Source organism: Pyrus communis, chromosome 1 (genome assembly GCF_041283825.1).
Source record: "Pyrus communis isolate YQ-2024b chromosome 1, ASM4128382v1, whole genome shotgun sequence".
NCBI lineage: Eukaryota > Viridiplantae > Streptophyta > Magnoliopsida > Rosales > Rosaceae > Pyrus > Pyrus communis.
Window position 1 is genome coordinate 8,935,550 of NC_142565.1, and position 60,948 is coordinate 8,996,497.

A 60,948-nucleotide genomic window follows, 5' to 3' on the forward strand; every position below is an offset into this window, starting at 1 on the left:
ACATCAGTGTATTGATAACCAACGACATCTTCAGTAATGATTAACAGCGCTAAAGCCATAGAATCAAGTGATCAATGAGCATCTTCAGTTTGGAGTAATAATACTACTTCAAGTTAGGCTGGTTATTTATCCAAATCTCTGTCAGTAAAGAATCTTTGGATTCCTTGTTCGAAGAGGTCATCTCATTAGCTTTTTAGGAAGTGTCGTGTTGCCAGGTTACATAGTGTTTGGTATATTGAAAGTCGAGCTTGTCTATGATTGGTTATTCCTAGGTGTATTTCAGAGTTTGGTATTCTAACAACTGAACAACATCTACAGTCAAGACACTTATTTCTTTTGAGTATTTGTATCCTTACAATTTCATCACAATTCGGTGCACTTATATTTTCAAAAATATAGTTGAGGCAGTTGAACCTAGTGCAGAAGATCCAGGACCTTGCAATGACTATAGACCTTGTCTTCAAGTTCTAGAACCCAAGGCCGAGACGTGTTCCTTCATCGACCATGATCACTTGAATACAAAAGTTAGTAGCACAATCGACACCACCACCACATTTATTCTCCTCACTGACGAGCTTGCAACTTGAAGATCCAACAAGAACGAAATGAACAAAATAGCTTGACATCCTCGGAGATTAGAGTTATGATCTTTACACCTTCATTTGTGGGATCAAATTAGATGATGGGTCTAGGTCGCGAGTTGGCACGCCTCACCAAAATAGTATAATTAGCTCATTAGTTTCTTGGCATGTACACCATGCAGGCTTAATAATTTTTAAGATCAACAGTTACTCATCAAATTTTTGTGTTGGATGCCTTTTAATTCAAGCTTTGAACTCTTATCAATTATAATTATATATTATAGAAGCGATCATCTTTTCAATTTGTTGATGCCAATCTAGTGTTGTTTAAAGCAACTCCAGTGTTGTTTAGAGCAGCCCCACGGCACCTGCATATTGAATCCCCTCCAGTGAACAATAACTGCCTTTAATGAACAATAATTGTCTTTTGCATCTCCACCCCTAAACTGAATAGCCATGGCAATATGCAATAAAATATTAGTATTTTTTATTTTATAAAATAATAAAAAAATACTTTTATTTCAAATTTCGGATATGATTTTTAATTTGTCTGGTTGTACCACATTTCATTAAATAAGAAATTACAACCCAAAGTATTTGAGAAAATATAAAATTGTGGTATAAGGTGGAAGATAATGATAAGATATTTATAAAAAAATTAAATCTTTTTTTTTTTCGAATTTTTTATTAATTGTTTACATTTTTTTAATTAATTTTTTACATTTTTTTATTAATTTTATAATGTGGCTGACGTCAAGATCAGCTTGCCCTAAGGCACTCGGGCCTGCGATTCGAGCCCACCTTCTCACTCGGGCCCCCTTCAGCCCAATTGCCCGCATAGGCTGGAGCAAGGAGGGGAGGCAATTGGATTGAAAACCTCCCCGGTATTTGAGAAAATATAAAATTGTGGTGTAAGGTGGAAGATAATGATAAGATATTTATAAAAAAATTAAATTTTTTTTTTTTAATTTTTCGGATTTTTTATTAATTGTTTACATTTTTTAAAATTTTTTTTTAATATTTTACATTTTTTATTGCCTTTTTAGATTTTTTTATTAATTGTATATTGTGGCTGACGTCAAGATCAGCTTGCCCTAAGGCACTCGGGCCTGCGATTTGAGTCCGCCCTCTCACTCGGGCCCCCTTCAGCCCAATTGCCAGCATGGGCTGGAGCAAGGAGGGGAGGCAATTGGATTAAAAACCTCCCCGGTCCACCGGGCTATCCACAATGGTGGAGCTGCTCTTAAAGCTCCATAATTCTTCTCGTGGAAATGTTTTAATGACCTACCTAGACAAAGTGGAACTCGCACTGGCCCCAACACCATGATATAAATCTTCTTTTCTATTTAATGAGATCTTATATATATCATGGTACAAATTTTGTAGCAGGTAAGATAAGAAACTATCTACTTTATCTTTTGGGTTAATCTCAATTTACTACTCTGAAGTTTCTTAGTTTTCAACATTTAGTATATGAAATTTTTTTCATCCCAAAATGATACCTAAAGTTATAATTTTGGGACACTTTCATACATCCATTAAGATTGCTGTTAAATCAACCGTTAACTTGTGATGTGGCACCCACATGGATAATAACTTAACACCATTTGTCAACATGGGACCCACACGGATATTAAAAATTAAAAAAATAAATAAATATGGCCTCTCTATCCCGCCCCTCACCCACCCACGTTCCCACCAACCCTCTTCCCACCCTGATGGTGAAGTGTTCCTGCATCACATCTCTTGGTCTTGGGTTTTAAGGTGCGTCTTGGTCTTGGGTTTGAAGGTTTGTGTGCTTCTGCTGCTTTACTGTTGCCTTTGAATGTGATTAACCCACCCACCTTCCCCTTCCCAACACCCACCCCGCTACTAAGCCTTTTCCCCTTCCCAAAACCCCTAAAATTCCCTGCCTTTCTTCTGTCCTTTGCACCCACTCTCCACCCCTAACTTTTGTCAATCCTCGGCTGCAATATGAAGTCGAATTTCTTCATAAACGGATCGGTATGTGTGTGCACCAAGGTGTCATCCAGTTCAAGAAACATTGTCATCTTCTCAGGAGAGACCAGCGGCATAAGGGATAGCTCGAACAAGAGCTTGCGCCAGATTGGATTTTTCGATTCGGGTTTGCATTCTAAACGGCGGCCGTGGAGAGAGAAGGAAGGGAAGGTTGGGTGGGCAAGAGGGATGGAATTTTGGGGGTTTTGGGGGTTTTGGGGAAGGGGAATGGGCTAGGTTTTGGGGATGGGGAATAGGCTTGGTGGCGAGGATGGGTATCAAAGCAGCTCCAGCGTATATTGGAGCCCGAGAGATAGGTGAGTGAACAGGGCCAGATAGCCTGAGCAATCAAGCCCAGCGTGTGCTGGCAAGGGAGCCCGAGCAGGCTCGAGCGAGAGACCCGTGGAGAGTTGCCAGCCCGAGAGCCCGGAGTGGAATTGATGCAAGGCTGACGTCGCCCTGACATCAACCACGTTTTTTCTTCTGTTTTGCCTCGGTCTCCGTTGGATCTCAACCCACAAACTTGCCGGAGTTTACTAAGAGGAGGTGACCAAAAACTGGGCAAGGTTTCAGAGAAATTGCAGGGGGTTATACCTCTGGTTTTGAACTGGAAAAAAAACCATAAATCTTGTCCCAAGCAACATTAAGACATAATGAAACAAGATTTGCATAGAAAACCTCACCTGGGTTTGAGTTTTAGATCTTGAAGCTCTCGGCTTCAATGGTGGTTTACACCGTGATGGTCCAATGATGCATGCAACGGTATAGCTAGGATCCTTTAGTCCCAAAGATTAAGGTTTCATGGTTTTGGAGTTTGATTTGTTTAATTTTCGAAGAGGAAAGTGGGTGAGAGCTCTCGGAGCTCTAGAGAGAGTGAAAGTGTAGAGAGAGAGAGATGAACTTTAGAAAAATGGAGAGAAGTGAGAAAGATGAAGGGAAAAAGAGGGAGTGAGCCTGGTGTCTGGGTTCTGGTCATCAGACATCATCTCGTAGAGGGTTTGGGACTGGGTCGGTCGAGTCAGAGACTGATTTGACTCGGCAAGTTGCGGTAGCGGCGATTGAGGATAAAGAGGGGAGAATAGGGGCTTGGAGGGCGAGGAAGTGGGGGAATAAAGCTTGGAGAAGGATCTTGATGGCGAGAATGGGGGGGTTTGACTGGAGATGAAGCTCGGGTTAAAAGATATGGGTTTTTTTTACGGGAAACAGATGACTGAGCTCTGAGAGCTCGGTGGGGGAATTAAGTGAATGGGATAGAAAACCCAGAAGTGGGATTTTTGTGGGGATGCAAGGATTGAAGGAAAGTAAATATTTTCCAGGAAAATGAAGAAAGTAAAATATTTTGTATTATTTTATAAAAAAAAAGTACTAATATTTTATTGCCTATTGCCAGGGTTATTGAAGTGCAACGGTGGAGATGTAAAAGGCGGTTACTGTTCATTGGGTGGATAGCATAGTGTATTGCCTGGGGAGCCTTTCCCACGGTGGAACTGCTCTCAGGGAAGGGGAATGGGAAGGTGGGGTGGGTGAAGGGCGGGATAGAGAAGCCCAGATTTTTTTAAATTTTTTTTTAATCCACATGGCACTTAGTCATTATCCACGTGGATGTCACGTCACCAGTTAACAACAACCTTAACGGATGTATGAAAGTGTCCCAAAATTATGACTTTAGGTACCCACTCTGAGATGAAAAAAACTTCATGTGCCAAATGTTGAAAACCAATAATCTTCAAGGTAGTAAACTGAGATTAACCCTTATCTTTTATATAAACATGAGAAACCTTTCTACACATACGAAAGTCGTGGAAACTATGAAAGTATGGAACACATATAAATGGCATTTCTAACAAACCCATTGAAGCCTTCACCACCATCTTCATTGTTTGACCAATTAGTCCCCTAATATATATATATATATAGTTTTGGAAGAGGGTAGGAAGAAAAAAAATGGAAGAATTGTATGAGAAAGGTTAATTTTGTGTGGAACAAAGTACATAGATATTTATAGAGTTTTTAGGTTAATTTTTATTTAAATATTTTTTTAATTGTTTTAGCCGTTGATTTTAATTTTGGCTATTTAGATTTTTTTTTTACTGTTAGATTTGATCATATTTGATCTCAACCGTAAGATTTAATGTATTCATAAATTAGACTTAAAAAATAAAGTTCCAATTTGCATCGTTGAATCAACCGATCGTCCAATCATATGGGCCATCGGATGAAAAATTAGCAGTTGGCGTAGGTTTGGGTGGCCAACAAAGATCGTCGGATGAAAAACTAGATGCTGGCCTTGGTTTGGGTGATCAATTAAGCTGTCAGTAGTGGCTCCCACCTGATGTAGCTCCATTGCATGCAGGAATATGGGGTGCATCAGTGCGCTGAGTGTGGATTTTTTGCAGGCACGTGCACACACAATGGTGGTTCTTAACTTCTTTTTTTTTTGGAAATTAGGCTGCTTGTTGTATTACCAACAACACACCTTACAAGAGAGAGGCCTACATACAACACAAACACAACAATAAAAGTATGGACCTTCAAAGTACAACAAAATCAAGCCCAAGCTACCCAACAAAAAACAGAAAGAAAAAAAAAACCGAACAACTTGCATTCTCTGCCACAGCATCTTCCACCCCTGCTGCCATCCGAATGACCTCCAAACTCGAGCTCCCCAAGTGGATAAAAGAAGGCTTCAACAACCGCCAAATAGCACATCGAAGATCGGCACCACAAATCGAAGGAAGCTCGCATGAAACAATCCACGAGCAATAGAGGCAACAAGGCCAAGTCGAGGCAAGAAGGTGGTGAGAACACCCGAGCATCAAAAAAATCCAAAGCTCTACATATCTCCCTCCTAAATAGGAATCGTGAAGATTCGTGTTCATGGTATGGATTAGTGAAAGCCGATCTAGAGGACGAGAGCATTGGAGGAGTGAGCCACGTCGAAAGGGTAGGGTGTGGAATGGTGAAAACGAAATAGGTGGAGGGCAAAGGAAAGGAAGAAAGGAATCGAGCTTGGCGTTTTCGACATCATAGCGAAAGCCGGTCCCGGCGCCAAGCTCTCTTCATCAGAGATTGCAATCCATATCGGCAGAGGCACCAGGAACTCTAAGGCACAGATGATGTTGGATCGTATTCTAAGGCTCCTTGCCAATCACTCTATTCTCATCTGCTATGTTGTTGCTAATGAAGATGGGTCCGAGCCTGTATACTCAGAAGAGGTGCGAGCCATGGGCCCTTTTAAATGGCCTTCCCGCTTCAACACTTGCATTTTTCAATTGGGACCTATAAATATAAATATATGAAATGTGAACCAATTAGTAACTTTTAGATATCTATTGTTCAATGATATATGCATGAAATTGATACATTTGTTGACACTAAAAATTACATGAAAGTTCAATCTTCATGTTTCGAATCACAGTGGCACAATATATCATGCAAACATATTCGAATCAGTCAGAAATCTCTCTTGCAAAAAATTAAAGTGCAAGTCCATGACTAAAAAAATTACTAAAAATTACACTAAAAATTACATGAATGTTCAATCTTCATGTTTTAAGAAAAATATTTTGCCGATCATGCTCGCATGCATAGGTGTTTCGGAGATATGATTATGAGCTTGATTTATTTTTATCCCAACACACATCTAGACATAGTCCAACAAAATATTAATAAAGCATTGCACAATTCATAACATAAACACTGAATCACATTTCAAATAAAGTTCGATCTTCATGTTTCAAATCATAGTGGCACAATATATCATGCAAACATATTCAAAACAGTCAGAATTCTCTCTTGCCAAAAATTAAGGTGCGAGTCCATGACTAAAAAAATTCATGTAGTCTCATCGCATATGATAGTCTTGAGGTAAAGATTAAGATGCATTGTCTCTTCGACCCAAATTAAAGGTTTTGACTGCTGAAACAATACATACAAAGTTTTCGCAGTTCATGGGGTTAAACCCCAAAGAAAACATATTCTGGCCACATTGAAGAGAGTAGAAGACTTTCGAATACTGAAGGGTGTGATGAGAGTAAAGACTTATCGTGTTTGCAGACGGGTCCATTCGAGGTAAGTGTTTTTAGTTGATTATGAATTACATCAGTGCCTTTGTTATTGATGGGGCAAGAGGCCAGAATTACACTTCCATGAGGGAGGTGTTTACTTAAAGATCTCCATCACCCAAAAATTACAGACAAAACATTCATATTTAATGCCACTAAATCCTGCACCAGTTGCCAAAGCCATGAACTCTTCTCGGCTCCGCTCCTTTCCTCCTCGGTTTTGAGTCATCATAAGCACATCAATTTGGGAGGTGCTCTTCACGGCGGTGCTAGTCTCTAGCATCACTGGAAGAAGTGCTTCCACGATAATCACTTTCCCATCGTCTGGAATAGCATTGTAACAAATTTTCAACAGCTTTAGGCAATGTTGGTCACTCCAATCATGAAGTATCCACTACATATTTATCAAAAGATACATTATAACCATTGTTCGCATGACCTCAAACTGAAAAGGGAAAAAAAAAAAATAATGCCCGAGAAATTGAAAAATTACCTTCATAAAAATGGCATCCCCAGATGGAACACTTACAAACATGTCTCCTCCAACATGTTTCACCCCTGCAAAAATAAATTAACTCCTATTTTAAGTTGTATGTCTTGTACAAAGATATAAAAAAAGCTAATTAAGAAGGAAAATGATTTCCGCACGCCTATTTTCTTCTTTTGTATACCGCTGTTTATTTAGAGTCTCTTGATTCTGTATGTTTTATTCAATACGAAGCCAAAACATAAGTGTGTAGTGTGAGGGAAAGGGTCGGTATGTAGAAATCACTTTCCAACTAAGTATTATGATCTGGTGTGTAGAAATCAAATTAATTTACCAGGATATGAAGGGGCATGTTTTACGACATGAGGCCAGTCGCAGTTGATACCCTTAATATGAGGATGTTTAGAAGTGATTAGACAGAGAGTGACTTCCAAACCACCACCAACGTCAACAAGTTGGGTAAGTTTCTCAAAACCCTTGTAGAGATGACAATAGTGGTCTAAACCTGAAAACTTGATTAAACCTGGGGTCTAAACTTGGATACTCAAAAGCATGCGTCCCATGGACCTTGTTAAATGGAATTCCTCCTTCAACAACTGCATCTTTCAGTTGGGACCTATCAATGTCAATGTGCACCACTCAAGTTAGAGATAAAAGGATAAATTACTATTAATTAGGCTAATTAGAAAAGAAAAAAACTAGAGAGACACCAAAACTTTTTCACCAATGAGTCGTGCTTGATGTGGAAATTTCTATAATTTGTTGTGAATAAGTAAGTTGCAGGTGATTTCAGATATGAAACAAATGAAAATTTGCCAAATGAGTTTAAACTACTCAATTTAACAAGAGTTGGATAATTAGCGGGCTAAATATGAGTGATGGACTAGAAGAGAAGGCAAACCCCTGGATAGCTACACTTGCCGGCATTATTTCTCGTACTTTTTCGTGCTGACAATTTTTTTATTATTGTTACTTTGCAATAAGTAATTAGATTTTTTTTGTTATCTAAAAAAATAATTTATTTTCAAATGTTGAAAATAACCGCGTTACCATTATAGACAACATGGCCAAGAATGGAGACTATTAGAAATATATTCTCATTGAATTAAACTGGGTTACATTGGATGTATTTATACACAGCAACTGATAACATTAGTTAACTACTAATGTAACTAATTAAGCTTAATCTATGAATTAGTTACAATAGAAAACTTAAGGACTAAGCAATAGATGACTTGGACTTTAGCACTGTTGACTATTGAGTTGACTGAGAAGAATAATATGTGTCTTTACACCCCCTCAAGCTGAACGGAGGGGAACCAAGTGAAAGCTTGGAACGAAGAAACTGAAATCGACCCTTGGACAGGGACTTAGTGTGAATATCTGCAATTTGATGGAGACTAGGAACAAACTGAACTTTCAGTAGAGAAGCTAAAACCAGTTCTCGAATATAATGGTAGTCGATTTCTACATGCTTTGTTCGAGCATGAAAAACGGGATTTGAAGCAAGAGAAATCGCTGAAACATTATCACACCAGAGAAGAGGAACCCGGGACAGAGGAAAACCAATATCCTTGAAAATTTTGCAAATCCAGGTGATCTCAGCAGAAGTGTGAGCCAAAGAACGGTATTCAGCTTCAGTGGAGGAGCGAGCAACTGTGGGCTGTTTCTTGGCACACCAACTGATTAAGTTGCAACCAAGATACACACAGTAACCACTTGTAGAGCGTCGATCAAATACACAGCTAGCCCAATCAGCATCTGAGAAGGCAGTAAGAGTGAGAGAGCCTTTTCTGAACCAGATGCCATCATTCACAGTGCCTTTAAGAAAACGTAAGACACGTTTGACAGATTGAAAGTGTGTATCTCTCGGACAATGGAGAAATTGACAGAGTTGATTGACAGCAAAAGAGAGATCCGGGCGGGTCCAGGTCAAATATTGTAAGGCCCCAACAATAAACCTATATTCATGAGGAGTAGAGAGAAGTGTACCACTGTGGTCTAACTTCTGAGTACCAAGAGGAGTAGCACAGGGTTTGCTGCCATCCATGTGAGTCTTGAGAAGACGATCCATGACATACTTGTGTTGACTGAGAAAGATGCCATCGGAGGTGCGATGAACTTCTAACCCCAAGAAGTAGTGCAACGGACCTAAGTCTTTGACAGGAAAGAGCTGACTGAGCTTGTGAATAAAAGCATTGCAGGCATGAGCACTAGGTCCAGTAACGAGTATATCATCAGCATATACTAGGACAATCACAAGAGAGGGCTTGAAATTCACAAACAGGGAGCAATCAGATTGAGAGTTCTGGAACCCCAGAGACAGTAAAGTTTGAAACAATTTATCATACCAAGCCCGTGGGGCTTGCTTGAGACCATACAAGGACTTTGAAAGCTTGCAGACATGAGATGGCAGGGAAAGATCAACGAATCCAGGGGGTTGTTGCATAAACACATCCTCCTTGAGTGTCCCATGTAAGAAAGCATTGCTTATATCCAACTGGTTTAAAAACCAATCAAATTGGACTGCCAATGTCAATAGAATGCGAATGGTGACAGGTTTGGCAACCGGGCTAAAGGTTTCCTGGAAGTCAATGCCTTCCTGTTGATGGAACCCCTTGGCGACTAAACGGGCTCTGTATCTGTCCACACTACCATCAGGTTTTCGTTTGATGCGAAACACCCATTTGCAGCCTACAATATTTTGGTTTGGTGTAGAAGGGACAAGGGACCAAGTTCCAGTGGACTGCAAGGCTTGAAACTCCTCAGTCATGGCTTTCAGCCAGTGATCATGTTTGGAGGCTTGAAGGAAAGTGGTAGGAACAAACTCTAAGGGATTGATAGGATGTTTAGTAGCTGCGAAGGCTTTGGGTTTAAAAATCCCGGCTTTGGAGTGGAGAAAGTGGTAGGAACAAACTCTAAGGGATTGATGGAATGAGTGTTGACAGAGAAGGGAGGTGAATGTGGGAGTGGAGAAAGTGGCACGGGGGAAGAATCCTGCATTGTGGGAGAAGAGGAGAAAGGCTGGATAGGAGAAGTGGAGACAGGGGGAGGATTGGAGACAGGGGGAATAGAGGAGGAAGGTGAAGGAAGGACAGGAGGTGAGGTAGGATGGGTAAAAGTGAAAGGAAGAATGAAGGGGGGAGATAGGGAAGAGGGATTGGGGTGCACTGGAGGAGACGTGAGTGATTTATGGAAAGGAAAATGAGATTCATTAAAAAGGACATGACGAGAGATGTAAACTCGAGAGGTAAGAGGATCTAGGCAACGATAGCCTTTGTGATGCAAACTGTAACCAAGAAAGACACAGTGAATACTCTTCCCATCAAGCTTAGAGGTGGAATAGGGTTTAAGCCATAGATAGCAACTACTGCCAAAAACCTTGAGCTTGGAATAATCCGGAGACTTAAGAAAAAGTAATTCCCAGGGAGATTTATCAAGGTTAGAGATGGGAAGCCTGTTGATCAAATACAAGGCAGTAGAAAATGCCTCAACCCAAAACTGATGAGGGACCTTTGATGCAGTGAGAAGAGTTCGAGCAGTCTCAACAAGGTGCCTATGTTTGCGTTCAACACAACCGTTCTGTTCCGGGGTATGAGGGCAAGAATATTGATGCAAAATGCCATGTTGCAGAAGGAACGAATTAAAACAAGAACTGGTAAACTCACCCCCAGAATCTGATCGAAGAACTTTGATTTTATTCCCAACCAAGTTTTCTACATAAGCCTTGAAATGAACAAATACTGAAAACACCTCAGACTTGAGCTTTAAAGGAAATAACCAACTGTACTTGGTGAATTCATCAACAAACAACACATAATACTTATAGCCAGTAACAGACAACGTAGGGGCAGGTCCCCAAACATCACAGTGAACAAGTTCCAAAGGCACAGAGACAGAACTAAGACTTGCAGAGAAAGGCAATTTGTGATTCTTACCAATTGCACAATCAAAACAGAAGAAAGAAGTAAACTTTTTACCACTGTAAACTAGAGAACCATTATGTAAAGCCTTGCGAAAAATAGCAGAGGAGGGGTGGCCGAGTCGATTGTGCCAAACTGGTAAAGAAGCTTTGCTACTGACAAGAGCAAATGAAGAAGTAGATGCTGGAGGAAGGCCTTGAAAGGGATAGAACCCATCTTTAACGGGCCCTCGGAAAAGCATCCTCCCCGACATACGATCCTTGATTGTAGAACCATCAGAATCAAGAGTTAAGTTGCAGTGATTGTCTCGTAAGAATTGATATGCAGAAAAGAGATTATGTTTCATGGCAGGAACATGTAAAACATTATTCAGACGAAAAGTTGCAGCAGGAGTAGTGAGAAAAGAACTACCAGTATGGTGGATGGGCATACCTTGACCATCACCAATATAAACCTTGTCCTGACCATTATAAGGCGCTGGAGAATGAAGAGCAGAGATATCATTGGTTATATGAGATGTGGCACCGGAGTCCATGAGCCAAGTGGGAGCAGAAGAGGGGAGATTAGTGTGAGCACACATAGCAGCCAATTTTGCAGGAGGAATTTTACCAGCAAAGGCATGATTCATGCGTTCAAAGCAATCCAGAGCATCATGATCAGGGGAATGACAGATTTGGCATGAATCACGATGACCATGGGAGTAACTAGACGGTCGAGGATAACTTCCAGAATTGCCAGAATTGCTGCGATAGTTGTTGCTTCGATAGTTATTGCCCTTATAGTTGGTGCCACGAGAAGGATTGCCGCGATAAGAACCTTTGCCACGATGAAATTGCCTTGGAACAGAATAGCCCTGTGGTGTGGGAAGAAGAGGCGGCTGAGATTGGGGAGATTGAGCCGCATAGGCTTGAAAGGGTTCAGAAACAACAGGTTTCTTCTTGCGCTGCATGAACAATTCCTTGTTAATCAGGAGGCCATGGAGTTCATCCAAGGAGGTAGAAGAGATGCGAAGCAGAATTGAGTCAACAAATGACTCATAGTCATCAGAAAGGCCATTAAGAGTGACTGCAATTAAATCACTTTCAGAGATCGGAGCACTGGCAGCCATGAGTGCATCAGAGATGGATTTGATGAGCTGAATGTATTCAGAAATCGCAAGATCCCCTTTCTGAACATTATGCAGGCGAGAGCAAAGCTGGTGAATGTGAGCAGCAGAAACGCCGCCAAATCGTTGTTCAAGATTTAACCATAGCTCGCGAGAGGAAGTAACACCAACGGTGAACGGAATGAGATCCTCCGAAATAGTAGAATTGAGCCAGATAAGGATATTTTGATCCTTTTCATACCACAGATCGAAATCTGGATTTGGAGTAGCAGTGAGCTGGCCAGAAGCATCAAGTAAGAAAGGAGAAGGACAAAGTTCAGATCCATCAACAATCCCGGTAAGCTTGTAGCTACGAAAAATTGGAGCGAACAATGCCTTCCAAACAAGATAGTTGTCCCGTTTAAGCTTGGTAGGAACCATACAGCTGATATTCTGAATCGAAATCGAAGAAATTGAGGGAGAAGGCAGAGCCGGAGGAAAATTAGGGTTCATCGTGGACGAATTTGGGGCAAGAACATCAGGATTCATAGGAGATGAACTCGACGAAGGCATCGAAAATAATCAGAGAGGAGAAAAGAAGGAGATATCGATCAAGATCCGTAAGAAAGTGAGAAGAGAGGATCAAAGATCGAAGAAATCAGAGAACACAGGGAGCGACGAAGAGGATCGGAGAAAAAGCAGTGAAGCGAAAAAGGGATGATACCATATTAGAAATATATTCTCATTGAATTAAACTGGGTTACATTGGATGTATTTATACACAGCAACTGATAACATTAGTTAACTACTAATGTAACTAATTAAGCTTAATCTATGAATTAGTTACAATAGAAAACTTAAGGACTAAGCAATAGATGACTTGGACTTTAGCACTGTTGACTATTGAGTTGACTGAGAAGAATAATATGTGTCTTTAGAGACTCTCATATTAGTTCATAATAGAGTTATTCAAAATAATAATTTATTTTCACTATAAAAAGGTCGGAGACCAGTACTCACATATATTTAATTAAGGACCAAGTTCTAATTAAACTAAAATTCAAGACCATTGCTCCAATTATTTCTAATAATTTTACTAGAACAAAATAAAAATGAACAAAAAGAGAAGGGTTAAGACAGTGTTTAATTAGTAAGTGCAAGAGAGTACGTAGTAGTAAACATACCAGCTGTCTAGTAAGACCTTGTCTTGAATCAATGCCATTAAGGGACCCAAAGAAACACCATCTTCATTAGTCACAAAGTAGTTGGAGGTATGGCCAAGGTTGTAGAGCCCCTCTAAAAATCAGACCCATCTTCTTCATTAGCAACAGCATAGCAGCTGAGAATAGAGTGACTGGCAAGGAGCCTTAGAATACGATCCAACATCATCGGTGCCTCAGAGTTCCTGGTGCCTCTGCCGATATGGGCTGCAATCTCTGATAAAGAGAGCTTGGCGCCAGGACCGGTTTTCGCTATGATGTTGAAAATGCCAAGCTCGATTCCTTTCTTCCTTTCCTTTTCCCTTCACCTACTTCATTTTCACCACTCCACACCCTACCCTTTCCACGTGGCTCACTCCTTCAATGCTCTCGTCCTCTAGATCGGCTTTCACTAATCCATACCGTGAACACGAATCTTCACAATTCCCGTTTAGGAAGGAGATGTGTAGAGCTTCGGATTTTTTTGATGCTCGGGTGCTCTCACCACCTTCTTGCCTCGCCTTGGCCTAGTTGCCTCTATTGCTCGTGGGTTGTTTTCTGCGATCTTCCTTCGATTTGTGGTGCCGATCTTCGATGTGCTATTTGGCGGTTGTTGAAGTCTTCTTTTATCCACTTTGGGAGCTCAATGTGGCTAGCTTTCTAGCAACTGGTTCGAGTTTGGAGGTCCTTCAAATGGCAGCAACGGCGAAGGATGCTGTGGCAGAAGATGCAAGCTATTCGGTTTTTTTTTTCTGTTTTTTGTTGGGTAGCTTGGGCTTGGTTTTGTTGTACTTTGGAGGTCCATATTTTTATTGTTGTGTTTGTGTTGTATGTGGGCCTCTCTCTTGTAAGGTATGTTGTTGGTAATACAACAAGCAGCCCAATTTCCAAAAAAAACAAGAAGTTAAGAACCACCATTGTGTGCGCACGTGCCTGCAAGAAATCCACACTCGGTGCACTGATGCGCCCCATATTCCTGCATGTAATAGAGCTGCATCAGGTGGGAGCCACCACTGACAGCTTAATTGATCACCCAAACCAAGGCAAGCATCTAGTTTTTCATCCGACGGTCTTTGTTGGCCATTTGAAGTTTATTGGTTTTCAACATTTGGCACATGAAGTTTTTTCATCCTAGAGTGGGTACCTAAAGTCATAATTTTGGGACACTTTCATACATCCGTTAAGGTTGCTGTTAACTGGTGACGTGACATCCACGTGGATAATGACTAAGCGCCATATGGATTAAAAAAAAATTAAAACAAATCTGGGCTTCTCTATCCCGCCCTTCACCCACCCCCACATTCCCATTTCCTTTCCCTGAGAGCAGTTCCACCGTGGGAAAGGCTCCCCAGGCAATACACTATGCTATCCACCCAATGAACAGTAACTGCACTTAATGAACAGTAACCGCCTTTTCCATCTCCACCGTTGCACTTCAATAACCCTGGCAATAGGCAATAAAATATTAGTATTTTTTTATTTATAAAATAATACGAAATATTTTACTTTCTTCATTTTCCCGGAAAATATTTTACTTTCTTTCAATCCTTGCATCCCCACAAAAATCCCACTTGTGGGTTTTCTATCCTATTCACTTAATTCCCCCACTGAGCTCTCAGAGCTCTCAATCATCTGTTTCCCGTAAAAAAAACCATATCTGCTAACTTGAGCTTCATCTCCAGTCAAACCCTTTCATTCTCGCCATCAAGATCCCTCTCCAAGCTCTATTTCCCCACCTCCTCGCCCTCTAAGCCCTTATCCTCCCCTCTTTATCCTCAACCGCCGCTACCGCAACTTGCTGAGTTAAATCAGTCTCTGACTCGACCGACCCAGTCCCAAACCCTCTACGAGATGATGTCCGATGACCAGAACCCAGACTTCAGGCTCACTCCCTCTCTTTCCACTCATCTTTCTCACTTTTCTCCATTTTTCTGAAGTTCATCTCTCTCTCTACACTTTCACTCTCTCTAGAGCTCCGAGAGCTTTCACCCACTTTCCTCTTCGAAATTAAACAAATCAAACTCCAAAACCATGAAACCTTAATCATCGGGACTAAAGGATCCTAGCTATACCATTGCATGCATCATTGGACCATCACAGTGTAAACCACCATTGAAGCTGAGAGCTTCAAGATCTGAAACTCAAACCCGGGTGAGGTTCTCTATGCTAATCTTGTTTCATTATTTCTTAATGTTGCTTGGGACAAGATTTATGGTGTTTTTCCAGTTCAAACCAGAGGTTTAACCCCCTGCAATTTCTCTGAAACCTTGCCCAGTTTTTGGTCACCTCCTCTTAGTAAACTCCAGCAAGTTTGTGGGTTGAGATCCAACGGAGGCCAAGGCAAAATAGAAGAAAAAACGTGGCTGACGTCAGGGCGATGTCAGCCTTGCATCAATCCCACTCCGGGCTCTCGGGCTGGCAACTCTCCACGGGCCTCTCGCTCGGGCCTGCTCGGGTTCCCTTGCCAGCACACGCTAGGCTTGATTGCTCAGGCTCTCTGGCCCTGTTCACTCACCTATCTCTGGTGCTCCAACATATGCTGAAGCTGCTTTGATACCCATCCCTGCCACCAAGCCTATTCCCCATCCCCAAAACCTAGCCCATTCCCCTTCCCCAAAACCCCCAAAATTCCATCCTTCCCGCCCACCCAACCTTCTCTCCCTTCTCTCCCTTATCTCTCCACGACAGCCGCTTAGAATGCAAACCCGGATCGGAAAATCCAATCTAGCACAAGCTCTTGTTTGAGCTATCGCTTATGCCGCTGGTCTCTCCAGAGAAGATGACAGTGTTTCTTGAACTGGATGACACCTTGGTGCACGCACATACCGATCCGTTTTCGAAGAAATTCGACTTCATATTGCGGCCAAGGATCGACATAAGTTAGGGGTGGAGAGTGGGTGCAAAAGACAGAAGAAAGGCAAGGAATTTTAAAGGTTTTGGGAAGGGGAAAAGACTTAATGGTGGGGTGGGTGTCAGGAATGGGAAGGTGGGTGGGTTAATCACATTCAAAGGCAACAGTAAAGCCGCAGAAGCACACAAACCTTCGAACCCAAGACCAAGACACACCTTCAAACCCAAGACCAAGAGATGTGATGTAGGAACACTTCATCATTAGGGTGGGAAGAGGGTTAGTGGGAACGTGGGTGGGTGAGGGGCAGGATAAAGATGCCATATTTATTTATTTTTTAATTTTTAATATCTGTGTGGGTCCCATGTTGACAAATGGCGTTAAGTTATTATCCATGTGGGTGCCACATCACAAGTTAACGGTTGATTTAACAGCAATCTTAACGGATGTATGAAAGTGTCCCAAAATTATAACTTTAGGTATCATTCTGAGATGAAAAAAACTTCATGTACTAAATGTTGAAAACTAAGAAACTTCAGAGTAGTAAATTGAGATTCACCCAAAAGATAAAGTAGATCGTTTCTTATCTTATCTGCTAGAAAATTTGTACCATGATATAGATAAGATCTCATTAAATAGAAAAGAAGATTTATATCATGGTGTCGGGGCCAGTGCCATTTCCACTTTGTCTAGGTAGGTCATCAAAACATTTCCACGAGAAGAATTATGGCGCTTTAAGAGCAGCTCCACCATTGTGGATAGCCCAGTGGACCGGGGAGGTTTTCAATCCAATTGCCTCCCCTCCTTGCTCCAGCCCATACGGGCAATTGGGCTGAAGGGGGCCCGAGTGAGAGGGTGGGCTCGAATCGCAGGCCCGAGTGCCTTAGGGAAAGTTGATCTTGACGTCAGGCACATTATAAAATTAATAAAAAAAATGTAAAAAAGCAATAAAAAAATGTAAACAATTAATAAAAAATCCGAAAAAAAAAAGATTTAATTTTTTTATTAATATCTTATCATTATTTTCCACCTTACACCACAATTTTATATTTTCTCAAATACTTTGGGTTATAATTTCTTATTCAATGAAATGTGGTACAACGAGATAGATTAAAAATCATATCCGAAATTTGAAATAAAATTATTTTTTATTATTTTATAAAATAAAAAATACTAATATTTTATTGCATATTGTCATGGCTATTCAGTTTAGGGGTGAAGATGCAAAAGGCAATTACTGTTCATTAAAAGCAGTTATTGTTCAATGAAGGGGATTCAATATGCAGTTGCCCTGGGGCTACTCTAAACAACACTCGAGCTGCTCTAAACAACACTAGATTGGCATCAACAAATTGAAAAGATGATCGCTTCTATAATATATAATTATAATTGATAAGAGTTCAAAGCTTGAATTAAAAGGCATCCAACACAAAAATTTGATGAGTAACTGTTGATCTTAAAAATTATTAAGCTTGCATGGTGTACATGCCAAGAAACTAATGAGCTAATTATACTCTTTTGGTGAGGCGTGCCAACTCGCAACCTAGGCCCATCATCTAATCTGATCCCACAAATGAAGGTGTAAAGATCATAACTCTAATATCCGAGGATGTCAAGCTATTTTGTTCATTTCGTTCTTGTTGGATCTTCAAGTGGCAAGCTCGTCAGTGAGGAGAATAAATGTGGTGGTGGTGTCGATTGCGCTACTGACTTTTGTATTCAAGTGATCATGGTCGATGAAGGAACACATCTCGGCCTTGGGTTCTAGAACTTGAAGACAAGGTATATAGTCATTGCAAGGTCCTGGATCTTCTGCACTAGGTTCAACTGCCTCAACTATATTTTTGAAAATATAGGTGCGCCGAATTGTGATCAAATTGTAAGGACACACATACTCAAAAGAGATAAGTGTCTTGACTGTAGATGTTGTTTGGTTGTTAGAATACCAAACTCTGAAATACACTTAGGAATAACCAATCATAAACAAGCTCGACTTTCAACATACCAAACACTATGTAACCTGGCAACACCACATTTCCCGAAAAGCTAATGAGATGACCTCTTCAAACAAGAAATCCAAAGATTCCGTACTAATAGAGATTTGGATAAATTACCAGCCTAACTTGAAGCAGTATTATCTCTCCATTCTTTTTTCTTTTTTTTTATGCATTTATTTCATCTTTGGTTTAAATAAGTAGCTATATTTCTATATGTGCCTTTGACGAAAGTGGTTTTTACAAATTCAATTTCAATTAATTACCACCCTTTGGCAAATAATAATAATAACAGTAGTCACCCAAGTTCAAAATGAGGACCTTTTTCTTTTGAGAACTTTAACTAAAAGCTCACAGTACTGTCACTTTAACGAAAAACCACATTTTTACACTAAAAAGTTAATCTTAGTACTATTTACTTTACCATTTCGTTACAACTCAAAGTTTTCAAGCTCTTTTCGTTAATTTTCCTTTTTCTTTAGCAATGATGTTCTGTTTCAATATAATGTTAAGGTTTAGGGTTACTTTTCTTTCTTATCCAAGAAAAATGAGTTATATTTTTAATAACATATATGTGGTATTTGGTTTTTCAATAATTTTTTTTTGGTTCATTCATTGTTTATAACATTATATATAAAAATTAGAGAGAGAAAAATATGACAATTCTTATGAAGCCCCAAGGGACAATAAATTAGAAAATTATCCGATAACTATAAGTTTTATACAAAAATACATTTCATACCTTAGTTGATTTTTGCTTGTGAGATATTTGTGTACCTTTATCTAAATACAAACTAATATTATGGCTTAGATGTGAAATCTATTTTTCTTCACTTATAAGTGAGAGATCTTAGGTTTGAGTCTTTTAAATGACAAGTTAGATACCAAATTATGGCCAACCCATCTTGTTGCTTAGCATAATCCCTCACATCCTGCTATCATTTTATCAAAGAAAAGTTAGATTGGCATGCACAAATATGAACACTAAAGCAATTGATTTTTTTTTTCTGACTTGGAGTTATACTAGGGCACTTATTTTGGTATTGCCCCGGGCCTCAAAAATCTCAAGACCGGCTCTGGTGGTTCTCTTAGTAAGAAGGCTTGGGATTGCATAAGGAGAATTTGTTTTTTCTGTGTTCTAAATTCCATGCAGATGGATGTATATATAATTAATTTATGCTTGTTCGCAACAAGTATGAATATGAAATGAGTCTTTTGGGAGGCATCTTCTCAGAGTTATGCTTTGCTCTTTGGCGTTCTTTCATCGCTTCAGACTTCATCTGAAAAGATGAATCTGTTAATATAAAAATTAATTAATTAATTAAATCTAAAATTAATTAAAGATAATTAATTAAGGACTTTAATTATTAGAGCCTCAAAGCCCAAAACTCATCCTTTGATAATCAATTATATATTAAATATATATTAATTAGCATACCCCAAAAGCCCAAAACCTTAAGCCCAATTTTACCCTCTAAGGTCCATCACTTTAATTATTTTCTAATAGTGATAAAACCTTATAAAGTGAGATAACTTTTTGGTAGTGACCAATATGGGACAATGTTGAGTGATATTTCTACTCAAAAAATTCCAACATAGAAAAAGTAAAAAAGATGCGTTGTTATCATTTGTCATTTTTAGTCATTGCGAGATAAAAAGGAGTCGTTTGGTGTCTTGTTCTCATCCTGTGGAGTTATAAAGCAATTTAATAAATTTTTGTGAAGTTTATGTTGTGTCTGAAAATACTATCCTATTTTTGAATATGCAACATATATTTAGTATACATAAGTGTATTTTTGAAATTTAAGTCGCTTGTCATAAGCCACTCTTATTGTTTGGTATAAAAAAAATTAGATTAATCTGGATAGTATATAAAGTTTGTACGTTGAAGGTAAGGTGAATAATTTTTCAGTTTCAAAGGATCATAAGCATTTAGATTTAAAGGAAACTTATCTCTTCCAAAATTACCATATGGTAAAAATGAAATATTTAATATAGTGGGTTATTTAGTATAATCCAACATGTCACCAAAACAGTCTTAATGTGCACCAACTTACATTGCAAGCAAAATCCAATAAGGGAACTGTTATTAGCATTCCAAAAATCTCATTATACACTCCTCACAAGTGTATTTTTCTTTCTAATTATAGAAAGTTTGGACTGCCAAATGAGAATTTTGGAGTGCTAATAACAATTCCCTAAAATAAAAAGGGATAATATAAAAATCAGATGAAAAAACTGAAAATCTTATTATTAAAAAAAGTAATTTGAGTGGTGATGGTGAACATTCTATCACATATGCAAAGGAAGATATTTTACTCTGTTAGAACTTGCCCCTTATAAAGCATGATGGAGATGTTTGGGATAATTTACTCCCTTCTTCCCTAGTAGTGCAAAGGGAGGTTATCACACTCTCGTATTTTTGGTCAGAATTAAATAAATTAAACAAAAATAATGAACAATTTAGTATAGATGTGTGAGAAACACGTGTTTATTTTCTAAAATTTTACAAGAACGGATTTTCTAAGTGTGTACTGTGTAAAAGAAAGATAGTCTGAAAGGATAATACTAGGGAGACCAAATTTTTTAAACCAAATTTGCAAACCAAAATGATGTGGTTGTAAATGATTGGATTATTACTTAAGTATAGATTAACGTGTTTATTTCATTAGTGACACATAATTTGGTTTACAATTTAGTTTAAAAAATTTGGTCTCCCTACATTACCTAATTTGGGACATATGGCCCCTTGGAGGAAGATCATACGATGAAGGCTTTTCTTTGCACAACAGTGGTCCAACCTGGACCCCCCTACCCATCAAACACCACAAAATGCCTATCCTTCACACTATCCAAATGAAAGAGTAATGAATGGTTGTCTATCTCCAAAACTTTGAGAGAGCAGAATCTCCACTTTCCAAAACTCATCCTTTGATAATCAATTATATATTAAATATATATTAATTAGCATACCCCAAAACCTTAAGCCCAATTTTACCCTCTAAGGGCCATCACTTTAATTATTTTCTAATAGTGATAAAACCTTATAAAGTGAGATAACTTTTTGGTAGTGATCAATATGGGACAATGTTTACTGTTTAGTGATATTTCTACTCAAAAAATTCCAACATAGAAAAAGTAAAAAAGATGCGTTGTTATCATTTGTCATTTTTAGTCATTGCGAGATAAAAAGGAGTCGTTTGGTGTCTTGTTCTCATCCTGTGGAGTTATAAAGCAATTTAATAAATTTGTGTGAAGTTTGTGTTGTGTCTGAAAATACTATCCTATTTTTGAATATGCAACATATATTTAGTTCATACATAAGTGTTTTTTTGAAATTTAAGTCGCTTGTCATAAGCCACTCTTATTGTTTGGTATAAAAAAATTAGATTAATCTGGATAGTATATAAAGTTTGTACGTTGAAGGTAAGGTGAATAATTTTTCAGTTTCAAAGGATCATAAGCATTTAGATTTAAAGGAAACTTATCTCTTCCAAAATTACCATATGGTAAAAATGAAATATTTAATATAGTGGGTTATTTAGTATAATCCAACATGTCACCAAAACAGTCTTCATGTGCACCAACTTACATTGCAGGCAAAATCCAATAAGGGAACTGTTATTAGCATTCCAAAAATCTCATTCTACACTCCTCACAAGTGTATTTTTCTTTCTAATTATAGCAAGTTTGGAGTGCCAAATGAGAATTTTGGAGTGCTAATAACAATTCCCTAAAATAAAAGGGGATAATATAAAAATCAGATGAAAAAACTGAAAATCTTATTATTAAAAAAAGTAATTTGAGTGGTGATGGTGAACATTCTATCACATATGCAAAGGAAGATACTTTACTCTGTTAGAACTTGCCCCTTATAAAGCATGATGGAGATGTTTGGGATAATTTACTCCCTTCTTCCCTAGTAGTGCAAAGGGAAGTTATCACACTCTCGTATTTTTTGTCAGAATTAAATAAATCAAACAAAAATAATGAACAATTTAGTATAGAAGTGTGAGAAACACGTGTTTATTTTCTAAAATTTTACAAGAATGGATTTTCTAAGTGTGTACTGTGTAAAAGAAAGATAGTCTGAAAGGATAATACTAGGGAGACCAAATTTTTTAAACCAAATTTGCAAACCAAAATGATGTGGTTGTAAATGATTGGATTATTACTTAAGTATAGATTAACGTGTTTATTTCATTAGTGACACATAATTTGGTTTACAATTTAGTTTAAAAAATTTGGTCTCCCTACATTACCTAATTTGGGACATATGGCCCCTTGGAGGAAGATCATACGATGAAGGCTTTTCTTTGCACAACAGTGGTCCAACCTGGACCCCCCTACCCATCAAACACCACAAAATGCCTATCCTTCACACTATCCAAATGAAAGAGTAATGAATGGTTGTCTATCTCCAAAACTTTGAGAGAGCAGAATCTCCACTTTCCAAAACTCATCCTTTGATAATCAATTATATATTAAATATATATTAATTAGCATACCCCAAAACCTTAAGCCCAATTTTACCCTCTAAGGGCCATCACTTTAATTATTTTCTAATAGTGATAAAACCTTATAAAGTGAGATAACTTTTTGGTAGTGATCAATATGGGACAATGTTTACTGTTTAGTGATATTTCTACTCAAAAAATTCCAACATAGAAAAAGTAAAAAAGATGCGTTGTTATCATTTGTCATTTTTAGTCATTGCGAGATAAAAAGGAGTCGTTTGGTGTCTTGTTCTCATCCTGTGGAGTTATAAAGCAATTTAATAAATTTGTGTGAAGTTTGTGTTGTGTCTGAAAATACTATCCTATTTTTGAATATGCAACATATATTTAGTTCATACATAAGTGTTTTTTTGAAATTTAAGTCGCTTGTCATAAGCCACTCTTATTGTTTGGTATAAAAAAATTAGATTAATCTGGATAGTATATAAAGTTTGTACGTTGAAGGTAAGGTGAATAATTTTTCAGTTTCAAAGGATCATAAGCATTTAGATTTAAAGGAAACTTATCTCTTCCAAAATTACCATATGGTAAAAATGAAATATTTAATATAGTGGGTTATTTAGTATAATCCAACATGTCACCAAAACAGTCTTCATGTGCACCAACTTACATTGCAGGCAAAATCCAATAAGGGAACTGTTATTAGCATTCCAAAAATCTCATTCTACACTCCTCACAAGTGTATTTTTCTTTCTAATTATAGCAAGTTTGGAGTGCCAAATGAGAATTTTGGAGTGCTAATAACAATTCCCTAAAATAAAAGGGGATAATATAAAAATCAGATGAAAAAACTGAAAATCTTATTATTAAAAAAAGTAATTTGAGTGGTGATGGTGAACATTCTATCACATATGCAAAGGAAGATACTTTACTCTGTTAGAACTTGCCCCTTATAAAGCATGATGGAGATGTTTGGGATAATTTACTCCCTTCTTCCCTAGTAGTGCAAAGGGAGGTTATCACACTCTCGTATTTTTGGTCAGAATTAAATAAATCAAACAAAAATAATGAACAATTTAGTATAGATGTGTGAGAAACACGTGTTTATTTTCTAAAATTTTACAAGAAGGGATTTTCTAAGTGTGTACTGTGTAAAAGAAAGATAGTCTGAAAGGATAATACTAGGGAGACCAAATTTTTTAAACCAAATTTGCAAACCAAAATGATGTGGTTGTAAATGATTGGATTATTACTTAAGTATAGATTAACGTGTTTATTTCATTAGTGACACATAATTTGGTTTACAATTTAGTTTAAAAAATTTGGTCTCCCTACATTACCTAATTTGGGATATATGGCCCCTTGGAGGAAGATCATACGATGAAGGCTTTTCTTTGCACAATAGTGGTCCAACCTGGACCCCCTACCCATCAAACACGACAAAATGCCTATCCTTCACACTATCCAAATGAAAGAGTAATGAATGGTTGTCCATCTCCAAAACTTTGAGAGAGCAGAATCTCCACTTTCCATTGCAAATCAAACCCCTCCAAAATTACAAACTCAAGAACAAGGATAAAGTTGTAGCTTTATATACTGAGAAGATAAGTAAACACATTCAAGTGACATTATCACAATACAAATATTCCAATGGCCCTGCAGCTGGAAGAAGAGCAAAACTTCTGCTATGCCACGCAGCTAGTGTTTTCTTCTGTTCTGTCCATGTCTATGCAATCAGCAATCGAGCTAGGCGTTTTCGACATCATAGCGAAAGCCGGTCCTGGTGCCAAACTCTCTTCATCAGAGATTGCAGGTCATATCGGCGGAGGCACCAGGAACTCAGAGGCACCGATGATGTTGGATCGTATTCTAAGGCTCCTTGCCAGCCACTCTATTCTCAGCTGCTCTGCTGCTGCTAATGAAGAAGATGGGTCTGATCCTCAGCGGCTCTACAGCCTTGGCCCTGTGTCCAACTACTTTGTGACTAATGAAGATGGTGTTTCTTTGGGTCCCTTGATGGCATTGATTCAAGACAAGGTCTTCCTAGACAGCTGGTATTTTTACTACTACGTACTCTCTTGCGCTTACTAATTAAACATTGTCTTAACCCTTCTCTTTTTGTTCATTTATATTTTGTTTTAGTAAAATTATTAGAAATAATTTGAGCAATGGTTCCGAAATTTAGTTTAATTAGAATTTGGTCTTTAATTAAATATATGTGAGTGTTGGTCTCCGACCATTTTAGAGTGAAAATCAATTATTATTTTGAATAACTCTATTAGAACTTCGTTCCTTTTTTGGGTGTTTGTACCATACTTGACCAATCCCAAAACTACTAAGCACCGGTTAACAGCATACCGTCAAGGATCCACAAGACCTTTCCTCCAACCAGGAGGCCAATCACAACACGACACATGTCGGTATCAGAGGCCAATCATAGCGTGACACGTGTCGATATCAGAGGCCAATCACAACACGACACGTGTCAATGTCAAAACAAAGCTAGAAACTCTCTTCTATAAAAGGGGATCATTATCCCACAATAATCCCTAATATCATTTGTACTAAACCATTTACTAGAACTTACTAAAAGAGAGCTTGAACCTATGTATTTGTGTAAACCCTTCACAACTAATGAGAACTCCTTTAGTCCGTGGACGTAGCCAATCTGGGTGAACCACGTACATCTTGTGTTATTTGCTTCCCTGTCTCTATTCATTTACATACTTATCCACACTAATGACCAGAGCAATCTAGCGAAAGTCACAAACTTGACACTTTCTGTTGTACCAAAGTCCTCGCCGATTTTGTGCATCAACATTTGGCGCCGTCGGTGGGAATCGCACTTATTCCTACTCTCTCCAGCTTTGTCAAGCTGGTTTCCACCATTCACACACTTTCCTTCGACCAGGCACCCCTCTCCAACATGAGGAGTGAAGGGAGCCACAACACGCAGAACGACAGCCCTCTCGCACTTAGTGCAAAGCAACGAAAGAAGGAACGAAAAAGGTTTGCTCTTCAGGCTAAAGTCGATGAGCTAAAGGCTCAGAACAACAAGATAGCGATAAAGAATGAGATCCTCCAGGAGCAATATGAGAAGCTCTTCGGAATGCTCCATGAAGCTAGGCATACTCAAACACACGAACTCATCACCCCTAGGGAAGTCAACCACCACCTGGGTGCCCCCCAACACAGGGGATCACCTGCCTTCAACATGGATATCCTTAATAGGGAGCGAGTTACTCATAAAGGTGTTGATCAACATGAGACATCTCTTGACCCAGCTGCTTCAACCCGAATCAAAAAAAGTGGAGGAATGCACCTTCTTGTAGAAGGAGTAGAAGGATCAAAAGCCGTTTATCGCGACTGTCGGGATTTCCTGAGGCAACGTCGAGAGAACCCCATCCACATAAGCTCGAAGGTCAATGATCCAAGGGTTTCTGAAAGGTTCGGTCCTCTTCCATGCCCCAAGCCAATTGCCAATCTAGGGAATGAGCGACATGTCCTAGAGGAATATGAAGGTACAGGGGACTCAGGGGCGTTTCGACAGGCTCGCCCTGGAAGTCAGTACGGTGAGTCCAAAGAAACATCCCATGCCCTTGACCAAGCTTTCCTACTTCCAAGAGGAGATGAAAACTTACGGAAGAAGAATCCAGCAGTACCTGACTCCACTCAGGACCCCCTTGTCCTACAACTCCTTGAGGAAGTAAACAAGTTGAAGGCCGAACGTCAGGCCGAAATACCTGACTGGAACCAACCTAGGCATGGCCCTCTTACAAGGAAGATCTTCGACCCCCCTTCAAGCAAAGACAAAGCAGAAGCTTGGCTTACAACTCTACACTAGAAGGGAGGACCTGATTGAACACCTTAACCTCTTTGAGTCCACCATGGCATACCGGATGCACACTGACGAAGAACGCTGTCTTCTCTTCCCCTCTACCCTCTCTGGCGGAGCTCTAAATTGGTATTTCCGTCTTCCACCTGAGACAGTAGACTCATTTGAGGAACTGAAGAAACTATTTGTCTCTCAACACATCTTCCAGACAGATCGCTTGCATTCTGCAGATGACTTGTACACTATTCGCCAGAAACCGGATGAGTCGCTACGAAAGTATGCCGGCCGCTTCAGCCATGAGTATTCTCGCTGCGCTGAGGCAGATGATAAAACCGCCCTTAAAGCCTTCACGGCAGGCCTATGCAACTGTTTCTTCAAGTACATGATCAATGCTAACACTTGGAAGACTTACTCTGAGGCAATGGCACAAGCTTATAACCATGCCTCCGCCGAGGCAAGGGCATATCAAGGGAAACCCCCTACAACCATCCCTTATCAGTAAATGGGGAGTGGAAGCCAAATCCAACCGAATGAGAAGACCTCAACCTTCCAAACAGCAGCGACGCTTCCCCCTGCCCTACCTAATACCTCGCCAAGTCAACAGGCGTATCATTCTCAGGGCAAGAGGAAAGACTTTCATCCTCACCAGTCTCACTTTAATAAAAAAAGTAAGGGGCACTATCGCGATAACCAAAGGTATCACCACGATAATACGCGCCCCCAGGCGGTCAATGCAGTAGGCCAAACACGTGTCTAGAATGGTCCTACCCTGAGGTATGAGACATACACACCTTTGAACGCCACATGCACGGCCATTTACCCCAGTATAGCTCACTTGATACCAAAGCCAAGGTCGAGGGAGCCAGATTTCAAGTCCACGAAGAACAGTGGCATGTTTTGTGGTTACCACGAGTATAATGGCCATGACGGCGAGAAATGTATCACCCTCCGTGATCATATTGAAACTTTGGCACATGAAGGAAAAATTGACCAATTCCTCCTTCACCCTCCAAGGGATAACTGCAACCAACACCAAGTGAATATGATATATTCCATAAGCGGTGGCATACCCATATCTGAATCTTCCAACAGGGCCATGAAAAACAATGAACGAACGTTGAAGCCTGGCCACCAAGTGTTTCACATGGAAGACATCAGGGGAGGCAAGTATCAAAAGCCTAACTGGGATCCAATATGTTTCTACCCTGAAGAAGAAAGAGGTATCATTTATCCTCACAACGACCCACTGATTATGGAGGCTCACATAGCCAACTTTGATGTACGACGAATCCTGGTAGACACGGGGGCATCAGTCAAAATCATGTTTGCTGAAGCTTTCAAAACACTTAATGTAGTTGAACACTTGCTCGATCACTCGGTTTCTCCTCTGATAAGCTTCTCTGGTGATGTCGTGCAACCTTTAGGGAGCGTACATTTACCCTTCACCATTGGTACAGGCCCGTACACAGCCACCATCACCACTAACTTCTTGGTGGTCGACTGCCCAACGGCATACAATGTCATCTTTGGGCGCACAGGCATTAATGATCTCAAGGCCATGGTATCCACGCATATGTTGTTGATGAAATTTCCAACCCCCTATGGCAATGGTTACATCAGAGGAGATCAACTTAGTGCACGATCATGTTACAACACCTCAGTCAAGCAACAACAATTGCATGTACCCAAAGAGACACTCTCTATACATGACCAAGTTATCAAGACCAGCTCGGACAAAGCCAACTTAAATATTCACGGTGGTAACAACCAACCCGACGATCCTCGAGATGACTCTTTCACCCAGCAAGAACAACCTGCTGAAGAGTTGAAGAAGGTCTCTATCTCAAAAGATTATCCAGATCGCATAGTGAAGATTGGCACCACTTTGTCACCACCCATTCGGTTGGCATTGATCTCTTTTTTGCAAGAGAACACTGAAGTCTTCGCCTGGTCATACAAGGACATGTCAGGCATCTCTCCCGATATCATCTGTCATCGCTTGAGTATTGATCCCAAGACCAAGCCGGTGAGACAGATGTGAAGATCTTATGATGCTAAACGATATGAAGCAATAAAGGCAGAAGTTGAAAAACTTAAAAGCATAGGCTTCATCCGTGAAGTCAATTATCCAACGTGGGTAGCAAATGTGGTCCTTGTTCAGAAAAATCCGACCAAGGAAAGTCTCTTGCTTTAAAAGATCTTATAGAGAATGTGTGTCGACTACACCGACTTAAACAAATGATGCCCGAATGATAGCTTTCCCTTTCCTCTCATTGATAGATTTGTAGACTCTACAGCAGGGTGTGAACTCTTGAGCTTCATGGATGCTTACTCAGGGTACAATCAAATCCTCATGAATCCTTCGGACCAAGAACACACGGCCTTCACCACTGATAGAAGGCTATATTGCTATAAATCATGTCATTCGGCCTAAATAATGCAGGGGTGACTTATCAAAGATTAGTCAATTCAATGTTCGCTGAACAGATTAGGAAAAGCATGGAAGTTTATGTTGATGATATGTTAGTCAAAAGCAAACATGTTGACCAACACATTACCAACTTATCTGAAACCTTCTCCATCCTGAAGAAGTATCGAATGAGGTTGAACCCCAACAAATGCACTTTCGGTGTGGGCTCTGGAAAATTCTTAGGCTTCATGATTAGCCAACGAGGCATTGAAGCTAACCTCGAGAAGATCAAAGCAATCATGGACATGAAAGAACCAGTAACCTCAAAAGACATCCAGAACCTTACCGGCAAGGTGGCAACCTTGACCAGGTTCATTTCTAAGGCCACAGACAAATGCGCTCCTTTTTTCAAAGCACTTAAGGGAAGTAAGAAGTACATTACGTGGACCGATGAATGTGCCGAAGCATTTAAGAACCTCAAGGAGTACATGAGTAAAGCCCATCTGCTTTCAGAACCTGAAGTTGGCGACACCCTAATTGTCTATCTATCTGTCTCAGCTTCAGCAGTTAGTTCAGTCCTTATTCGTAGGGATGGTAGTATCAAACGACCTGTCTACTACGCTAGCAAAGCTCTACAAGATGCAGAGACACGATACTCCAACATTGAGAAATTAGCTCTAGCATTAGTCATGTCTGCTCGGAAACTTCGCCACTACTTCCAAGCACACTCCATCATCGTGCTTACCAATCACCCCCTTCAACAAATACTTCAGAGTCCTAACACTTCTGGGCGAATGATCAAATGGGCCATAGCACTGGGAGAGTTTGACATCTCCTACCACTCAAAGCTAGCTGAAAAGGGCCAAGCAGTTGCAGATTTCATTGCCGAATTCACTTATCCCATTGACATTTCTCCTACACCTGAGGCAGCGGCTTCATCACCCCTGGAAACCCGAAAGTTAGAACCAACACTCCCAGTATGGACTCTATATGTTGATGGCTCATCCAACCAACAGGGTTGTGGAGCAGGACTAGTCCTGATTACCCCCGACAAAGTGGCAATGGAGTATGCACTCCGCTTCAAATTCAAGGCGTCAAACAATGAAGCCGAGTATGAGGCCCTTTTAGCAAGCTTACGTTTGGCCAATCACCTTGGAGTTAAACAAATTAATATCTTCAGTGACTCCCAATTGGTGGTTAACCAGGTCACAAACAACTTTGATGCTAAGGATAACTTCATGGCAGCGTATCTTGCGCAAACACAGCTTTTGCTCAAGCACTTCCACTACCAGATCACCCAAGTCCCTCGAGCGGCAAACAGTCATGTTGACGCTTTAGCTCGCCTCGCCTCAGCAGTGGAAGATAAGATTGGGAGAAAAATTCATGTCGAATTGTTGGCAACACCAAGCACCATGGTCACAGAAGTGTGCAACTTGCAACAGGAGGATAGCTAGACCACCCCAATTTACAAATTCCTTGTTCATGGCACTCTCCCAAATGATAAAGTCCAAGCTAAATAGATTCGATACAAGTCTACAAGCTACCTGATCATTAATGACTAACTCTACAAGCGAGGTTTCAAACTACCATACTTACGGTGCCTCACACCTGCGGAAGCGGAAATTGTCCTTCGAGAAATACATGAAGGAGTCTGCGGAGATCATGCTGGATCTCGATCCCTAGCACACAAGGCTTTTCACCAAGGATATTACTGGCCAACATTCCACCAAGATCCCATCAGAATATCCCGCTCATGTGATAAGTGTCAACGCTACGCAACTATTCATCACTCCCCTCCCGAGCCTCTTACTCCTATGATCAGCCCTTGGCCCTTCGCCCAATGGGGACTTGATTTGATTGGCCCAATGCCTGCAGGAAAGGGCAAGGTCCGCTATGCAATCGTTGCAGTTGACTACATCACAAAGTGGGCCGAAGTAGAACCATTGGCAACCATTACTGAGGCAAAAATAGAAGACTTCGTATGGAAGAACATCCTTTGCAGATTTGGCATTCCTAATGCGATAGTCACGGACAATGGGTGACAGTTTGACAACAAAAAGTTCAGGATGTTCTGTTCTAAGTTCAACATCAACTTATGTTTTGCCTCCCCAGCTCATCCCCAGTCTAACGGACAAGTTGAGGCCATCAACAAAATAATCAAGCGCACTTTGAAAACCAGCTTGGACAAGGCTAAAGGTTGTAGGCCAGAATTTGTACCCTAAGTTCTTTGGTCATACCGCACTTCATATCGGACTTCAACAGGAGAAACTTCATTCTCACTTGCCTTTGGTACAGAGGCTGTTGTCCCAGTTGAACTTGAGCAAGCAACGTTCCGAGTTCAGAACTACATGCAAAGTGAAAATGACAAACAACTGACCCTCAACTTAGATCTAGTCGAGGAACACAAAAACCAGGCTCACTTGAGGAATGTCGCCTACAAGCAGCGCATCTCCAACTACTATGACTCAAGAGTCAAACCTCGCTCTTTCAAAGTGGGGGACTGGGTATTGAAGAAAAGGCTACTCTGCGACAGAGTCCTGAGTGAATGGACATTTAGCCCAAATTGGGATAGACCGTTTGAAGTTATTGGCATCAGTCGCCCTGGTTCTTACAAGCTCAGGAACTCCGATGGCAAGACTCTTGGTCATCCATGGAACGCTGATCACTTGAAGTACTATTACAAGTAAACTTACATTGTACAAGTGTTGAGCTACGGCCATTCGGCATCCTATGTAATGAAGGTCATTTGGCATCAATTCAATAAAGAGGTGATTTAGACAACCTGGTCCTAACTCCCTTACATCCCTATCACTGAAACGCTCAGGTTTGAAGCTTCAACACGAATGCTTACAACATGAAATAAAGTCTATATATATGTCAACATGACCTATATTCAAACAAGGGATTTATTCAAACATAACCAAACATTCATCAATGATAGTACAAATACTTGGCAAATAACAACAAAACGCACAGTACAAGGTTGCAAACATACACAAACAAAAAACCCTCAGCCTTATAACATGGCACATGCCAGACAAACAATAAACTAGTACATCCAGAGTACATGGCACATGCCACACAAACAACAAACTAGTACATTCAAAATACATGCAGAAAAAAAAGGCATTATGAGTCACCCTCATCTGAGACCGAACCCCTGACAATATCACTCTGCGTTTTAACCGCATCGCCATCGCCACCATCCTCGGTATCTCCAGAACCATCCTCACTCTCCTGAGATTGCTTGCCGACACTAGCCTCATTATCAGAGTCATCCTCACTACTAGGATCAACTGCGAGGACGAAGGCTTCACCTCTTTGTCGGTACTCATCCATCTCATCACGGTACTTTTGGATAATGCTTCCATTATCGTAACGCTCAAAGACGGCCATCCATTTCCTTTTCTCAAAATTAGCCGCCCGGATGCAGTGAGGTTTAAAAGCATCTTGAAAGGCCTGGGAACCTAAGAACTCCTGCACGGCAGCATCCCTCTCAGTTGGGATACTCCTATTTAGCTTAGAAACTTCAACCAAGGCACTATCCAACTCCCCTTTCACCTTGGAAACTTCGAGGATAGTAGTCTCCAACTGTTTCTTAGTCCCCTCCAATTGTTTCTTGAGCCTCACATTCTCACCATTTCGCCTATTCAAACTCTCAAAGTGTTGATCTTTGAGGCGGATGGCCTCAGCCAAAGCTTTGCTCGTTTTTCTAACATCATTCACAAGCTGGTTATTCTCTTTAAACTTTACCTTATACCGCTCGACCTCTCGTAATATGTCGTCGTACTCAGTCATGACCTACATGACAAGATTATCGTCACTACCAAGAAAAAGAGGGAAGAAAATAAAGAAATGACAGAATAACACTTACATAAGAAGATAGCCTCATCATCCGGTCACGATCTAATTCATTCTCATCGAGCGGCTCGCCAAGCTCGTCAACAGTGGATCAACGTCCTGCCAAGCAATTATTGACATACCTAAAACTACTTAGCTGCATGGCAACCTTCAAATCCTTCCAATGGATGCTGCCAACCTCTTCCTTATACTTCCTCTTACGGCTGGAGCTAGGGTCACCTTCTTGGTCAGTGGACTTCATGGTTGGAGGAAAGATGGGCTCGATGGTAGGAAAATGAGGCAACAGCACACCCGATAGCCTCAGCTTCAGCTCTTTTTGAGGCAGTGATCTTGAGGACCTCCTCTTGCGACTTAGGTCTAGGGGCTAGCCTCACCCGGTGTTTACGAGCTCCCTTGTGAAACAAAATTTCATCTACAGGAACTAACATGGGTGCTTTCCCTTTATTGGTGCTAGTCCCCCATTTCTTGCTCACTTTCTCCACTGAACAAGAAAAATCAAAGTAAAGAATGCTACTTTGTAAAAGAAAGAGGGGGCAAAATGAAGGATACAACTTACTTGCTCGTCTCTGGCACTCCGACATTAGGGGTTGGAAACCGTACTTTCGAAACAAAGGTCGTAGCTTGCCCAAATGTCTATCCTCCTTAGGCACCCTTAACACCTTCTCTACATCAGCCAATTCCCGTCCAGACAATTTAATGTTGCCTCGAGTTACTACATGAAGGAAAATGTTAGACGCAAGAAGAAACTACAACAAATAGCAAACAATGCGAACAATGGATACATTACAACCTACAGTCTGGAAGTGAGTAAGAACACATCGCTCAGGCGTGACACCCCTAACATGCTCCCAATCATCATAAAGAAAGCACCAACGATATTTCCAAGTGCAGTATGCCTTTTTCTTACCAAAGACAATACGTTCTCTCTCACTCTAACATGCACACTCGGCATATCCTGGGCATGCTTTCATTGGGCGCATCTTATAGTAGTAGCGCCACTGATGGAATGAAGGCTCACCTAACCCACATTCCATCCAAATAATATAAAACCCGATCAAGGTATCCCAAAAACCAGGATTGAGTTGCCCAAGCGCATATCCAATGAAAGATAGCATCCGTTGCAACCAATGGTGCAAAGGCAACTTCACCCCTAAGGTCAATAATATTTTAGTATAGAACATGACATGACCCTTGGGCGGTTCAGAAGGCAATTCTTCATGATGTACCAAACGCATTCCTACACTGCGAGGGATACTACATGACTGCCTTAGAGCTTCAAGCTCTCTTTCGCTATCTAACAAGTTTTTCTCTAAAAGGTCCGCTGTGAACTCAAAGTGAAATATGGGTATGGCGTCAAAAACAACCCCCTCACCCACTGACATGAAGGAGGAAAAACCAATATTGGCTAAAGTTTGACAATTGCAAAAATCATCCAACGTTTCTTTGGTACAAGACTCCAACAAAGGCCCTGAAGACTCCAACATTGCAAGCTCAAACCTAGAGCTAGAGCTAGGGGAGCCCTCATCACTAGGACTTCCAGACTCTGACATCTACAACAAACAGAAACAAACTCTATCACTACATGAAAGATCGAAACATAAGGAAGTTCCTAGGGCATGAAGAAAAAGCTCAACCAGTTCATCATGTTCTTAAACAAATACATGAACACTTAAACAATTCAACTAGAATGAAAGCATGTGATCAAGTGGAGAAGATTACCAACCTGAAGATGATGCAAAGCAATGTCGGAATCCCTCTCAACTAGAGAACACTCTATTTTCCAAAATTACTACAAAACAAGCAAATGAAGGCAAGTTCAAGAGTGAAGACTTATCCTTCTTATATAAGTTCAACAAGACCAAACAAATTCAAAATTCAAATTCAAACCATGAGAAAGTCCCACATGGAACTTCCACAAGCTAGGAAATTTCAAACTTCAAATTTTCTGTTTCCCCCATTCTTATAAAAAAAAAAACAAAAAACAAAAAAAAAGGAAACGCAACAACTTCATCAATGGAAGACAACAACAATTCTCAAAAGCTTCACACACTCTTGATCAAGATAGTGTGAAGCAAAATAAATTTATGGTGCCAACAAAAGCTTCAACAAGTAAAGGGCAACAACAAATGTCAAAAGCCTTACACACTCTTGATCAAGATAGTGTGAAGCAAAACCAACTTATGGTGCCAACAAAAGCTTCAACAAGTGAAGGGCAACTACAATCTCAAAAGCTTCACACACTCTTGATCAAGATAGTGTGAAGCAAAATCAATTTATGGTGCCCAACAAAGCTTTAACACAAAAGCTTCATCTACAAAGTTTCAACATCAAACAAAGCTTCATCAATGGAGAGCAACTACAATTCTCAAAAACTTCACACACTCTTGATCAAGATAGTGTGAAGCAAAATCAATTTATGGTGCCCAACAAAGCTTCAACACAAAAGCTTCACCTACAAAGTTTCGACACAAGAGCTTCACCTACAAAGTTTCAACACAAGAGCTTCACCTACAAAGTTTCAACACAAGAGCTTCACCTACAAAGCTTCAATACAAAAGCTTCAACTACAAAGCTTCAACACCAAAGCTTCAACTCTCAACTACAAAGCTTCAACACCAAAGCTACAAAAGCTTCAACACTATAGCTTCAACTCTTAACTACAAAGCTTCAACACAAAAGCTTCAACACCAAAGCTTCACTACAAAGGTTCAACTCTTAACTACAAAGCTTCAACACAAAAACTTCAACACCAAAGTTTCACCTACAAAGGTTCAACTCTCAACTACAAAGCTTCAACACAAAAGCTTCACCTATAAAGCTTCAACACAAAAGCTTCAACACCAAAGCTTCAACACAAAAGCTTCAACACCAAAACTTCACCTACAAAGCTTCAACACAAAAGCTTCACCTACAAAGCTTCAACACAAAAGCTTCACCTACGAAGCTTCAACACCAAAAAAGCTTCACCTACAAAGCTTCAACACAAAAGCTTCAACACCAAAACTTCAACACCAAAACTTTAACATCAAAACTTCACCCATTAAAAAATAAAAATAATAATAAAAAAAATAAATAAATTTCAAAAATTCAAACAAATAAGAATTAAAAATTAAAAATTAAAAATTCGAAAATTAAAAAAACAATCAAAAACTCAAAAAATCAAAAAATCAAAAAAAAAAAAAAAAAAAGCCTAGGCCTCCCCTTCTTTGGGCCTAACAACTTTCATACCAAATATATATGAATGAGGAGTTCTAGGCAACCACCTAGAAAGGAAAATGGTGAAGTTTTGTTTGGAAAATTACCTACTAGCAAGACACCTCCCTCGTTAACTCCCTCGACCGGAGACTTGGGGGACTCATACCATATACCACTACACCTTGGTACTCAGAAATTTCACGACTACTCAGTACCTTGGATTTTTCAAGTCCCCAACCGAGAAGTTTTCCTCACTCAAGAAATTAAGGGAGCACTACTTCAACCTACAGGGTCCACCCATGAAGTTTCAACATGTAAACTTCAACAAAATAAAAAATTCAAAGAACTTAGTGAAGGATACCTTAATGTATTTAACACAACATGGCGAATGAAGTAAAGCTTATTTATTGATATCTTCGATAAATTACAAATATGTGCATACACATGAATCAAAACAAACAAATAGGAGGGCATCTTCACAAAGGCTGCTCAGGAGAAGTCTCAACACTCGGCAAAGTCCCAGAAATAGGAGGCATCAGAGGGTGATTATTTTGAGCCTCAGTACTGGGCAGAACACCAGAAAGAGGAGGCACCAGAGGTTGATCATTTGGAGCTTCAGTATGTGGTATAGCCCCAGAGGACGAAGGCAACAAATGTCTTTCGAACAAACTTACAAACCTCTGATGATCATTTAAAATCTGACCCTCGGATTCCTGTAACTGGTCAAGCTTTCTCTTCATGGTTGTAGCATAGCTATGTGCGAGCATGTGCAACTGTCTATTCTCGTGCTTAAGCCCTCTGATCTCCTGTTTGAGACTTATCACTTCAGCCGCCAATGATTCAACTTGGCGGGTTCGAGCAAATAGGCGTTGGCCATATTAAACACAGAACCTGCACATTGAACACTGAAAGCTAGAGAATCCTTAACAGCCAACTCATCGGATCGTTTGGAAAATAGTCTGTTGTCTTAAGGAGTAAGAAGATTCTTGGCCACCACCACAGCGGTCATATCATTATTCATCACAGAGTCCCCAATAGTAAGGGGACCAGTAGGAGATAAGAAGGATGGGCGCCATATGTTATCTTGAGGAGACATGGTTACCTCTTCTACAGCATTCAAGTCCAAACGACGGTCGGAGGGGCCAGACATTCTCAGAAAAGATGAAGAAAAAAATGAAGTACAGTAAGTCTCAGAAGTACGAAGATAAGGAAAAAATTCCTACAAGCAATAACTTTTAGAATGAACTCCTTGAACTTAATTGGTGCTTCTATAAAAAAAAGAGCTAGATCTTCAATAGGGCTGCTTGTTCAAAAATCGAAGAGGCACCACTCTCCAAATTTCGAGAAGCGGATTTCCTGGGTTAAAATTTATTAGCAATCTCCACACGCGACATCAGTTCCTCGGATACCAAGGACAACTTTGCCAAAGAACTCTGACAAAGTTAAGACAAGTAAATGTTGAAGGCCCAGTTACCCTACTATTACCCACAAGGATAAAGGAATAGCACCACTGCTTGATTATTGGAAAATCCTTATGTGTGTCAACCTCTGTGCTCCGTGGCAAAGAAGACTTGCAAAAATGCCCAACCTTTCTTCACATCTGAGAAAACACTCCTAACAGGATTGCTTGCCCAGAAATCGAATAGGCACTACTCTCCGAATCTCGAGAACTATATCCCCAACAAGATTGCTTACTCAGAAATCGAAGAGGCACCGCTCCCCAAACTTCGAGAAGTCAGATTTCATTGGATAAAATTTGTCCACAATTCTCACACGCAACATCAACTTTCTGGATACCACAAACCACTTTTTCAAAATGCTCTGACAAAGTTAAAACACGTGAACCTTGCAGCAACCACTACATTGCTTTGACCGAGAAGGGTAAAAGAACAGCATTACCACTCGCTGTTGGGACAATTCCTATATATGTCGACCTTCCTGGTTGTGGCCTTCATCCTCCACAGCCAGGCAGACCTGCCAAACAAAAAAAAAATGATCAACCCTTCCTCACATCCGAAATGGCACTCCCAATCTAGCTTCTCGAAATACTCCGTTTTCTTCTCCTTCAATAATACCCATGCCAACCAGCCACATAAGAGCAAGAATATCTCATATCATCAGGGTTGAAAGCAAGAGTATCCCATATCATGTTTTTTCCCTGTCTTTTCCTTTGCCCTTGCTTTTACCTGCAGGACAAAGAGAAAGAATGAAATCAGTCGGAACCTGAAATCAAACTTCCGATCTAGAACTGATTGCCCGGAACCTTTGCCTGGTCGCTTGCCTAGCATTGCTCTCGAGTACTCATCCTCAACTGTTGTCAAGGTCATGAATTCCTTCGGCAAATACCTCAGAACAGTTAGTACGATATTGGCTCTTTACACTGAGGTTGCGCACCATTACTGCTATACAAAATATTGAAGCAGAAGGTTCAACGGCGAGCTAGAACAGATCACTACAGCACGACGCCCCTTCTTGTGGAACCACACAATCCAAATGGAAGAGTCTAAGTCAAATCCAATCTCGGCATCACTGCTTTAATTGAAGAGATCGAGAAGCCTCAACAGCCTTTTGCTAGCACCGTCGTCGAAGAACAAAGCTTCGCCATACCACATCTACTACTTTGTCAAACAGCAAAAGTATCTCATATCATCAGGATCGAACATACTCCAGGTCTGATGGACTTGTTTTGACCCTCAAATTCTGGAGTCGGCTCGCTCCTTTGGAGTAAACCAGAAAACCCTCCAGCCCAATTCAAGAATACACCTGTGGAAAGTCAAGTACAATAAAGCACGTGCCGATTTGTCCGTCTTCTTCAAAAACAAAAGTACCTCATATCATCTCTTCTCCCTGTTTCTTCTCTTTATCCTTATTGCTGAATGAGAGACAGGGAGAATGAGTACAATCAGCCGGAACCCAAGATCAACCTACCGATCTGAGACTGATTGCTTGGAACCTTGATTGCTTACCTTGTCTGTCACCTCCTTATGCAGATCTCCTCGCTTAGAGACTTGGGGGACTCCTACTATATGGTTTGTATCGCACTTGACCAAACCCGAAACTACAAGTAAGCGTCAAATGAAAATGATACATTACCTTGTGCGTCAATGCCAACCAAAGATACCACTCCTGGATGAAGGAAAAGTACTTCCAAAAGAAGATGCCACATCTACTTACAAGACAGAGAAGGCAAATGAAGGCAACACCACACTTCGATACTTGGAAGTTTTGTGATTACTCAATGGTTTGGATCTTGCAAGTCCCCAACCAAGGAGCTTCCCTCACTCGGGAACTTAGGGGAGCACTGTTTGTACCATACTTGACCAATCCCGACACTACTAAGCACCGGTCAACAGCATACCATCAAGGATCCACAAGACTTTTCCTCCAACCAGGAGGCCAATCACAACACGACACATGTCGGTATCAGAGGCCAATCATAGCGCGACACGTGTCGATATCAGAGGCCAATCACAACACGACACGTGTCAATGTCAAAACAAAGCTCGAAACTCTTTTCTATAAAAGAGGATCATTCTCCCACAATAATCCCTAATGTCATTTGTACTAAACCATTCACTAGAACTCACTAAAAGAGAGCTTGAACCTATGTATTTGTGTAAACCCTTCACAACTAATGAGAACTCCTCTAGTCCGTGGACGTAGCCAATCTGGGTGAATCACGTACATCTTGTGTTATTTGCTTCCCTGTCTCTATTCATTTACATACTTATCCACACTAATGACCAGAGCAATCTAGCGAAGGTCACAAACTTGACACTTTCTGTTGTACCAAAATCCTCGCCGATTTTGTGCATCAACATTGGGTAACAAAAAAATCTAACTACTTAATACAAAGTAATAATAAATAAATAAATTGTCAGCACAAAAAAATACGAGAAATAATGCCGGCAAGCTATCCAGGGGTTTGCCTTCTCTTCTAGTCCGTCACTCATTTTTAGCCGGCTAATGATCCAACGCTTGTTAAATCGAGTAGTTTAAACTCATTTGGGAAATTTTCGTTTGTTTCATATCTGAAATCACTTGTAACTTATTTATTCACAACAAATTAAAGAAATTTCCACATCAATCACGACTCATTGGTGAAAAAGTTTTGGTGTCTCTCTAGCTTTTTTCTGTTCTAATTAGCCTAATTAATAGTAATTTATCTTTTTAACTCTAACTTGAGTGGTGTACATTGACATTGCTAGGTCCCAACTGAAAGATGCAGTTGTTGAAGGAGGAATTCCATTTAACAAGGTCCATGGGACGCATGCTTTTGAGTATCCAGGTTTAGACGCCAGGTTTAATCAAGTTTTCAACACAGCAATGTTTAACCACACCACTATTGTCATGAAGAAGATTCTTCATCTCTACAAGGGTTTTGAGAAACTTACCCAACTTGTTGACGTTGGTGGTGGTTTGGGAGTCACTCTTAGTCTAATCACTTCTAAACATCCTCATATTAAGGGTATCAATTACGACTTGCCTCATGTCGTAAAACATGCTCCTTCATATCCTGGTAAATTAATTTGATTCATAATACTTAGTTGGAAAGTGATTTCTACACACCTACCCTTTGCCTCTCACTATGCACTTATGTTTAGGCTTCATATTGAATAAAACATACAGAATCAAGAGACTCTAAATAAACAGCGGTGTACAAAAGAAGAAAATAGGCGTGCGAAAATCATTTTCCTTCTTAATTAGTTTTTTTTATATCTTATACCAGCCGTGCAACTTAAAATAGGAGTGAATTTATTTTGCAGGGGTGAAACATGTTGGAGGAGACATGTTTGCAAGTGTTCCATCTGGGGATGCCATTTTTATGAAGGTAATTTTTCAATTTCTCAAGCATTATTTTTTTTTTTCCTTTTCAGTTTGAGGTCATGCGAACAATGGTTATAATGTATCTTTTGATAAATATGTAGTGGATACTTCATGATTGGAGTGACCAACATTGCCTAAAGCTGTTGAAAAATTGTTACAATGCTATTCCAGACGATGGGAAAGTGATCATCGTGGAAGCACTTCTTCCAGTGATGCCTGAGACTAGCACCGCCGTGAAGAGCACCTCCCAAATTGATGTGCTTATGATGACTCAAAACCCGGGAGGAAAGGAGCGGAGCCGAGAAGAGTTCATGGCTTTGGCAACTGGTGCAGGATTTACTGGCATTAAATATGAATGTTTTGTCTGTAATTTTTGGGTGATGGAGATCTTTAAGTAAACAACTGCCTCATGGAAGTGTAATTCTGGCCTCTTGCCCCATCAATAACAAAGGCACTGATGTAATTCATAATAAACTAAAAACACTTACCTTGAATGGAACCTCTGTCTGCAAGCACGATAGGTCTTTACTCTCATCACACCCTTCAATATTCGAAAGTCTTCTACTCTCTTCAATGTGGCCAGAATATGTTTTCTTTGGGGTTTAACCCCATGAACTGCGAAAACTTTGTATGTATTGTTTCAGCAGTCAAAACCTTTAATTTGGGTCGAAGAGACAATGCCTCTTAATCTTTACCTCAAGACTATCATATGCGATGAGACTACATGAATTTTTTTAGTCATGGACTCGCACCTTAATTTTTGACAAGAGAGAATTCTGACTGTTTCGAATATGTTTGCATGATGTATTGTGCCACTATGATTCGAAACATGAAGATTGAACTTTATTTGAAATGTGATTCAGTGTTCATGTTATGAATTGTGCAATGCTTTATTATTATTTTGTTGGACTATGTCTAGATGTGTGTTGGGATAAAAATAAATCAAGCTCATAATCATATCTCCGAAACACCTATGCATGCGAGCATGATCAGCAAAATATTTTTCTTAAAACATGAAGATTGAACTTTCATGTAATTTTTAGTGTAATTTTTAGTGTAATTTTATGTAATTTTTAGTGTAATTTTTTGTAATTTTTTTAGTCATCAACTCGCACCTTAATTTTTTGCAAGAGAGATTTCTGACTGATTCGAATATGTTTGCATGATATATTGTGCCACTGTGATTCGAAACATGAAGATTGAACTTTCATGTAATTTTTAGTGTCAACAAATGTATCAATTTCATGCATATATCATTGAACAATAGATATCTAAAAGTTACTAATTGGTTCACATTTCATAGATTTATATTTATAGGTCCCAACAGAAAAATGCAAGTGTTGAAGCGGGAAGGCCATTTAAAAGGGCCCATGGCTCGCACCTCTTTTGAGTATACAGGCTCGGACCCGAGGTTTCATCAAGCTTTCCACACTGCAATGTTCAACTACGCTATTACTGTTATCAAGAAGATTCTTCAAATCTACAAGGGTTTTGAGCAACGTAACAAACTTGTTGATGTTGGTGGTGGTTTGGGTCACACTCTTAATCTAATCATTTCCAAATATCCTCATATTAAGGGTATCAATTACGACATGCTTCAGGTCATCAAATATGTCTCTCCATATCCTGATACTTACAATTTAATATTACAATTGTGAATTAATTTATTCTGTTTTTGTTCTTCTTTATTTTAATCACAATATATTTGTGCAGCATATGAATTGGGAGCCAATTCATTTTTTTCAGGTGTGGAATGTGTTGGAGGAGACATGTTTGAAAGTGTTCCAAAAGGGGATGCAATTATTATGAAGGTGATTTTTGAGTTCCTCATACATTATTTTTTAAATGTAACAACTCTATATATACACTTAATTTCTTCAATTTGATAAATATTTGTAGTGGATACTTCATGATTGGACTGATGCGCAGTGCCTAAAGCTGTTGAAAAACTGTTACAATGCTATTCCAAACGATGGAAAAGCAAACATTATAGAAGAAATTCTTCCAGTTCTTCCAGACACGAGCACTTCTGTGAAATGCACGTCCGAACTGAACTTGGTGGTGATGACTCAAACTCCGGGAGGGAAGGATCTGAGCCGAGAAGAATTCTTAGCCTTGGCAATTGGTGCTGGATTCAGTGGCATCAGATATGAATGTTTTACCTATAATACCTGGGTGATGGAGTTCTTTAAGTAGAGAGCTGCCATGCCATATGATCAAGGCTTAATCATCCGAATTAATAAAAGATTTTGTTGCTTCATATGTAATGTGCGTATTTGTATTTGTAAATCAATTGGTGTTGGATTAATTTATAGCATCAGATATGAATACTATTTTGTTTGTAATTTTTGGATAATGTTTTTAAATAAGAAAACATCAGTTACTCCTGATCAGAACTGCACATTCTGCAGACTATTGTACTTCGTGTACTTTTATCATTTCTTTCTACAATAAAAGATCAGAAGCATCGCGATATGAATTACAAGGAGCTAACAGGGAAACAAATTACAGTAGTACTAGTTACATGTATCTCGCAGACAAATTGCATACTTGACATTAAGTTATAACATTGGTCAGAATATGCTTATGCAAACAACATGAAGAATGTTCACATCTTTACGGACAATGCTGCGAGATATTTACGTATGTAGATAAAGCTTAAAAAACCGGCCACCAATTCATCTCACCTCAGCAGCATTACTTTTCTGTTTGTTCTAGCGGCTGCCGATTATATCTTTGTATGTAGCTTTAATCTTCAGTGTCAAAGCTTCTCTGCAATTTTAGACATCATAAGTCAACAAAAATATGTTATTATGCGCATCTTTTGGAAAGTTTTTAGACCAAGTAAATTAACTGAAACTACTTATTTATACTCTCCAGTCAAGGTAATGAAAAATTGAGACTCACCTGTCTGGTCTGAAAACAAGGTTCTTGTATGCAAACCACTGCAATATCGAAAAGAAAGACAAGTATTTAGAAATAGGTGCAGTCTATCAAGTTGTGCTATATTGATCAAACGGTTCTTATTCATGTACTGCAACAAGTAATGAATCTAATTCTTTTCCGGTGCTGTTAAGTTGAAGATTTTCTAAGAGAATGCAAGAGCAAAATTACAAACTAACTTACCCCAGTGTAGCCAATTCCTACAAGCTCAAGAACACCAGGGACTAAAGGAAGCCTATCAATTGCCTGGTAACAATACCCGTCGCACAGAAACCCTTTAGTAATTGGATAACTGATAATGAGAAGTTACTAAAATGTACACATTTAAGAGCACAACAATTTATGGTTCTTATTGAGAAATTATAAGAATGTGCTAAGATGAGGAACCGCACCGAGATCATTCCACTGGAGGCCCATACTGCAACAGCACCAGCTACTACAAGTGAAGACACTGCATATTTATCTTCCACTTTCTCCCACTAGACACCAAAAGCAAATCATTATTGTCACATAAGTTGCTGAACTCACTAATACAAAGGCTGATGTAACTTAATTTTAATAAGTATTGATAGGCTCACAGCTTCTTGAACTGTCTTCACAATCTCTGGCAGCTCAGTTGTTGCAACTTCTGCCGGTGCTTCCCCTGTCGGCATTGCCATGACATTGCGCGCAATCTTACGACCTGAAATAAAAATTATTAAGTATATAGCTACACGGTAATGTTCTTGTTACAGATTCTAGTATATGTTACCAAACTGTCAGTCTGAAATGCACATATGCTCAAATAAGATTTCGCCTTATTACCAACTGTCTGGATTGGTCCGATACATATATTAGTACTTTATAACTACTAAAGTACTGAGTATAATGCAAACTAATACTAGGGATATAATATATGAATGGCTCACAATATGCAGTGGTCTTCCCTGCACGGTTTTGAGACTGAACTGGTGGTGGAGGAAGCGTAGGGAGGGTCACATATTGTGGTACATATGTATCTGATGCAATAGGAATTAGGTGTTTTTATATGAATACACCTTATAACTTAGTAAAGGAATTAAGTTTGAAAGATGTAATCGTCTTCGCAATTTGTAGTCTTCTTTTTTATTTTAGTCACTGTAATAATAATTATAGTTTGGAATCTGTTTTCTTCTTTCCTCGTCCTTCATTTTGTAACATGGTATTAAATTGAGTTCAATGCCTCTAGGTTCAATCCGCTTTTGTTTGTTATTGTTTGTTTATCGGTTCTTCATCTCTTATACTTCTCCTTATTGAGTTTGGTTTATCTATTGTTCTAATTCTATTGTTCTAATCCGTGGATTTTGTCGTTTTTCACCGTGGGTTCGTTTTCCGAGAAGGACCAGATCAAGGGCCTCGTGCACTCCGCGACCCAGGACCCAAACTCTCCCTCCCTCCTCCTTTCTCTCTCATCTCTCTCCCTCTCTCTCCCTGCAATTTTTTTCTATTGTGCTAGATTAGGGTCAATGACATTGTATAATCTATCTTGATTTGCTTTTGATTTCAATTACTACGGCTTTTGTTTTTGACTTGAAATTGAAGAAAGAATGTTCATTGGATTTGTTTAGTTGATTTGCTGGGTTGATATGTACAGAAATGGGGGTGCTGGATGTATAATCAATTCTTGCAGCTGAGTCGGATAAAGGAAGGAAGCGGAGGGACGTGGTGGATGTCCACGGAGATGAAGGGTAGCCCTTTTTTACTTTTTAAATTAAATTTCTTTAATAATTAGTTTTTTTTTATTTGCCACATCATTAAAAATTTCATATTTGACACATCATCACTTAACGGTCAAGCTAACAAATTTTATAACAAATGTATGGAATTTAAACAAATGATAAATAAATGTATAAGATTGAAATGTTTTACAAATGTTGTATATAGGAATAGGCAACGATTATGGCGGGCAGGTAATTGCAGTTATTTACCCATAGTTGTTTATGCTCATACCCACATAACCGTTTACCTATTGGGTAATTGCCTAAATGATGATACATATACCCATAACCGTTTATAAATGGTTGACCATACTCATAACCACGTACTCATTTAATCGTAACCGTTTAATACCCGTTTACCCATTTACCCTTTTTTAACCCTTTTATCTTTTTCTTTTTTTTTTTTACCATTTACCCCCTTTTCACCGGTCTACATGTTTTTTAACAACTTGAAAATTTAAAAAAAAAATTTGTCATAATTTTTTTTTTTTGACAATTAAACATCGGTATAGGTACATTCTTCATACATTTCCGTATTTTAATTTTTTAAGTCCTTATACCATTCCAATAATTGAAATAATAGTTTACAGAAGATATTTTTAACTATTACCAATGAAGGTAATATAATATTTGTTAAGTATTCTCGGGTTACGAAACTTGTTTAGAAGACAATATTTTTGGGTTATTTAACCCAGAATATAAAGTATTAACATAATATATATAATGAGCTACATTATATTATAATTAGCTACAGAAACCATGCACTATAGTCAATAGCATTGATCTAAATTTTGTCCGATAGAGAACATGGTTTGTGTTAATTTTACATATATAAAATAAACGGGTGAACGGTTATCCGTTTACAACCGCGGTTAATACCCATAATCACCTATTTAAATTTCACAAGTAAATGGTTATACCCATAATTGTTTATTTATCTAAACGGTTACCCATAATCGTAACCGTGAAGTTTAAATGAGCAGTTAACTGTGGTTACCTATAAGCGCGGGAATTTTGCTCATCCCTAATTGTATGAGGTTGCAATTGCTTCCAAACTTGAGGAGGATAAATTGTAATTTACCCTAATTCATTTCATAACCCAAAATGAGATACACTGCAGATTAATATCTCCATTAGCCAAAAACAGGCAAAAGAGCACAAGTGCTGAGGCACTAACCAACAACCATTACAAATATGAAAAAGGATCCTTGTCGGATCTTTTTCCTGAAGATCCTAAAGACTCCATGATCGTAATTATTCATGGTAAATCGTACGGTTAGAAATTATTTTAAATTTTAAAATTAAATATAAATAATATCTAACGAAAATTGATTGCATGATATATAATGAACAATCATAATTACGAAATCTTTAGAATTCCCAAAAAAACAGAATCCGACAGCTATGATCATTTTCCAATAAATATAAAGTAGCAGGGCCCATACTATGATATGGTCCTAACACAATGAGTCATGATATGGTATTATGGTTCTATCATTATCTGTATCTCTCTCTCTTTATTGATGGAAATGACACTTGGGATTTGATTAATTTCGATTGAATGACTACGTGATTTGGTTGTTTTAGGTTTTTTTCCAAACCTAAAGTCTCGATGCCAATCTCTGCCTTCTTTGCCTCTGTCAGGTACTTTGACAATTAGGTTTTTTTTCTTTTTTTTTTTTTTGGTTTTTTGTTTTAGATGATTCATTTATTGCAATGCTTAATTTTGATTAAATTAGAATTTGATTTATAATCAATGCATAAGTGATTTTTTTTTTTTTTCTAATGGGTTTTGTTTGATTCGAAGAGTACTGCAAAAGTGATTTTATTTTATTTTTTTTAAATTGGGTTTTGTTCGCGGCAATCCATAGTTTTCTGTAAGATGAATGGTTAATTGGTCTTGAATTTTCTTGGTTTTTGTATTAGAATCCATAATTTACTGCAAAGCTGAACCTTTTTGGTTGGTTTTCAGTTTATATTTTATGATTTACTGAAACTTTGAACTCTATTAAATTGGTTTGTGGTTTCAGATTTCGTAATTTACTGCAAAGCTAAATTATTTTTTTATCAATTGATTTTAGATTCTATAATTTACTGCAAAAATGAACTTTGTAGCTTTTTTCCGTAGTTCGAGCCAGTTCGTATGAGCACCCAAATTGTTTCCCCGCATCTTGGTTAAGGTCTCTATTGAATATTGTTGCTTTGAAACCTTTCTTTTAGTTGTAAATCTTTCGTTCAAAACGCATTATTTGCTTCTCTGAGGTATGATGATCTTTCAGCTCCTTGCAATATCGTTTTTATCTTATATTTCTGGATTATTATTTGCATTGGTTTAGCACTATTTGAAGACCTTTACTTGAGATTCATGGCGGCAAACCAACCGCAGGCTCCACATGGCACTTCCGGTGCGTCAATCCCCGAAATCCCATATAATAAATAATCTACCTTTTTATTATCCTTGATTAATGCTGCCTCTTGGATTTTGATTATTTTATTATTTTTATAATTTTTAAAATCTGGGATTTTTTTGTTGGTCATTTCTTCAAATGAGTTTGTTTTCTTTGCTTTGATTTGTATGTAAAGTCAAAGAATTGGTGAAATTTTTTGTGTATGTATTGGGGATTTCAGGTTTCAGTGATTTTTTGTATACTGTCACAAGATTTGTGCTTGCACTTTCTTTTCTTTTTTTTCTTTTTTGGGGTCCCTGGAAATAGAGTGGATCTGTTTTTGGCTTAAAAGTTTTGAGGTTTTAAGTTTCATTGTTTGAGCAACTTGCATTCATATATGAGGATTTTTCTTATTTTTGAGTAAGATCCAAAGTTCTCTTTTATGTGAAAATGATTCAACATTGAAATGTCTAAGAAGTGAGCTTCATTTGAGGCAATAGATTCAGTCATGATGATTAAATTTGTTTACTAATTATATTAATCTTTAATATTTAAAGAAAAATTAATAAAAATGGTTTAAAAACTTTAAGTTTTAACGATAAGGGCAAAATAAAGAGTAAAATGAATAGTATCATGATTGACTTTTGAATGTAAAAATATGGTTTTTCGTTAAAGTGAACAATACCAGAAGCTTTTCGTTAAAGTTCTCTTAATTTAATCCAATCAACATACTTTGATACAACAATGACACTAATGTTTTTCTTTCTCTTCTATTTTACATGGTTCTTCTATTGCGTACGTGGATAATTAAAAAAGATGATTTGATGATTTGGCGATGATTTGGTGAGTGGAGATTAGCAGCTTCCGTGAATGATTACATTCTTACTCTTTTTTTTTTTTTTTCCTTTATCTTTCACTCAGCAACCTATATGCAAATGTTTGTTTTTAAAGTATATTATTAAATGCACTTGAGAATGGATTGAAAAAAGTACTCGACTTTTTTGACAATTAGAAAAATCGCTCTCCCTTCAATGATTCTAGTTTCAATTTCTCATCTTCATTAAAACTGCCATTTATTTACATTAATAACTTTTCATTCTCAATTTGTAACAAACAAGCAATACATACAAGGAGAAAGAAAAGAAAAAAAGCTCAGAAGTGTTGATTAAGGAAGTTCGGAAGTGCTGAATACACACACACACACACATATGTATGTAAGGTTGTAAATATAGTTGTAAATAAGGAAGTTCAGAATTATTGATTAGTGTGTGTGTGTGTGTATGTATGTATATGTGTGTACAAATAGTGCTGTAAAGCCAATCCCTGGTCACTTATTTCATTCCTTTTGTAAATTGGATTGTAAGTACATATATTTGGAACTTTTTGTAAGTTTTATACGCCCCACAGCATTGCACGGGCACCTTTGCTGGTAAAAACTAAAGAGAGTAGACGGGGGTACGTATTTCAGATCATCAGGTGATGGAGTCTTCAGTGGATAGAGAACTAGATCTAGAAGAAAGCCATGGGAGAATTGTTGTTGTTAACGATGATGAAAATAATAGAAAGCAAGAAGAAGAAAGCTTCTGCACTGCCATACAGCTGGTAGGTTCATCTGTGCTGCCAATGTCTATTCAATCAGCAATCGAGCTTGGCGTTTTCGACATCATCGCGAAAGCGGGTCGAGGTGCCAAGCTCTCTTCGTCCACCGCCTTTCTCACGGAGGCTCTAAGACTTGGTAATTGGATTCTGTGGCGAGCGAGGGATTATAGCAGATTATGACCTCCACTTCTGACAAAGTATGAACTTAATTCCTACTAGTCGTGTAATATCCATCCTACCCAAGATGGAAATATTCTTACTATTACTGCACTTCTGTTAATGATCTGACACTGCATGCTTTTGTAATAAGGGTTATCCCGTATTGCATATTCTCACTTTTAGTTTAATTGAAGTCTAGACTTTGGTTTTAATTTATTCGTACTTTTTACACACTACTTCCATGTTATAGCTTCATCAACTTCTAGGTATCGGACAACATACTTCAATTTCGATGTCCATTTGAATATCCGTGTTGGAGTGCGTCAATATAGTTGCATCAATTATGATGTTTTGTTGGGTTATGGAATTTCTTAAGTAAACCAATGCTTGTCTATTAAAGCACTTTTTGGCACACCGGATAAGACATTGAATAGTACTAATAATATGGAGTACGATATTTGGTATCCGTTTGGATTAAATAATTTGACCCCACCTCCTTTATCCGGCTGATACCCACTTAGTTATACCACTCAAAACCTTGGTATTATTTAGTCGGATGGAAACACTCCTCTCTCGCTCTCTCCATCCCACATCGCTTGCTCTCTAATCTGAATCCTAGGTTCTTCTCCTCCTCCTCCTCCTTCTCTGTTCCGCCCTCCTGCAACTTCTCCTCCTCCTCCTCCTCCTCCTCCTCCTCCTCTGTTCCGCCCTCCTGCCTCCTACAACTTCTCCTCCTCCTCCTCCTCTGTTCCACCCTCCTGCAACTTCTCCGTTCCACCTTCCTGCAACTTCTCCTCCTCCTCCTCCTCCTCAATTCTACCATCCTACAACTTCTCCTCCTCCTCCTTCTCTGATCACCGCGAAGGGCGTAAGCGGAGGAAAGAGGACAATCGCGATGGACTGACAAAACTCGAATGGGAGAAGCAAAGTGCATCAAATGACAGAGAGGTGGAGATTTGAGAGGCTTCGGTGTTGATGGCCTTTGTAGAGTACCTTTCATTTTGCTTCGGGAATGGGAGAAGCAAAGTGCTTCTTTTCTGCAAAGTGAAGAAACAACACCCTAGAAAAAGAAAAATAAACATAAAAGTATCAATTTTTATGTTAAAATATTAATATTTTGAATTCCTTTTATCCGGTATAATACCAAACATGGTATAAATAATACGGTTATTAATCTAATACTACACCAAACGTCCGATTAATTTAGTCAGTACTATCCGGTGCCTATTTATCTTATCCGACAGAAATAGTCAGTACAGTTCGAGATGCCAAACGAGGCCTAAGTGACATGTGTCAGCCTCGTTATGTGATGTGTTTGATTCAACTACATGTGACATCATATGGTGGATTGGGTTGTTAATATAGATAGAAGTTGTTCAGTAGTATGTTTGGAATATGTTAGTATTAATTAAGCTCTAATACCATATTAACTATATTGAGAAAAATCAAAGAACAATGAAGAATTGACAAAGATGATGAACTAGAAAGAAAAAATAGAAGAGCAAAATAAAGAAGAATGAACGTGCTTTTCTAGAATGATTGAATTATTCTTAACGTGCTTTTCTAGAATGATTGAATTATTCTTCGTTACAACAGATAGCTCATAAGCTATTTATGTAAAATATAGCTAAGTTAATACTAACAAACTACTTAATATCTTCTAGTTATACTAACAACCCAATGCACTAAACTTTTATGAACAAACCATTAAAGATTACTTAACGACTTTTAGCTATGCTAACAACTCAATGCACCAGATGAGGCCACATGTAACTGAATCAAACACCTCACATAATGACACACATCACTTAATATTGTCAACAATTTTCTTCAAAGTGACAATTGTATGCCTATGTGGTACTGTATGGGTCTAAGTATTAGATTTGGACCGAAGATGGATAATTCACAATAGGATTTAATTCTTGGCCCAATGATATATTCCTGCAGGCCAGATGGTATCCACCCCACGATGGATGCGACCAAGTCCTAACAAGAATAGGATTCTTAAAAGGCGGATTAGGTGAAGTAGTGTTTCGGCCTAGTCCTAATTAAAGTAAAACTATATAGGATCAGGATGGGTTTGATAAGATTCAAATCACTCTAAGAATCAAGGTTTGTTGCTAATTAAGATAAGGAATGTATCTAAAGGTTCAGAGTCCTAGTTCTTGTCGAACTGGCCAAGGCCGCGTGTAGATTAGTTTTGGCTAGTGATAGGAAAATGTTGAGATATTCAGAGAGACGCTGAAGAAGTATAGGTCTAGTGGGACTTTATTGCAGCATACTTAGTTATCATGAAACTCGCCCATATAAATAGAAGTGAGTTGACAACGTGAAAAAGACCTTCAAGTCACAAATGCCCTGCTCAAAATATTGCTCTACACGAACATCTCTCATACTCTAAGAAACCACTAACTTCCCTAACTCCATCAACAAACCTTCAGTTTGGAATAACATCATTGCATTGACAACCAAAGACATCTTCAGTAATGATTAACAGTGCTAGAGCCATAAAATCAGGCGATTGAGGAGTATCTTCAGTTTGGAGTAACAGTACTGCTTCAAGTTCGGCTGGTTATCTATCCAAATCTCTGTCAATGAGGAATCTTTGGATTTCTTGTTGGAAGAGGTCATCTCATTAGCTTCTCAGGAAATGAGGTGTTGCCAGGTTACGTAGTGTTTGATACATTGAAAGTCAAGCTTGTCTATGATTGGTTATTCCCAGGTGCATTCATAGTCAAGACACTTATCTATTTTGAGTATTTGTGCCCTTACAGTTTGATCCCAATTTGACGCACCTATATTTTCAAAAATATAGTTGAAGCAGTCGAACCTAATGCAAAAGATCCTGGACTTCGCAATGACTAGAGACCTTGTCTTCAAGTTCTAGAACCCAAGGCCAAAATGTGTTCCTTCATAGACCGTGATCACTTGAGCACAAAAGTCAGTGGCGCAATCGACACCACTACCACATTTATTCTCCTCGTCGACCGAGCTTGCTGCTTGAAGATTCGGCAAGAACGGAGTGAACAAAATAGTTTGACTGCATAAGAGATTAGAGTTATGATGTTTACACCTTCATTTGTGGGGTCAGATCAGATGATGGGTCTAGGTCGCGAGTTGGCACGCCTCACCAGAAGAATATAGTTAGCTCATTAGTTACTCGACATATACACCACACAGGCTTAATAATTTTTAAGGCAACAGTTACTCATCAAAATTTTGTGTTGGATGCCTTTTAATTCAAGCTTTGAACTCTTATCAATTATAATTATAATTATAGATGCGATCATCTTTTCAATTTGCTGATGCCTATCTAGTGTTGTTTAAAGCGCCATAATTCTTCTTGTGGAAATGTTTGGATGACCTACCTCGACAAATGAGGTTCCTCTCTGGATCCTCTTTAAGAGGATTTCGGGAATCTTTCAATCGTATATGTTCATCGTATATCGTATGATCAAAAATCATTGTAAATTTTTTTATTTAAAATTGAATATAAACAATACTTGAAAAAATTAATCGCACGATTGACGACGGTTGGAAGATCTCCGGAATCCTCACAAAGAGAATCCGGAGAGGAACCTTACTCTACCAAGACAAAGTGGAACTGGCACCTGGCCCCGACACCATGATATACATCATCCTTTTTCTATTAATGAGATCTTATCTATATCATCGTACAGATTTGCTGCGGATAAAATAAGAAACAATCTACTTTATCTTTTATATAAACATGAGAACCCTTTCTACACCTACGAAAGTCATGGAACACGTATAAATAGCATTTCTAACAAACCCATCCAAGCCTCCACCACCACCTTCATCATTTGACCAATTAGGTCTCCTAATATATATATGATCTTTTGCATCTTGAAAAATTTGAAAATGGTAAAAATATAGTTTTGGAAGTGGTTAGAAAGGAAAAAAAATGGAAGAATTGTATGAGAAAAATGAATTTTGTGTGGACAAAGTACATAGATATTTATAGAGTTTTTGGGTTGATTTTAATTTTGGATGTTTAGTTTTTTTTTTTTTTTTTTTTTTTTTTTTTTACTGTTAGATTTGATCATTTTCGATCTCAATTGTTAGATTTGATGTATTCATAAATTAGACTTAAAAAATAAAGTTTGAATTTGCATCGTTAGAACAACCGATAGTCCAATAAGATGGGACGTCGGATGAAAAACTAGTCGTTGGCCTTGGTTTGGGTGGCCGACAAAGACCGTCGGATGAAAACTAGCCGTTGGCCTTGGTTTGGATGGCCAATAAAGTTGTCGGCTGGATCCCACGTGATGTAGCTATGTAGCGTGTAGGAATGTGGTGCGCATCAATGAGCCGAGTGTGGATTTTTCGAAGGCACGTGCACACACAATGGTGCGCATCAGTGAGAAACGTAAATTTAACATATTAATATTTTAGTGAAGTATTATCGAAACTTTTGAATTAACCAAAAGGAAGTTGTAGCTTTATATATAGAGAAGATAAGTAAACACATTCAAGTGGCATTATCACAATTCAAATATAGACTGTCCAATGGCCCTGCAGCTGGAAGAAGAGGAAAACTTCTGCTATGCCATGCAGCTGGTGTTTTCTTCTGTTCTGTCCATGTCTATGCAATCAGCAATCGAGCTAGGCGTTTTCGACATCATAGCGAAAGCCGGTCCTGGCGCCAAACTGTCTTCATCAGAGATTGCAGCTCATATCGGCAGAGGCACCAGGAACTCTGAGGCACCGATGATGTTGGATCGTATTCTAAGGCTCCTTGCCAGTCACTCTATTCTCAGCTGCTCTGCTGCTGCTAATGAAGAAGACGGGTCTGATTCTCAGAGGCTCTACAGCCTTGGCCCTGTGTCCAACTACTTTGTGACTAATGAAGATGGTGTTTCTTTGGGTCCCTTGATGGCATTGATTCAAGACAAGGTCTTCCTAGACAGCTGGTATGTTTAGTACTACGTACTCTCTTGCGCTTACTAATTAAACACTGTCTTAACCCTTCTCTTTTTGTTCATTTATATTTTGTTTTAGTAAAATTATTAGAAATAATTGGAGCAATGGTCTGAAATTTAGTTTAATTAGAACTTGGTCTTTAATTAAATATAAATGAGTATTGGTCTCCGACCTTTTTAGAGTGAAAATCAATTATTATTTTGAATAACTCTATTAGAACTTAGTTCCTTTTTGGTCTTTAATTAAATATATGTGAGTATTGGTCTCCGACCTTTTTAGAGTGGAAATCAATTATTATTTTGAATAATTCTAATGGAACTTTGTTCCTTTTTTGGGTAACAAAAAAATCTAACTACTTAATACAAAGTAATAATAATAAAAAATTGTCAGCACAAAAAAATACGAGAAATAATGCGGCAAGCGTAGCTATCCAGGGGTTTGCCTTCTCTTCTAGTCCATCACTCATTTTTAGCCGGCTAATGATCCAACTCTTGTTAAATCGAGTAGTTTAAACTCATTTGGCAAATTTTCGTTTGTTTCATATCTGAAATCACTTGCAACTTATTTATTCACAACAAATTATAGAAATTTCCACTTCAGTCACGACTCATTGGTGAAAAAGTTTTGGTGTCTCACTAGCTTTTTTCTGTTCTAATTAGCCTAATTAATAGTAATTTATCTTTTTAACTCTAACTTGAGTGGTATACATTGACATTGCTAGGTCCCAACTGAAAGATGCAGTTGTTGAAGGAGGAATTCCATTTAACAAGGTCCATGGGACGCATGCTTTTGAGTATCCAGGTTTAGACCCCAGGTTTAATCAAGTTTTCAACACAGCAATGTTTAACCACACCACTATTGTCATGAAGAAGATTCTTCATCTCTACAAGGGTTTTGAGAAACTTACCCAACTTGTTGACGTTGGTGGTGGTTTGGGAGTCAATCTTAGTCTAATCACTTCTAAACATCCTCATATTAAGGGTATCAATTACGACTTGCCTCATGTCGTAAAACATGCTCCTTCATATCCTGGTAAATTAATTTGATCCATAATACTTAGTTGGAAAGTGATTTCTGCACACCAACCCTTTGCCTCTCGCTATGTACTTATGTTTAGGCTTCATATTGAATAGAACATACAGAATCAAGAGACTCTAAAGAAACAGCGGTGTACAAAAGAAGAAGATAGGCGTGCGGAAATCATTTTCCTTCTTAATTAGTTTTTTTTATATCTTGTACCAGCCATGTAACTTAAAATAGGAGTGAATTTATTTTGCAGGGGTGAAACATGTTGGAGGAGACATGTTTGCAAGTGTTCCATCTGGGGATGCCATTTTTATGAAGGTAATTTTTCAATTTCTCAAGCATTATTTTTTTTTACTTTTTCAGTTTGAGGTCATGCGAACAATGGTTATAATGTATCTTTTGATAAATATGTAGTGGATACTTCATGATTGGAGTGACCAACAATGCCTAAAGCTGTTGAAAAATTGTTACAATGCTATTCCAGACGATGGTAAAGTGATTATCGTGGAAGCACTGCTTCCAGTGATGCCTGAGACTAGCACCGCCGTGAAGAGCACCTCCCAAATTGATGTGCTTATGATGACTCAAAACCCGGGAGGAAAGGAGCGGAGCCGAGAAGAGTTCATGGCTTTGGCAACTGGTGCAGGATTTAGTGGCATTAAATATGAATGTTTTGTCTGTAATTTTTGGGTGATGGAGATCTTTAAGTAAACAGCTGCCTCATGGAAGTGTAATTCTGGCCTCTTGCCCCATCAATAACAAAGGCACTGATGTAATTCATAATCAACTAAAAACACTTACTTCGAATGGACCCTTCTGTCTGCAAACACAACAAGTCTTTGCTTGCATCACACCCTTCAACATTCGAAAGTCTTCTACTCTCTTCAATGTGACCAGAATATGTTTTCTTTGGGGTTTAACCCCATGAACTGCAAAAACTTTATATTTATTGTTTCAGCAGTCAAAACCTTTAATTTGGATCGAAGAGACAATGCATATGCGATGAGACTACATGAATTTTTTTAGTCATGGACTCGCACCTTAATTTTTGGCAAGAAAGATTTCTGACTGATTCGAATATGTTTGGATGATATATTGTGCCACTATGGTTCGAAACATGAAGATTGAACTTTATTTGAAATGTGATTCAGTGTTCATGTTATGAATTGTGCAATGTTTTATTATTATTATTTTGTTGAACTATGTCTAGATGTGTGTTGGGATAAAAATAAATCCGGCTCATAATCATATCTCAGAAACACCTATGCCTGCGAGCATGATCGGCAAAATATTTTTCTTAAAACATGAAGATTGAACTTTCATGTAATTTTTAGTGTAATTATTTTAGTCATGGACTCGCACCTTAATTTTTTGCAAGAGAGATTTAAATATGTTTGTATGAAATATTGTGCCATTGTGATTCAAAACATGAAGATTAAACTTTCATGTAATTTTTAGTGTCAAAAAATGTATCAATTTCATGCATATATCATTGAACAATAGATATCTAAAAGCTACTAATTGGTTCACATTTCATATATTTATATTTATAGGTCCCAACTGAAAAATGCAAGTGTTAAAGCGGGAAGGCCATTTAAAAGGGCCCATGGCTCGCACCTCTTTGAGTATACAGGTTCGGACCCGAGGTTTCATCAAGCTTTCCACACTGTAATGTTCAACTACGCTATTACTGTTATCAAGAAGATTCTTCAAATCTACAAGGGTTTTGAGCAACTTAACAAACTAATTGATGTTGGTGGTGGTTTGGGTCACACTCTTAATCTAATCATTTCCAAATATCCTCATATTAAGGGTATCAATTACGACATGCCTCAGGTGATCAAACATGTTTCTCCATTTCCTGGTACTTACAATTTAATATTACAATTGTGAATTAATTTATTCTGTTTTTGTTCTTCTTTATTTTAATCACAATATATTTGTGCAGCATATGAATTGGGAGCCAATTCATTTTTTCTGGTGTGGAATGTGTTGGAGGAGAGATGTTTGAAAGTGTTCCAAAAGGGGATGCAATTATTATGAAGGTGATTTTTGAATTCCTCAAACATTATTTTTTAAACGTAACAACTCTATATATACACTTAATTTCTTCAATTTGATAAATATTTGCAGTGGATACTTCATGATTGGATAATGTTTTTAAATAAGAAAACATCATGTACTCCTGATCAGAACTGCACATTCTGCAGATTATTGTACTTGGTGTACTTTTATCATTTCTTTCTACAATAAAAGATCAGAAGCATCGTGATATGAATTACAAGGAGCTAACAGGGAAACAAATTACAGTAGTACTAGTTACATGTATCTCGCAGACAAATTGCATACTTGACATTAAGTTATAACTTTGGTCAGAATATGCTTATGCAAACAACATGAAGAATGTTCACATCTTTACGGACAATGCTGCGAAATATTTACGTATGTAGATAAAGCTTCAAAAACCGGCCACCAATTCATCTCACCTCAGCAGCATTACTTTTCTGTTTATTCTAGCTGCTGCCGATTATATCTTTGTATGTAGCTTTAATCTTCAGTGTCAAAGCTTCTCTGCAATTTTAGACATCATAAGTCAACAAAAATATGTTATTATGCACATCTTTTGGAAAGTTTTTAGACCAAGTAAATTAACTGAAACTACTTATTTATACTCTCCAATCAAGGTAACGAAAAATTGAGACTCACCTGTCTGGTTTGAAAACAAGGTTCTTGTATGCAAACCACTGCAATATCGAAAAGAAAGACAAGTATTTAGAAATAGGTGCAGCCTATCAAGTTGTGCTATATTGATCAAACGGTTCTTATCCATGTACTGCAAGAAGTAATGAATCTAATTCTTTTCCGGCGCTGTTAAGTTGAAGATTTTCTAAGAGAATGCAAGAGCAAAATTACAAACTAACTTACCCCAGTGTAGCCAATTCCTACAAGCTCAAGAACACCAGGGACTAAAGGAAGCCTATCAATTGCCTGGTACAAACAATACCCATCGCACAGAAACCCTTCAGTAATTGGATAACTGATAATGAGAAGTTACTAAATTCTACATATTTAAGAGCACAACAATTTATGGTTCTTATTGAGAAACTATAAGAATGTGCTAAGATGAGGAACCGCACCGAGATCATTCCACTGGTACCCCATACTGCAACAGCACCAGCTACTACAAGTGAAGACACTGCATATTTATCTTCCACTTTCTCCCACTAGACACCAAAAGCAAATCATTCTTGTCACATAAGTTGCTGAACTCACTAATACAAAGGCTGATGTAACTTAATTTTAAAAAGAAATGATAGGCTCACAGCTTCTTGAACTGTCTTCACAATCTCTGGCAGCTCAGTTGTTGCAACTTCTGCCGGTGCTTCCCCTGTCGCCATTGCCATGACATTGCGTGCAATCTTACGACCTGAAATAAAAATTATTAAGTATATAGCTGCGCGGTAATGTTCTTGTTACAGATTCTAGTATATGTTACCAAACTGTCAGTCTGAAATGCACATGTGCTTAAATAAGATTTCGCCTTATTACCAACTGTCTGGATTGGTCCGATACATATATTAGTACTTTATAACTACTAAAGTACTGATGATAATGCAAACTAATACTAGCGATATAATATATGAATGGCTCACAATAGGCAGTGGTCTTCCCTGCACGGTTTTGAGACTGAACCGGTGGTGGAGGAAGCGTAGGGAGGGTCACACATTGTGGTGATGAGGCAGCCGAATGGCGAGGAGCCTTGGCGTCAACTAGAGTGGATGAGGAGGAGATGGAAAGTGTGGAGGAGGATGAGGCCATGGCTACTGAATCCCCTACCGTTTAATTAAATCCTATCAGAGAGATTCTGAGGCCACTAGGATGAGAAACGTGATGCAGTCTGATGAGTTTTAGTTTATCTCTCTAGTTATCCTTGTTCTTGAGTTTGTAATTTTGGAGGGGTTTGATTTGCAATAGAAAGTGGAGATGCTGCTCTCTCAAAGTTTCGGAGATGGACAACCATTCATTCCTCTTTCATTTGGATAGTGTGAAGGATAGGCATTTTGTGGTGTTTGATGGGTAGGAGGCTCCAGGTTGGACCTCTGTTGTGCAAAGAAAAGCCTTCATTGTATGATCTTCCTCCAAGAGGCCATATGTCCCAAATTAGGGAGACCAAAATTTTTTAACTAAATTATAAACCAAATTATATGTCACTAATAAGAAATAAACACGTTAATTTATACTTAAGTAATAATCTAATCATCTACAACCATATCATTTTGGTTTGCAAATTTGGTTTAAAAAATTTGGTCTCCCTAGTATTATCCTTTCAAACTATCTTCCTTTTACACAGTACACACTTAGAAAATCTGTTCATGTAAAATTTTAGAAAATAAACACATGTTTCTCACATATCCATACTAAATTGTTCATTATTTTTGTTTGATTTATTTAATTCCCACCAAAAATACGAGAGTGTGAAAACCTCCCTTTGCACTAATAGGGAAGAAGGGAGTAAATTATCTCAAACATCTCCATCATGCTTTATAAGGGGCAAGTTCTAACAGAGTAAAGTATCTTCCTTTGCATATGTGATAGAATGTTCACCATCACCACTCAAATTACATTTTTTAATAATAAGATTTTCAGTTTTTTCATCTGATTTTTATACTATCCCTTTTTATTTTAGGAAGTTATTATTAGCACTCAAAAAATCTTATTTGACACTCCAAACTTTCTATAATTAGAAAGAAAAATACATTTGTGAGAAGTGTAGAATGAGATTTTTGGAGTGCTAATAACAGTTCCCTTATTGGATTTCGCCTGCAATGTAAGTTAGTGCACATTAAGACTGTTTTGGTGACATGTTGGATTAGACTAAATAACCCACTATATTAAATATTTCATTTTTACCATATGGTAATTTTGGAAGAGATAAGTTTCCTTCAAATCTAAATGCTTATGGTCCCTTGAAACTAAAAAATTATTCACCTTACCTTCAACACACAAACTTTATATACTATCCAGATTAAATTAATTTTTTACACCAAACAATAAGAGTGGCTTATGACAAGCGACTTAAATTTCAAAAAAACACTTATGTATGAACTAAATATATGTTGCATATTCAAAAATAGGATAGCATTTTCAGACACAACACAAACTTCGCACAAATTTATTAAATTGCTTTATAACTCCACAAGATGAGAACAAGACACCAAACGACTCCTTTTTATCTCGCAATGACTAAAAATGACAAATGATAACAACGCATCTTTTTTACTTTTTCTATGTTGGAAATTTTTGAGTAGAAATATCACTTAACATTGTCCCACATTGGTCACTACCAAAAAAATTATCTCACTTTACAAGGTTTTATCACTATTAGAAAAT

General features: G+C 38.4%; 5 protein-coding genes and 4 pseudogenes across 6 annotated transcripts; 4 read left to right on the top strand and 5 right to left on the bottom strand.

Annotated features, from left to right (window-relative positions):
• Window positions 1–6,638: 6,638 nt before the first annotated feature.
• On the bottom strand, window positions 6,639–14,308 carry LOC137719762 (isoflavone 3'-O-methyltransferase 4-like; annotated as a pseudogene). Its single transcript, XR_015951878.1, has 5 exons — window positions 14,235–14,308; window positions 13,322–13,647; window positions 7,465–7,746; window positions 7,137–7,201; window positions 6,639–7,037 (listed from the first exon to the last, which is right to left on the bottom strand). The product of XR_015951878.1 is annotated as an isoflavone 3'-O-methyltransferase 4-like (transcript).
• Window positions 14,309–24,097: 9,789 nt separating this feature from the next.
• LOC137721522 (isoflavone 3'-O-methyltransferase 4) lies at window positions 24,098–41,297 on the top strand. Its single transcript, XM_068460616.2, has 4 exons — window positions 24,098–24,689; window positions 40,145–40,455; window positions 40,703–40,767; window positions 40,865–41,297. The coding sequence occupies exons 1-4, from the start codon at window positions 24,286–24,288 to the stop codon at window positions 41,159–41,161; spliced, it is 1,077 nt and encodes a 358-aa protein (XP_068316717.2). The 5' UTR covers window positions 24,098–24,285; the 3' UTR covers window positions 41,162–41,297.
• Window positions 25,457–27,343, top strand: LOC148699101 (uncharacterized; annotated as a pseudogene).
• On the bottom strand, window positions 28,230–34,728 carry LOC148699102 (uncharacterized). Its single transcript, XM_088696185.1, has one exon. The coding sequence runs from the start codon at window positions 32,676–32,678 to the stop codon at window positions 32,010–32,012; it is 669 nt and encodes a 222-aa protein (XP_088552311.1). The 5' UTR covers window positions 32,679–34,728; the 3' UTR covers window positions 28,230–32,009.
• LOC148699103 (uncharacterized) lies at window positions 36,327–37,086 on the bottom strand (annotated as a pseudogene).
• A 295-nt stretch (window positions 41,298–41,592) lies between the features above and the next one.
• Window positions 41,593–42,959, top strand: LOC137719763 (isoflavone 3'-O-methyltransferase 4-like; annotated as a pseudogene).
• A 279-nt stretch (window positions 42,960–43,238) lies between these two features.
• LOC137719764 (protein CURVATURE THYLAKOID 1B, chloroplastic-like) lies at window positions 43,239–44,688 on the bottom strand. Its single transcript, XM_088696193.1, has 6 exons — window positions 44,615–44,688; window positions 44,285–44,388; window positions 44,099–44,185; window positions 43,890–43,952; window positions 43,671–43,708; window positions 43,239–43,535 (listed from the first exon to the last, which is right to left on the bottom strand). Exons 2-6 carry the CDS (start codon window positions 44,363–44,365, stop codon window positions 43,478–43,480), a joined length of 327 nt encoding a protein of 108 aa, XP_088552319.1. The 5' UTR covers window positions 44,366–44,388; window positions 44,615–44,688; the 3' UTR covers window positions 43,239–43,477.
• A 2,242-nt stretch (window positions 44,689–46,930) lies between these two features.
• LOC137721523 (isoflavone 3'-O-methyltransferase 4) lies at window positions 46,931–56,364 on the top strand. The gene is made up of 7 exons (XM_088696195.1): window positions 46,931–47,086; window positions 47,779–47,847; window positions 49,298–49,480; window positions 54,218–54,521; window positions 55,253–55,563; window positions 55,811–55,875; window positions 55,972–56,364. Exons 2-7 carry the CDS (start codon window positions 47,808–47,810, stop codon window positions 56,266–56,268), a joined length of 1,200 nt encoding a protein of 399 aa, XP_088552321.1. The 5' UTR covers window positions 46,931–47,086; window positions 47,779–47,807; the 3' UTR covers window positions 56,269–56,364.
• Window positions 56,365–57,743: 1,379 nt separating this feature from the next.
• LOC137721524 (protein CURVATURE THYLAKOID 1B, chloroplastic) lies at window positions 57,744–59,675 on the bottom strand. Its single transcript, XM_068460618.2, has 6 exons — window positions 59,211–59,675; window positions 58,881–58,984; window positions 58,695–58,781; window positions 58,483–58,545; window positions 58,264–58,301; window positions 57,744–58,128 (listed from the first exon to the last, which is right to left on the bottom strand). The coding sequence occupies exons 1-6, from the start codon at window positions 59,374–59,376 to the stop codon at window positions 58,071–58,073; spliced, it is 516 nt and encodes a 171-aa protein (XP_068316719.1). The 5' UTR covers window positions 59,377–59,675; the 3' UTR covers window positions 57,744–58,070.
• Window positions 59,676–60,948: the final 1,273 nt, after the last annotated feature.

Bases quoted from the DNA above. Each gene is read 5' to 3' on its own strand.
- LOC137721523 (XM_088696195.1), top strand. From the start codon at position 47,808: ATGGCGGCAAACCAACCGCAGGCTCCACATGGCACTTCCG. The intron at 55,564-55,810 runs GTAAATTAATTT...TTTATTTTGCAG, and splicing joins ACATGCTCCTTCATATCCTG to GGGTGAAACATGTTGGAGGA. The intron at 55,876-55,971 runs GTAATTTTTCAA...ATAAATATGTAG, and splicing joins GGGATGCCATTTTTATGAAG to TGGATACTTCATGATTGGAG.
- LOC137721522 (XM_068460616.2), top strand. From the start codon at position 24,286: ATGGCCCTGCAGCTGGAAGAAGAGCAAAACTTCTGCTATGCCACGCAG. The intron at 40,456-40,702 runs GTAAATTAATTT...TTTATTTTGCAG, and splicing joins ACATGCTCCTTCATATCCTG to GGGTGAAACATGTTGGAGGA. The intron at 40,768-40,864 runs GTAATTTTTCAA...ATAAATATGTAG, and splicing joins GGGATGCCATTTTTATGAAG to TGGATACTTCATGATTGGAG.
- LOC148699102 (XM_088696185.1), bottom strand. From the start codon at position 32,678: ATGACTGAGTACGACGACATATTACGAGAGGTCGAGCGGTATAAGGTA.
- LOC137721524 (XM_068460618.2), bottom strand. From the start codon at position 59,376: ATGGCCTCATCCTCCTCCACACTTTCCATCTCCTCCTCATCCACTCTA. The intron at 58,782-58,880 runs GTGAGCCTATCA...TTTGGTGTCTAG, and splicing joins TGAAGACAGTTCAAGAAGCT to TGGGAGAAAGTGGAAGATAA. The intron at 58,302-58,482 runs GTAAGTTAGTTT...TCGATATTGCAG, and splicing joins TAGGAATTGGCTACACTGGG to TGGTTTGCATACAAGAACCT.
- LOC137719764 (XM_088696193.1), bottom strand. From the start codon at position 44,365: ATGGCAATGCCGACAGGGGAAGCACCGGCAGAAGTTGCAACAACTGAG. The intron at 43,709-43,889 runs GTAAGTTAGTTT...TCGATATTGCAG, and splicing joins TAGGAATTGGCTACACTGGG to TGGTTTGCATACAAGAACCT. The intron at 43,536-43,670 runs GTGAGTCTCAAT...CTAAAATTGCAG, and splicing joins CTTGTTTTCAGACCAGACAG to AGAAGCTTTGACACTGAAGA.